This window comes from Phaethon aethereus (assembly GCF_964289735.1).
Source record: "Phaethon aethereus genome assembly, chromosome: 6".
Classification (NCBI taxonomy): Eukaryota; Metazoa; Chordata; class Aves; order Phaethontiformes; family Phaethontidae; genus Phaethon; species Phaethon aethereus.
In genome coordinates this window covers 36,055,476-36,127,564 of record NC_138580.1, presented here as the reverse complement: position 1 = coordinate 36,127,564, position 72,089 = coordinate 36,055,476, and the positions used below count along the sequence as shown (strand labels likewise).

At 37.9% G+C, this 72,089-nt stretch overlaps 1 protein-coding gene across 1 annotated transcript; it reads right to left on the bottom strand.

The window, feature by feature from the left end:
- Positions 1-31,234: 31,234 nt before the first annotated feature.
- On the bottom strand, positions 31,235-59,716 carry TFPI (tissue factor pathway inhibitor; the record flags this gene model as incomplete). The annotated part of the gene is made up of 8 exons (XM_082001737.1): positions 31,235-31,448; positions 31,805-31,987; positions 38,598-38,690; positions 39,162-39,257; positions 40,816-40,992; positions 44,034-44,072; positions 52,891-53,091; positions 59,602-59,716. The coding sequence occupies 8 exons, from the start codon at positions 59,714-59,716 to the stop codon at positions 31,336-31,338; spliced, it is 1,017 nt and encodes a 338-aa protein (XP_081857863.1). The 3' UTR covers positions 31,235-31,335.
- Between the last annotated feature and the right edge of the window lie 12,373 nt (positions 59,717-72,089).

The window sequence follows — 72,089 nt, the reverse complement described above, 5'->3', positions numbered from 1 at the left end:
GCTGAGAAATTTTGTTCACAGCTGCTTGCTTGGCAGGGATTTGGTTGCAGGGGGAGAGGAGGAGGGAAGAGACAATTTTCCAAGCGATGGGGAAAAACAGTACACGATTTTCATCATCAATGGCCTTGACATTGCTGGAGCCAACGGAAACAACATCACCCAACTGATTCCATGCAAGGGAACCATTCAGAAACAAACAAACAAAAAATCTCCTGCATTTATTTCTATTGAGGTAGCTTATGACAAGCTTCCTTTGGTGAAATCCAGATTTCTCCTTCATTGGCTTCCTCCTGCTGTTGATAGAGCAGGATATTTGCTGAAACACAGCAGGTAATGAATGTGATATTCTGAATTAATCGGCATATATGGTAGAGAGAGAACTCTGTTCTCTACCAAGGCTATAAGAACAGCTATCTTCCCGCCCCCCCCCCCCCCCAAAGGAACTATCTAGTGCTTTATTGGTGAGATATATAACTGGGCCAAGTACAGACATAAAATTTCAGTACTAACTCTTAACTGGGTGAAAGTCTTGCTGGCAAACGAATTCTGTAACAGGTATGTGTCTTACTGACCCTGTAAGTAATTTTATAAAAATAAAAATGCTTGGCTATTGCTACAGGTCTACACCACAGAGAGAATATGTGACATTCCTGAGCTAACTTCTCATTGCCCTAACAGCTCCAGGTTTCTCAAAAGAAATAAAAATTTGAAGGAATAAAACCTGGTTGGTTCCTCTCCCCACTCAGTAAATATATTTCCCTTTCTCAGGGGATTATTAGAAAACAACTACTGCACTAGCATATTTTAAAACTGCTTGATGATGAGGATAGCGCAAAAAAAAAATTAAAACCAGAATACCATCTTCATTCTTCACTTACTTTTGCAACATCCCAATTCTTTACCGATTGTGCACTTCTGAACAGTTGTTGCACATCATTCCAAAACTAGTGGCATTTTAATGATGGTATTAATTATTCTGGATATCATATAAACATTTTATAGACTAGGAAGCAAAGTACATTTTACTTTGTCTAAGCAAAGCATAAAGTGGATTAGATACAGACCCTGGCCAAGAGTCACCCTGAGAACTTCAGCTATATTTCGTTTGTCCTGTTCTGAAAGGTTTCACTTCCCAGATACAAATTCAGTAAGATGTTGAGGTATCAGTAAGCATCAGTTGCCACCACCAGACTACATAAATTCATTCCCAAGTTGTTGCTATCGGACAGCTTCTGACTTTGAAGTCATTAGTGATCCTCAGGCTGTCTCATTACACCACTTTACAAGGCTATGGAGAAGAGAAAATAAACCTTTGATGAGTGCTTTTAAGGAACAGAGAACTTTAAATCTGAAGTGGCCATCACCCAGAGATCTGAACTCTGAACCCCATTTGGCTGGTCATCTCTGAGGGTCAGACATTACAAAGAGGATGACCCTAAACATCTGCTGAAAATCAGACTACCAAACTGATGGGAAAGTCATACTAATCCAAATGTAGGAGCCAAATCAGCTACTGAAAGTATATAGTACTACCTAATGTAGAATGATTACACTATGAAGAAAATGAGTTCAGTTCTAAAAACAAAAACAAATTAAAAAAACCCTTCAATGTAGTTTTTTCTTTGAGGTCACAGAGAAGCACCACGAACGAACATAAAGGGAAGATGAGAGTAAGATAATTAAAAATACTGATCCTGAATCGAAGAGTTGAGAGTCAGTTGCTACCTTCAGTATGGATTTTGTGAAGGAATTCTTAAGCAATATCTGTCTCTTAAGGACATACATAATGTGAGAAGTATCTTAATCAGCTTAGTGTCTGACAGACAGGCCTGAGAACCTAAGTATCTTTTAACTGCTAATACAGATGTAATGTTCATCCTTTGTAGGACAGAATACCAGTCAAAAAGTGTTGCATTTAGAATCAGTCTACTTTCATTTAGAGTTTTCGAGAGGCCTACAAAAACCTGCAGATAAATTTTGAAGGATATAAGGAATAAAACTCCTGATGTGTCTGAGCAAAAAAAAAATCTAAATAGAATTTAAGTGACTCACCCATCACCACACTGCATGTTGTGTCATGTCTGAGGTTTAAATATCTACTCAGCAATTAGCAGTGCATTTACCATCCATTTCTGTAGGCACTGTCAAAGGGACTGCAAAAAGAGAGTAAAAGTCCTTGGTCTAAGTAAGACAAAACGCAGGCAAATGAAAAGTCTGGAAAATATAACCCAATATTACCGCTAATAAATTATCAGTCATTTATTTTCTACACCAGTCTTTCATCTGTAATTGTACTTACCTGTCTGTAAGATGGTCTCAAACCAAAAATTGTTCTCGAGCTATGGTTTGGACATTACTGTCAGTGATATCGCTAGGGACGCTTCAGGTGCTAAATTTAAAGGAACATCTGCCACAAGAAGTTCCTAGGGTTAAGAGTTACTTGAGTAACTCTTACCTTAATGTTCTCTTTGCACCTAAGAAACACAAAGTAGGCTCCTCCCGTACAGTGAAGCGAAGGTAAAATCACTACCTAAAGTGACCTCTTGTGCCCAGCTCCATCCCGTTCTAATCTCTTGCTACCCATTCCAAGTGCTCACCCTAGAGACTGAATTGCATAGAATAGCATTGTGGATGACAGTCTTTTCAGCTGTCTTAATCATGACTTACACAATGTGCCCCAATAACCAAACAAATATTCCTTCACATTGTGTACTATTTGCAATATTACACTCAAGATACTCTAGACAACCTACTTTGTAGTAAAGTGTAATGAAACACCAGTGCCACATTCCATGAAATAAGAAACCTGCAGTATACAGGTATTAATAAAGGTGACAAATACCTGATTTGAATAGTTTGACAACCAGTCACATTGATTTCCATCATTCCCTCATTTCTCCCATAAAGCCCTAAGAGGAATTAGAAACCTATTCCTAGACAGATGATCACAAAGAAATCACAGCTGTCAGTCAAGCCATCATGACCGATGAGAATCCTGAATGCACCTCTACAGCACCCCAGATAAAATAAACCCACCTAAAATATGTTAGGCTTTCAATATTTCTTGATTTCTAAAGTGATCATCTCGTGACAGCAGCCAAACTCATTGGCTTGTCATTATTATAAATTATACAATTGTAGTGCCAGAATGAACTACGGTGAATAAGTAGGCTGACCTGTTAAACATGTGCCAGAGGACAGGAATGTTAGGAAAGGACAGGAACCTTAAGAAAATTGTTATTATTACTTGAAAAGGAACATATTTCTAGATTAAAAATGTGAAAGATATTACAATGTAAAACAGAATACAAGTGACATTAAAATGGTATGAATAATATATGTGAGAGCTAGATATCCATGTTACACTACGGGAGATTAAAAAAATAGTAATTGTTATAATTATCATTGCTGAACATCAATTTTAAAAAGCTGCAGACATAAGATTCAAGTCTTTATTTGGATTCTGAAGCGCTCCATCAGAGTAACAGTGATTTTGAACAACTCTACAGTGCTTTTAGTTGGGGTAATTTATTCATAGTGGTCACAATACACCAAGGATTCCTCGAATCTCTGCACTCAAAACAATAGAACTGAAAGGGAGTTAACTTCAGAAGCTAATTATAGCTTTTCAAGTACCAGCACCATTAACAATTTTACTGTACAAAAAATACCCTGGGGACATTCACAACATGGGCTAGTGTACTTGAAATGGACCTGCCTAGCTCATCATGACAATCCTTCCATTTTTACTTGATCTCTTAGAATAGCAAAAGGTGAACACATATGGGTATTGCACAATGTTCTCAAGCATTAGCAATAAAACCACTGTCTCTCATTTTGATTCTTATACAAACTGCTAGTAGCATAATCGGTACCTAGTATTAACTCCATTCATTTCACGGTTGCAGTCTGCAAACACACAGATGTAACTACATACATCGTGCTTCTTGCCACCACTACTCCTCACACGTATAGGTAATGAGAGAGATCAAGACCAAAGGTTAAATTCTCTTGCCCACACATAGGCTCCTAGTGCCCTTTGAGATGCCTTGAGGATAGGAGACACTTACCAAACCTGGCCACAGTGCTGCTGGGGCACCTTGCATGGAGGTTGCCACAGGCCCGGTGGGCTTCCCAGGCACTAGCAGATGCCTGTGTACTGGGTAAGCACATGTAACACTCAAAATCCCTCCCTTATTAACGGCTTCCCTAGAAACAGCGTAGCTGAAGGAGCCGGGAGAGAAAAAGAAAACATACCAAAAATAAAATGAAAATATGATGAAGAATAAAAAAAATACACAGCATGGTTATATTTTGCGTTTCCTAGCAATTTCACTAAAGTCACTAAGCCATGACACGCCCAGAGCAGAATCAAACAACTCAAACCCAAATGTCATGTGAAAAGAGAGTCACACTTAAAGCCTGGACCACCTCCAAAGACTGCAAAGAAAGGGCAAACTGGTAAGTAAAAATTTCAGATAAAACCCAACAAGGGCCAGAAGAGTACTATGAAAACTTTGGGTGAGATCCCAACAAAGAGCTGAAACATGGTCACAGCATGGTTGTCAGAATCCAGAAGACAGTTGGAGGAACATTGCAAACACAACTTGTGCAGTTTTCCAACAACTGTAATCTATTACAGTCACTAGGGCAGATAAGTACTGTAGGCTGTATTTAATTTGTCCTGTTTACACAGGCTTTGTTTTAAACAATATATACCAGAAACATGGACAAATGCAGAAATACGAAGTCATTTTTGCAGGAAACAGCTCCTCCCAGAGTTTAAGTGACCAAAAGATTCAGATGATCTTGAAGTACAGAGAGGAGGTGGAAGAAAGGGTGGTATCCTTCCACAACAGAGATTATTTTAAGTATCATTATCTCTTGAACTTAGACACTTGCTTCTGTGATTGTAATTGCCACTGCTGCGCTTTGCCAAACAGTCCTAAAAATGGCAGTTCTGAAGGTATAATCTTACAAAAGCAGTACACCAGCACCTTCTCTACTTCCCAGAAGAGCTCAAAAGAAATATATCTTTGTAGACACAATATCTGATATATATATATTCAAGAAGTGCCATACTTTGCTGAAGTAAGACCAGACTGTAAATGTAGGTAGTCCCGCTGAAAGGACCAAGCAGATTTACAATTTAAAAGGGGGGGGGGGAAAGCATCCGCATTGCTTGTACTAGGTCTAAGTTTTGCTCAAGGTCTCTTCCATGGACCTTTAGTGACTGTTTAGCTGGAAATTAAGGGCCCAAGAGATTTTTTGAAAGCAGTAAGGGATATCCTGGGTCCCGGCCAGCAGCCTAACAATACAGCTTCCAACAGCCAAACTGTGTAAATTATGTTATGAACAACATTCATTACTGCATTGTGTGCTTATGAAGCCTTCATATAACTGTATTTTAACTATTAAAAGTGTTTCATTTATTAAAGATGCTAAACTCATAATAGGTTGCTACTCTATAAAAATCAGATTATGATTTTGAATTACTTTTTTTTTTCTCAACATATTCAGGTGGTCAGCTTCAAAAGCTACACTGTGTAATTCTAATGTATTTCTTGGGAACAAAAAATTAGGCTGTGAAAAGTCTATGCCATACGTCACTTTCATATCATTTGCATTTCACATCTGAGCAGTATAATACAGAATTTTCTTTACAATAACCTGCTCTAGGCTTCAAGGCAAAAAATAAATAAATCCAAAGCCAAACCAAAAGTAAAAAGCCCACCTGGTTTATATTAAATTCTCATTGAAAACCTATGTATCTCCACTCTTTTCTACCATAAATAGTTCAAGTGTGTGTCTCTAAGCAACATCCTTTCTCTCCTACAGGACCGTGACATAGGTGGAGCTGATCACTGTGGGATTGGATTAGTTTCTTGGCAAAAGTTGTTATGACATACTTCCTGCTACATCCTAAGGTTTGTTAGCATTCTTTGTCCTAGCTGTATCTACCACATCCCATAGGGATAAGTAAGGAGTTATTGTAGAAAGCTCTTATCCAAGTTATGGATTTCAGAAATTTTTTGCTTCAGAGACATGCTTTTGCAGCATTAGCTGCATTTATGTCCAAGGGATGCAATGCTTCAATAACTTTCATTTTATTTGCACATTATTTCTTGCTTGTACTAAAAGCCATGGAAGTGAAAAAGCAGAACTGCTTAAATTATAAAAATCTACAATTTCTAAAGGCAAGTCTTAACGGTCTTACACAATTTATCTCCCATGCAACTGTTAAAGATCTAAAAGCTGTTTAGAACTGTGAAAATCTCTTTGTAAGTCCTACCATTTTTTGGTAAATACATCAGTTAATTTTGATTAGGACCTTTTGATTTAAATGCAGAGACAGACTTGTTGAGATAACTACAAATGCAAGTCTTCACACATTTGTCATTCTCCCTGTGCTACTTCTCTCCTCGCAGTTTGATTAGACGTTGGGAATCCACTGCTCAAAGTCATTTCTTCAGTGTTAGCCCCCATAAGTGCTTGTGTGGCTTATCAGCTCTCTCGGCCCAGGAGAAGCCTGAGTGTGGTCATGACTCTTCCCTGAAAAGCATCTTCATTACAGGAACTCTCATTATATTTCTTTTACTCTTCTCCATGCTCCACTGGTCCTTACACTATCATGAGAGAACACAATCATCGTAATATCACTACCATGTTGAGGGGGTCAGAAATTGTTAAAACCCAGAATGCTTCATGCTCACATTATTAAACCTCTTCTCATGTTGATGTAGGAAGGAGCAAGATTAGAGTAGCTGGTGAGAACTGATCCTGCCCTCAATAACGCTAGATGCTCAAATGTTCTTTGTATACAGGTTTTGTAACTATTCAGGAAGAACTGAAGTTGTAGTCTTAACAAGCGTACTACCTACCTGACAAACGTAAATTCTGTCACTATGACAAATACCATTTATCGGTAAGTAAACTTTAGAAAAGTACAAAAGAAAGTTAGGGAGCTGTTGTTGATCAAGGCTTTAAACAAAACACAAGCATGCCTTCCTTTCTGTGCTAATTCTAGAAGGAGAAGGAAGTCAACACAATTAATGGCTGATAATTATAAAAATACCCTGTTACTTTATATAGCCCAGCATATAGCTTGCATAAACACTAAAGATCTTCCGTCAACTGCTTTCAGTCAATGGTTTTTTTATGAGTTTGGATATATTATACTATCTTTGTTAGCTAAATTTATAGTTAGATGGAGATACACAAGTTTCAGAGTAATAAGTAAGTTCCCAGGACCATTAAGGAGAAATTATTTTTTCTTTACGCAAAGCACTGCAAAACTAAATTCAGTTTCTTAAGGTGACATACTTTTTTTTTTTTAATTTCAGGAAGCACCATGCACAGGGTACAGACAGAATTCAAAAGAAGGATACTAAACCTCACTGGCCTAGATCTGATTCAAGATGGGAAATGCTCCATTTTGCATGTAAAGGTTCAATTATACCTGTGAAACAACATTAAGTATTCTAAAATAAGTGAAAAGCATGAGTTGCATTACAAAAATGTAATATCCCTGTGATATTCCGATCCCTGAAAACAACATGTCACGGCTAACAAATCAAAACCATCTGTTTCCACAACAACATTAATTGGTCTTATGAGCAATTTGTTGTGGAGCCAAACTTTTAAAAACTTAAGGAAAAAAAACCAAACCATCATGATTGGAGGGAAGGTGGCAGTGGGAAAAAGAGAGCTCAATCCCAGTATATGTAAACAAACGTGCACATTTTCTTTAGTTTACTGGAGACTTGGCATGTTTGTCAGTTTTACATTTCTCAAGCTACAGCTACAGCTGCATGGTACAACTATGTATAGAATATGGTATTAATGTATCGTATGATTGTACATAGACCATCAGTACCTTGAAACTGCTTAAGCCAGAAAATTTCTGGTCCTTGTGTTATGAAAGTTACCCAATAACCACTTAAAATTTGTAAAAACTAAGCTACTTAAGAGCCAAAGAAAACAAAATCAAGTTTATTAGCAAATATAAGCACACACCTAAACCACCTCAGACTTGAGAACAGACTATTAGTAGCAAGTCCTCTCTGACCTGACGTATTTTGGAGGCATGTGGTTTCCATTATGCTGTTTTTACTGCAGCAGATCTGCACATTAAGTGTACAGAAAAATTCTGTACAAATTTATACTAGGCAGGGTGGAAGGGTGCTGAGGCTGAAGCCCAAGGATTGGGAACTGATGAACAAATCTGGTTCATCAAATAAGTAGCAGCACAGTTGGATAAGCCACGTAGCCTTCTGTATACTTAATGTTCTTCCAAGCACAAGCAAGTTCCTCCATATTAACAGAGGGCACAAAAGCACAGTAATTTATCTAATAATTACAATTTTAAAACTAAACTCATTAATGTTTGTTGAATTCAGGGTGATACAAAGATGCTAGCACAGGTCTGCTCAGTGCAAAAAACACTAACAGTCTACCAAGAGCTGGGTCTTCCCTCCTTATTCACAGTGAAAATAAGTCTCTCACCTAATAGAGGAATCTTATGAACATTATTCCTATACGCAGGTATTTCTGCAGAGCAGCTGCAACAGTACGTAGGTGATAAGAGAAGTACATTTTCCCCAGGAAAATACATGTAACTAAATAATGATAAATTCTAAAAGAGCATCCTAATACATTCTGTAGTCACAAATTGTGCTGACAGATGTTTTTTCCTTCACATTCATCACATAGATAAAGTTTTTTCCTCCTAAACAGCAAATTAAGTTAAGCTTATGTGATCATCAAACTATATTTTAGGAGAATATGGGTGCTAATGTCATAAATAAAATTTAAGCCACACATATCTTACTAGTTTACCTATTATAGAATCAACGAAGCATCAATAGGGGTTACCACTGCATTTTATATATATATATTTAGCCACATAGGTACTATATGTCAAATGTGTTTTTCTTTGAATGATTAAGTTTACTGATTTCTATCAGTGAAAGATGAGAAATGGTTCCAGTGAGCTCAATCCTACTTCCCTGAGAAAAAAAAAAAAAAAACAAGAAACAGCACCAGCTGCTTGGCAGGGCTCTGATAGAATGATAACATGGTCTCTGAGCGCTCTTGTTCAAGCAATGGAATTAATTACTGATGAATACTAACACAGCAATAGCACTGACATCTGCATTACCTATACTGTCCAGCAAACAAGCCGCTTGCTCATGGTACCCATGCATTAATACATGGCTTTTCCAGAGTTATTTTTGCACGTAACGTACTTCTAGAGTAATATCTGAACAAAGTAGTTGACTGTGTGCAAAACTGTGAAACATTTACATCTAGCAAAGGTTTTTTATGTAAGAAGAATTTGATTTAGCAATAGCATGCAAACTCATTCATTAAATCTACCTAAAACCAAGCATTTAAAAAACAAGTTTTAAGAAAAAACATTTTCTTAAATAATAACTACCCACTAACTTGGGTTACTCTTCAGTAGCGTCACAGCCATAATGAGAAAACAGGTTCTATCATTCATTCTCTAGGTGAACTGCAAAATTCTCATCACTCTCCACTTGAGCAGACTGTTGCTCATAAAAAACGATGCTTATTTCTAAGAGAATGGAGAATGATCAATCTGAATTAAAAAAACCAAACAAACAAACATCAAAAAGGGAAGGGGACAAAGGAAGTTCTTACACAGCTGAGAAGATAAGAGTGAAAGAATAGAAAGGAGCTAAAATTATGCAAAAACCTTATACAAAAAGTGACAAAGGAAGAACTGCAACCAAAAAACACAACCAACCCCCAAACCAAAGAAACAAAAACCCACCAAAAACTGAGCCACAGGCTCTGCTGTAATTATAGGATTGTATAAGTATCTACACTTTTTTGGATAATGTTCCAGATTTGTTGGTCTGGAAATTTCGACAGGAATCTCATGAGAACAGGCTTTCTGATGATATTTTAGATACTCCCAGGTTATAAACCTGCCAGAAATCATGCAAGAGCAGCCTTTTCCATAGTATTGTGGTACTTCAATTCCGACTCCAGCAAAAGACTAGGAACTGCAGAGGCGTGTGAACTTTAAAGAGAGAGTGATCAATAATAAAACTCTCTTTCCCCAGTCCTTACCAATGCACAATATGGTACAGCCTGAATTTTGGGGAAGACCCAAGAGGATTCTGATTTCATTTGAATCACTTAACCCTTTTCTAGTTTTGAAAAAAAGTATTAGTTGGTGCTATTTAAAACAAACACCTGACAGGAGTTGCAGTTTTATTCTCTTTGTTACCAAACTGTTTTCTAATGAAGATCAAGGATTTCTCTTTCCTGAGCACAATGTTGTGGCTTCACACACAGGATTTCTGCAGCTTACAGCTATGGCTGGTAAATGCAAGAGGATGTTACAAAGGTTACCTTCCTTACACAAAACAAGGGAAATAGTTAATTCATTGAAAGACTGTGAAAATGGATCTTCTATCGGTGGCAATGATAACATGCTTGCTACATTTTGGAAGTAAAAACCAAAACAACACAACTCTGATTTTGTTAGTTATTCCCTTAATATAGTTATATTCTTAGTTATCCCTTAGCACTGGCTACAAAAATAGAGATAGTTATATTCCTGCTAATGATCACATAACTAAAATTTCCACATGTGTATCTTGAACTTCTTTGAAAGAGATGCAACTTAGAAACAGGTCTTCTGATAACCATGTTCTCATGCAATCAAGATAAAGTAAGTCAAAAAGTCTACTGGGGGAAGAAAGTTTCTGGCTCAACCACCCTCTCTATTATCCATATAGGTTTGCTAAGCAAGGATTATTCTATGCTTCATTACAACATACACTCTCAGGTTACATGGGGAAAACACAGTAAGTTCTTCCAGAGGGTTGCAGAGAAGTGAGAATCCTTCTCCTAAAGATTTGTGGATACAGACAGCTTTGGAAAGGCAGCAGCCCGACTCTCGGAGCACAGAAAAAGAAATGGAGCAAAGATACATTTGGTTGCTCCACAGAGATTAAGCTAGATGAAAAGAAAGTCAATAGCATCAGGTGGAATAACTAAGCAAATGAGAATGAAAAGAATTACAATTTTATCTTTCTTGCTTGCTGTTTTTAGCTAGAAAATAAGGTCTAGATACTGGTAAATTCACAGGACAAACACTGTTTTCTCTTTGAAAGCTGAGGTTCTCCAACAGTGGGGAAGTTGAATCTCTTCAAACAGACAGTAGTTGCTTGATAACTTGGTGACCTTCCTGTTAAGCCCAAAGACCCACAAGCACACAGAATCCCTAAGACCCGTGACATCTTCAAACACTGGAAGTTGCTAACCGAGTGCCCAATGTCAGGAAACAACTGTCCATCTGTGACAAGCTGAGTTGATCCCCCTCTATAGAACTGGAACTAATTTATTTCCTACCAGAGTTTGACAGAACTCTCTTCTCTTGCAAGAGTCAAGAGAAAGATTTTCAGCAATCAGTTGCAGGTTACCTCATTGGCAACCCAACAGGAATAATTTTTAAACCACATTTGTTGTTCCTTTCCTGGCATGACATACACCCAAAAAACCTAGTGCTCTTTCAAACGGTCACCCTCTATGAAAACCCAGCTGATTTTAAAAATTATCACATGTAATCTTTTTGACACTTTCAATGCTCTAAGCATTTAAGCGTTCACTTTAAAAAGTTACAAATAGATTCTGGAAGTCCACATGTATTTTTTGGAGCTTTTTCAGTTAAAAAAACTGCTTACATTCATGCACGTAAGATCATGTGGTATTTTAGGAGGAACACTAACTACTGTGCTGTAGTTAATCTGACAGAAATATTGTTGATTGACATTAATTAGTTGCTCTATTTTTACATTAAACAGTGCACACTCCCCTTCCTATACCAAGCAATATATTAATATACTTTGTTAAACGCATACAAATAACATTATGCGTGGTAAATAATTACTGAGCACCCTGTGTCTCACCTTTCAAAATGAGTAGTAGTGTGGACCCAGTGGACAAATTTTCTCCAACATATATGTTCTCTTCAATATTTTCATGTCGGTCACTAGCTTTTTTTCCCCCCTTTAAATATTTACTGGGTTTGCAAACCCTTGGCCTTGTTTTGTGCTCTGCATATCATCCATATAGGTTTACTAAATATATGGAACTGCATAAGTATACTACTTATGACTTCAAGGATTTTGCAGAATTGAAGACTCAAAAGCCAAATGGAGTCAGAGAGCTGAAGAAAAACAGTTGGTCTCTAACACTTCCAAAGAGCAATTTGTCAAACTGGACAAAAGCTGTACAGTTTGGAAAAGCTTTTGATGAGTAGCATTAATTCAAATCTCATCCACTGGCACTTCATGTCAGTTAATATGTTTCTTATTCAGCACAAACCAGACTCACACAGATATTCTATATTCCTATAGTGGCCGATTCTGCCCCCCCTTGTCCTTTCCTTTCATACAAAAGATGACAGCACTGAGACACGCTGTAGGATATTCAGCTGCCAGACTTCCCTCTCACAGTTCTGCTAACCTCAATACTGACCTACAGTACCCTTAATTTTCCATTCCTTAGGCTCTATTACAAAAATATAGCCCAGTATTCCAAATTCCAAAGGCTATGTTTATGCCAAGAACACAAACAAGACCATTTTCACATCTAAGAAAATGATGTGTCTTGATTAAAGATTGAGACATTGTCATCCAATGCTGAAAACATACGCAGTTTTCATCAGCATCACAAATCCCTGTGGATTGGTTTCTAGTCTATTCTACTAATCCCTGGATCCCAATCCCAAATTCATGTCTTCCCAAATTTGAATCCTCTTGCTTGAACTCCTTATTTCACATTAGCTGGAAACCTTCTTAAATGTTTGCAACTGTGCTCATTAGTGGGTGTGCTTCAGCTAGAGAATTGTTAATTTAATCACATGTCACAGAAACAGTCCACAGTTGCTTCAAAGGTTCACTAGGTGCTATTTCATAACTCCACCTTTTACATCAATCTGACCCTATGGATTCCAAGTGTTGGAAAATGTGGAAAAAATATCCTCTGTGTCAAAAAGCAGCACTGTGAATAAGCTGTTTTCTTTTCAAACTTCAAAAGCAATTTCTTTTTTTAAATTATCTATCTAGGCTTTCAAATTCAACAGCCCATCATAAGCTTCTGTGATTTCATTTTGCTAAGTACACTAGAGCTAATTTGCAGTTTGATAGTGAAAAATTTCCTGGCTCTTTTTCTCATTACCAATGATGATAAATAAATACTGAATACTTAAAAAATATATAAATTCATTAGAAATATTGAAAAGCAGCTTTCCACAGAGCTATTAGATAAAATATGTATTTCATCAAATTGAACTTTGTTAGAAAATGGGCAGTTCATAGCCTTATAACACTAATAATAAGGTGCTGACAAATGAAGCAAGCTGGTAAACATGAAGCTTTTTCATAATAAGATTGCACAAGAAAATATACTGTAATGACCCTGTCTTGAACATCCTGTAATAGCCCATTGTTCCTCTCTATTACTCTCATTCAGCAATTTTTTTAATAGCGGATGCGTGGCAGCAAAGGAACCAATGTAATGTACGACTGCACGTGCACAAATCATGGCACAAAACAGAGGTCAGAAAAAGATGCTGCCACACTGAGAGAAGTTTTGAGTGGGCTGTTAACTGAGTGTGGATCCTTAAAAAACAATCCCACACCTTTGCGTAACTTGAATAAGACAAAAATATTTACCTATAAATGCCTGAAGGATTTGTAAACACTGAGAAGATAGGAGAATCATTTTACCTATGAAGGGCAACAGATGACAAGAAGAATGGGAATTAAAAAGGAAAATCATAGGTTTAAATTCTGAGAAATATTGGAGTCTTATAGCCAGTATATCAGAAATAAGAAGAGTCCTTCCCCGGCACAGATGAAGAGATGTGGTAATAAGCATCTCCCATGTGTGGATGTGTCACCATCACTCTGTATGAGAAATGATAAGATAACTTATCACCGCAGTTACTGGCATCTTAACTAGATCATGTACTGAAACCCAGCATCTGCTTTTGTTGCCATATTAAAAACGGAATAGACCATTAATTTAGCAACCCTATTGTGAATTCATGTCATACACATAACTCCAAATACAGATTTCTCACCATCTAAAGGCATCTTTCAGTTTATCCAAGTGGCTATGTATGTAAAAAGAAATGGTTTTTGACTGACCACAGGATACCTGACTCAGCTTTGTCTCTGCAATTAGAACATCATGCTAAAGGCAACATCATTCCATTTATTGATTTGTTCACAGTTTACTTTCCTATAGGAACTACATTTTGAGGTTAAGATTTTTTTTCTTTGTGCATTTGTCACTCCTTCCATCATTTTTATCTTCTTTGCTACCAAACTTCATTATTTCACTGTAACTTAGCGCTCAAGGAAGGAGTTGGACAACTGTCCTGATTAAATGCTGCAAGTGTTTAAAAATATAAAAGCTTAGAAGTCTAGGAAACAGAACGGCTAAAGAAATTGTAAAAACAAAACAAAACAAACCTCTGGCTTGAGAAGTCCCACATTCCTGCATGGTATAATGCTATTTTTGAACACTTTGGTTTGGCAAACATGCATTCCCTGAGGAAGCTGACTTGTCACAGATAACTGTCTATCATGCCAGTCTGTCTAAATGAAGACAAAATGTATTTTCAACAAATGTATTGTCTAATCTGACTTAGAAAGCTTATTGCAATTGGGCTGTAAAATCTGCTTTGAATCCGGGCTCTTTTGGTGCTGCCTTCAGCCTGACTCTCTACACTTAATCTTAGGGATGGCAGTATAGGTTGACATGCTCTGGTGCCCCAGTGCCCCTGCAGAGACAGTGCAAGTATTTTGCCATCCTTCCAACAAACCCTGCCGTGTCCTTCACTGGGTTGTAATGTGACTCCAGGAAAAGCTTAGCATGTCAGCAGACTATTTTATCTCTGTAGCTCTAAATAAAAAGTGTCCAGTTAAACTACATTGGCTGAATTCTACCCTTGGATTGCATGCATAGTTTTTAGGAGAGGGATCTCCTCTAGAAAAGAAACTCTATTTGTACAATCTCTTCTGAAATACTTGGGGGAGAGAAGAAAAAAAAAAAAAAGAAAGAAAAAGAAAAAATACCTAGGCCCAGCAGCTACCTCAGTGGTTCATACTAAAAGATTAAAAACATCCGAATGATGTTTTTCTACCTAGTTTACCTGAAAATGCTGGAACAGAGCATCCAGCATGCAGGGTGGGGGAACGAAAGGCTCTTGCAAGACCTTGCTGTGGCTTCCATAATCAATCTAAGAATGGCACTGTCAAGATTTGAAGACTGCTCAAATCACCTCCTTAAGCCAGAAATTAAGCATTGCCAATATAAGAAACTAAGCATAAATTTAAACAATTATGAACCGGTACCTAATCATTGTACTCCAGACAGAATTTTTTGATCTTCCAATTACAGCCATTAGATAAAGCCTGTATTGTGATAGCCGATAGAAATGAACAAATTTTCTGTTTCTACTTTGCTCACCAGGGTATAATTTGTGTCCATGTCAACGGTCAATAACACACAGAAAATGACAGAAGGGATGTAACTTTTCAGATCTCCCTTAGTGAAAACGGATGTAGTATGAGATTCCCCAGCTCTGTGGGGAAAGGAGAACGCTGCAATAGCAGAGTTTAACTTGATGGGAGTTCTTACTCTCATTTGCATATTGGTTTCTGAAAAGAGAAGAATAACTTCTTCTCTATTTTCCCTACTTGTTTTCAGCAGAAAAATTTTTATTTCCTGATGCACATACACAATTAATAGATGACAAACATTTTTTTACAAATCCCTCTTTACCCAGTCCATCCAAAACAGGAAAAAAAAAAAGGAAAAAGAAAACAAAAATCCCCAAACCCACCACACTACACTGGCATGCACATAACCACAGGAAAGGGTACAATTCAGTTCAGTGTTTAAGTGCCCACTTAGTGTTAAGCACGTGATTTTTCCGATTGATGTTAGCTACATAGAAAAAAAGCACAATCCTGGTGGCCTTCAATGTATTATGATGCAATAAACACCACATTTAATAAAAAATGAAGAATGCAGAATGGTGGCCATGCAGACAGTACTTGAATAGCACTCAGGAAGGAGCCTTAATTTTAGCTTTCCTGAACTTGTTTAAACTAACTTTTTCCCAACTAAACACTAAATCAATTTAGGAAAGGTTACCGATCGTGATACTCTGTTACAGTACACACATCTGTTGTTCCTCTTCAAGGAAGATGACTATGAATTTCAATATATTGTCATTTATGGAAAGGGTTCTCACCCCCACCTCCCCCTTCCAAGAAACTAGACATGTGAAGACAGACATTTCTCTTTGAGAGGAAGGATAAGGCAGAGGTTAATTTCATCTGCATGAGCCAGTTTAGGATAAGCTTTTGGAAATACTGTCAAGCCACATTTTTAATGCCTGGCAAAGTGACTCATTGAGAGTCATCACAGGAAAGGAAGTTGAATAGAATAAAAAACGGAACAGGATGGGGGCTTAAACAGGAGAAAGAAGTGAGAGAAAGGAAACCGGATTGTTCACAGTGGCCTGAGGTTACAAGTTCTAGAATGAGATTTTTTTTTTTTAATATATATGCAAAATATATCTATACACAGGTAAGAAAAAATATACACATTTATGCATATATAAAAATACATGTATGTATGCATGTATTTATAAAAAACAACTTCTTTCTATTTGAAAAAGAGACTTGTATTTGTGGATTGTCTTCCAAAGCTGCCTGCTGAGGTATTTGTTTCAGTAGAAGGTGGCATTAACAGCGTACGGGAAATAAACAAGAATCCCCTCTAGAAATCCACAAGTTTTTTAACAATTATGCTGCTATTCCACACAATATGGAATCCGCAGGACATGGAGTTACACAATCGTATAAAAATCCACCAGAATGCAACAAACACATTGTTATACCATTCCCTAAAGAAACACAGCACAAGACTTTTTTCTTTCTTTCCCCAAAAAGTACAGCATTGACTTTCTTGTACTAGCAACTCAGTGCAACATGAAAAAGTTTCTCCTTCTCCTAATGTTTTTACTATGAAACTTTGGATAATTAGCCACCTATCATGTCAATTTTAGCTAATCCAAATAGAAAACAAGATGCAGATTGTTTATGTATATAAATTCTCTTGCAGCAGCCTACTGCAGAACACCTCCTTGGATTCATCGTAACTGAAAACACTTTACTTGTGCAACTAGAATTTCCATTGACAAAACGAATAATTTTTGTTCCCAGCGAAGGTGACAAAAGCATTTTTAGTATCATAAAGGCAATATTCAACTGCTGCCCAGCTCTTCATGTTTCAAAATTGATGCCTGTGAGTAAAACTTCTCAATATATAATCCAATGCTAACTACTGTGTAATTTTTCATGTTCAAAGGGAAACACAGAAAGATGAGTACACCTGTTAAATCACATAATTAAAAAACCCCCAAAAATTCTTGCATGGACAAAAAATTTTCCTGGAAAAATGTATTAGAATAAATCTTTCTAAATTCTACATCTTCTCTCCCAAACAAACTTATTTCTCTTTGCAAAATATTCCTTATTTAATCCCCAGAGTGACACCTGCTGGATTTCACTAACAGAAACAAAAGGGCAGATATCCCCATTATGCAGAACATTTCAGGATAATCATTGCCAAAAAAAGTGCCCTTTTAGTAATAAAAGGTTGTAAAGTATCATATTTTTTGTTGCATTAAGGGCAGTAAATAAATACATAGATGCAACCGTAGAAGAAAGAAGTACAACGTCTAAAGCTCTTATTAATTTCTGAAATATATATTTTTATATTTCTACCTAGGAAAAAATAGGGCACAACATAGGGAGAAGAACTATATTAATTTCTGATAATATTAATATGAAAAATATTTTCAAAGCCTAAACCAAATGAGTTTTGGTATAACAAATATGTTCTCAGTACATCCTTGGCTTTATTTTAATGAAACTCTACCAGCACTGCCAGTATTAAAATAATACAAAAACTATTACAATTAATTCCAAGATTTTACCACTGTAGTGAGGGAGAAAAAACACAAGGGGAAAATCTAAATGGTAATACAAAGAGTGACACTTTATGTCCATACAAGCATCAAGGTTGGTACAGTTTTCAAGCTCAGGATTATCAAAGAATATGTGGAAAAGATGGTATTGTTTTTAGTAACTAAAAAGATATTCAGCCTAAACATAGCTGATGGTGTATCACAATATATGAAGTAGCTGCTTTGAACATAATAATAATTAAACAACACCAACAAATCACCTATCACTTTGTTTCACTCCTTGTCCTCAGTATTATATGGGAAATCAGATCGGTATAGGCTTCATTAAACAAAACTCTGTCACTAATTTTGTTTGGTATATTTTTAAAATAAGGCCTGCATGATCCAAGAATAAATACAACATTATTTTTTTTCTAAAATTCAATTACTATCTTAATGGTCAGCTGCAGCTTAATAGTGGCCAAAACTGCAAGAAGTCTTGGGTGACATCTATGCTATATTAAAAATTAACAGCTACAGAGACCATGTAAATGTACATGTATATTTACACCAGTTGAGAATCTGTTTTCTTTTCTTGAAGTGAGTTTTTTGCTTCTTTTGTGGAAAGTCTTTTTTTAATGCATTACATTCAGTTAAGTGCATTTCAAATGCAGCTTTCCAAGGAAAAGCAACTCTAAATAAATCATTTCTGTTCTTTTGGACAGCATATACTGCAGCAATGATTGAAAGTGTTTGCACAGAACTAGGGCAGAAAAAGAATGACTTTGCTGGGAAAATGTAAACAGTATAAACAATCTTGGGAGATGAAGGCAGATATGCATGAGAGAGAACTGTGAAAATAAAAGCTCTGAAAACGCAAAAGTTTAGCCTTCCAGTTTTGCCCAGATTCTGCAGTAGGACAAAAAGAAAAATTATGGCTAAAACCAAATGCTCTAAGGGTAAGAAATTTAAGAAGAAGATCTTATATTGTACTGCACTGGCTGTAGACTTCTTCATTAAGATAACAGCTAAGTGATAGGCTAAATTTCTCCTGCTCTTTGTGCAAACATGTTACACCGAAAACATCATAATTGCCAACCTGAGTACAAAAAAAAGAAAAAAAAAAAAAAAAAAAAGAGTTGTGAACACCCATGGAAAGCTTTCACGTTTTTCTTTTAAATATTAAAAGGAAACAACATTCAAATGTATTCAATTTAAAATATTAACACTCATGGCTTCCAGTTTTCTAAACAAAGGATGATGCTTAGGACTAATTTACTTTGAAAGTCTCTTTAAAAACGTGTAGTTGATACATTAGGACTAATAAAACTCAGCAGGATATTGGCTGGCATATATTGTACATACTTACATAACTATAATGCTTTATCTATATTATTATATGTCTAATACACACAAGCACATAGACAAACACACTTCCAGATTTATTCTACTGCTTAAAAGTTATTTGTTTGTCAACTCACATCTGTTTTGGCAATATAAGTACTCATTTCTTCCTTGACACAGTGGTATCAAGGATATAGTTAATTCCAGAGTCCTGACAATCTGCTACACCAAAGACTTAAAATGTTTCCCAGTAACAGAGCTGTTACATGAGCAACTAAGAGACTGTTTTCAGTAAGTGTAAAGCTTAACTGGGGAAACTACTACATGAGAAACCCAATGAGGTAGCTATGCATGCTTTTAGAACAGAGTTGACCATAACACTGAGGTAATGCCAATATTGTGCACACACTGTACAAGAATGACAGCTAATTAGAATCACAGAAGGAATTTTGCTAGCAGATCAAGAACACCGTAAACACATTGGGAACAGATGGGAAAAACTTCTTAAAGAGAAATTCTATTTTGTTTTCTTAACTGTAGACTTAGACTTCTCATTGGAGCAATTCCTTCAATTGCTTTCATAAATAGCTTATGTTGTGTTCAGTATTTACTATAGAAGTGACTAGATATATACTTTTTAAATATCACTGTGTACATGTTATTATTAAAAACATACTGATAGTAATAGTTTCTTCCAAATGACCATGAACTGGTTTGAATCTTTTATCTGTATGATTTTATGGACTCTTGTGCGCCCAATCCTAACCAGCTCTTGCACATGCTAGGAATGCTGTTGGAAGCAGCTCATTAACTTGAATGCACAGAATATAGAACTAAGCTAGTTAATTATATTGGTGGCAAAGTGTGCTTTCTTCCCTCAGTTTTGTTCTTAATTGTATCCTAGTCTAAATCTGGATTGCAATACCCTGACAGCCCACAGAATGGTACGTCATTCCCGGAGCAGGCCCTTTTATTTAGCCAGGTAAGACATCAGTCACCAACAATGAGACACGCAGATTTGTGTTTTTCAACTTGAGCATTCAAAAATTATAGAAGTTATCAAAAAACAGATGCCAACAGATTGCAGAACACAAGTGGCTGGATGGGTGATGTATGTCTAATTCCTACAACGTAAAAATACCCACATTTAGGAGTATCCTGCCCTTTGACAGTCAGTGGAAAAATTCCCATCAGCTCTCAGAGGGCCAGGATTTCAACAGTTGTGTTTTATCAGGAAAAGACTATTCAAAGGGACAAACACTACATTTCTTAATGCAGAGCAAGACTCCAGCTGAGAGTATGGTAACATTTGAAGTTGACGGGTTACATAATGCAATTCTTGAACTTGCAATACGTGTTATATATTCAGGTACTTAGTTTTGTCCACTAAAAAGTGCAGTCACACTGTTTTATATCACTGTCCTGCCATTGCCTTTGCTTAATCTGAAAATAATGTAGATTCTGGCATCAAACCCGCAAACACATATATGCCTGACACTTCCTACGTGGGCAATTCAGCTACAACCTAAACCAGTTACTTGAGAAGAGGATAAAATAAGAATCTAAATAATTTAGCTGAAATGCTTCTGAAGATGGTTGCTCCTACTGCACTGATCATTAAAACCACACAAATGCTTTTTATGTGAAGTGTCACCTTGTTTGATTTAGTATCACCAAGTGTCTTTTGTGCTGAATATTTTCGAAGTCAGATAAAGACTGGGATTGCTCCTATATGCAGTGAAGTCAACGAGAGTTTAAGCAGACTACCAAAGTAAATACTGTGAAAATACAGATCATTATTTTTAATTGAGAGTTTCAGACAGTATTGCAGCCTATGCAGTTTGAAACAAAACACATGGATTCAGATCTGGTCTTGTTCATATTTACCCAGATCTAGCGTGTCTCCTTTCAATGCATCGAAAGAACCTCAGATTCAGAGCACAACAATCAGACTTTTAGCACATCACCAATCTGAAAGGGTTTAAACTGTTATATGCGTATGTATTTGCATATATGTATGCAAATATGTATACAGTATGTTATATTGCAAATGAATGACAAGATCCCCAGTATGTACAACATGACAGGAAAGACTGCATTGGCACAATTGTAAGAGCAGCAAAAGCTGGCCCCAAGGTGTCTGGCATAAGTTTATTCAGGTAGAAAGATAAAAAAAACCCTCAGCTACTTCTATTACTATTTCTATCTCAGGCCCTAGAAAATGTGTGGAGAACTGAATCATTGTAGATCAAACTCAAGCCTATACTATTTCTTAACTGTCCTTCAGAAACAAGATTTCTTTTCCTCATTCTACAGATCCATTGCTTACACACACAAGCAAATGACTAGGTGTAGCAATCTCAGTAATGCAACCGTATTTGTAAAAACAGAGGACATCGCGTCTGTTTTGGAAAGCTAAAGAAGTGGCAAGACTCTTAACTGTCTCTCAGCTGACACTGGAAGGCACAGAACCACACACTTCTCACTGTTCAATAGCTTCGCATCACAAGGAAATAAAATAGTGGACAATTACCCTCCAACAAATCAGTTTGGTGTTTGTGCGAAAAATCTCAAACAGGAACACCCCGGCATGTGGACAAGCTTCAAATTGGAGCTGACTTTTTTCCAAGCTCTCAGAAAGTCAAAACAGAAGCTTTATCTTTTTAGTTGTGTAATTACAACAAAACCTAATTATGAAATAACTCAAGTATGAGCTCTTTCCGGTACAATACTGTCAATAAGATTAAAGGAAGAAAATCTACACCACTTTATCACCTAATTCAGCCTCCCTTGAAAGAGCTCCAGTTGTACTGAATTAGTCCTAAGGACCCTTTTGAAACCAATGAGCCTCTAATTCTCTCCAGATGCAAAGACAGAAATGTGGTTAGCTAATATTAGAGCTTTTAGACAGAATCTTTTAAGTGCTGATTAGTATATTTCTATCTCCCTTTCTACCTATTTATCATTGATTACTTCCTCAAGGGTATGTTATAACACCACCAGTTATAAAATCAGCTCAACATTTCGCTCACTAAAAATAAACGAAGCTTTTCCTCGTACCCCTTTCTCCCTGCAGATTACATATCACATGCTGAGGTTAATGTAAAAACACTCACACACGCGTAACTATAAATGCATTCAGATAGCATGCAAATATTGTTCCTCAGTAAAACAATGAACCTGTTTTGACTAGTACTCACCACACTGAGTTTTTACGAGAACGGTTTGAGATCAATCAGTTTGATTTCCCTTTCCAGCGAGGGAGAAAGGAGGTGTTTCCCTTCCTCTCTACCCGGTCAAATAAGAGACCGAGAAAAGCCTGAGCCTCTCTCCCTCCGGGTATAATCCAGGTCCCGAGCCTGCCGTCAGCAGGGGGTAGAGGTGCTCCGCGGAGAAGCGCTGCTGCGGGCAGCGCCGGCAGCGTGTCAGATTGTAAGTGAGGAGCGGCGGCAGCAGCGAAACATCAGAGCTTCCTGTTACATCACCCCGACCCCGCCTGCAGCCAGCTTTAAGTTACTTTTCTTTCTCAAACGGCACGTCCCAGGGAAGCCGGGCTCCTCCGGTCCTTCCAGCCAGGAGCGGGGGCTGCCATCTGTCAGCCCCACTCCCGCCGGGAGCTGCCGCTCCTCCACCCCGAATAAAAGCTGGCGCTCCGAACGGAGTCGGAAAATGCTCACTCTTTCTGTTGGAGAGGAGGAGACCACGGGACCTGTCTTGTCACGTATCGAGCCAGTGAGATTCGTCGCCCTCCTCCAGCTAGACCCAGAGAAATAAATCAGTTTGGCCCTTTATGCAGAGACAAACAATATACAATGGCTGCGCTCCTGCTTAGCATGACTGACCTGACCCACCTCTGCCAGGCACTGCAGGGGCTGCGCCTGTCCCGTACTCCGGGTGCTGAAAAGCTCTACAGAGAAACCCTTTTTATTCCTCAGGCGTAAAACTGCATTAAAGGTCATAATCAAATTTTCAAATTGAAGCAAGTGTATAATTTAAAGTGCCGCTTTGTTTTATACCAAAGAAAAATATGGTATTTAAGTAAATAAGTCTTAGAAATATCAAGGGGAGAAAAAAAGGCAGCAGGAATATTACTATTGCTGCACAGAACTCTAGGCTGCATTTTTTTAAATGCCAGTGGTTTGAAAGCATAGGTATGAGCTGCCCAGTTTGAAAACTGCCATAATTGAAGACAAAACAAAATTACCGTCAGTCCTTTTACTAGCTTCAAATAATTTTGTATCAGGACCTAAAAGCGTTTCTTTGAAAACATTTATCACTTGTTCTTTGTACAGTCGATACCTGTGCTACAGACAGAACCTGTGCTCTCCAATCTATATACATTTGCTGCATACACATGAAAGGACTATACTGAACAACTGCGGAGTTCTTGGAGCATTAAAGCTCAAATACTATTAACACCTGTAACACCAGTATTCCTTATGGAAGGTCATAAGAACCTCCCAAAGGTCATGGTTTCATAAGTGCTCACCAAAATTATAGCCACTTAATTTGCTCATGAAACAAGATAAAGTATTCTGCTTGCTTCTCACTACCTGTTGCTCATTTGTTCTTTCTACCAGCAGAAACATTTATGGAACATGCTGTGAACTGGATGGTGGAATTCTTCAGGCCGTTGAAAATCTTTCCCTCAAAAATGAAAACAGCGAGAAACCCAAAACTAAGCAAAAAAACTCCAACCAACCCAACCCCAAACCAGGGTCAGAAAAAGTTGTAAGAAGGAAAGAGGGGCAGCAATAGTTTAAATCCATATGGCCACTGGATGATACGAACTGTGAAATCACACTCTAGGGTCACTAAAAGAACAGGCATATGACTTTAATACTCATTTGGCACATGCAAATGTTAGTGCTTCTAGGATCTTATATCAACAGGAGAATATTTGAGTTTTATAATGAGCAAAGAACTAAGAACTGGCACTCTAAACTTCTAGGCAATGTAAACAGATATAAATAATGGACTAGCTCTGATTCTGAACAATGATTGAAATTAACTCCTCTGAAATAAACGATGTCACCTCAGGTAGTAGAATTTCATCACAAGTGAGCCTGGCTGCATTATTTTAGACCGGTTTGGTCTACTCTATAGACTACAACATGGTATATTACACACTGTAACCTAGAAAATAATCCATGTATTCCAGCCAAGCACACATGTTCAAGACAGGCATCTGAATTAGCTGGAGAGATTTATTACATAGGCCATGTTTGATTTGGCATGTCCAATTCAGTGGTGTTATGTGGGGTTTGTTTTGTTGTTGTTGTTGTTGTTTTTTGCTTTGTTTTTTTAAATTTTACTACACAAATCTTCTATTCTACTTATTTAACCATCATTGGAACTTTCTTACTCCTACTCTACAGGTATTTGAGACATCTCAGCTGGTGTAATTTGCACTTCAAAGACGCAGAAGCCCCCCACACTACTTCAGCTACCTCTTCTTTTGACTGAAAGGCATGTAAATTACACCAACACAGGCTGCCTTGGTTATCAAGAGCGTGGGCGTGAGCACTTCAAAAGTGACCTAAATGAGCACAACTGACTGAACTTTAACCAAAGAAAGCTTAAATCCAGGCAAAGAAAAAAAAAAAATCTAATTCTACCTCTTACCACAAACTTTGATCTGATCTGAAAAGTTCAAGGATAAATCCGGTTTTGCAAATAACGAGACTGCTCAGGATCGGCTATGAGAATCCCTCTCTCTAGCGCTGCAGTTGCGACAAATGCCTCCCCCCTGACGATAAAAGGACTGTTGGGGCAGGCTGTTTATTCCCAGATTTTCCTTGGGGACGGGCAGCGCAGCAGTGCCCGCACTCGGCCGTGCCCAGGGCAGCGGAGGCGCTAGCCATGTGCCACAGGGGCTTTCTTCACTGTAACGCTCCTTCCAGCGGGGCCCGCAGCCGCAGGGCTGCTGCCCCTGCTCCGCGGGGACGGACGGCCGCGGCGCCGCTGCCGCCCCGCACCCGCGCCGCTCGTCGCGGCGGCGCCCCCGCGCGGCGGCCCGTCGGGCGGCGCGACGGTGCGTGAGGCGGCGCTGCCACCTGGCGCGCAACGGCCGCGCTGCGCCCGCCCCACGCCCCGCAGCAGCCCAAGCCCGGCCAGTCGAGGGGTCGGGCCCGCCCAGGAGATCCCACCCGTTCGTCCCGCTCCCCTCGCGGCGGGGTGGTTCTCACGCACGTCAGCGACAACCCACCACGTGAAAAAAACCCTTGACAAGCGGCTTGCAATGCGGCATTGCTACAGGTGCAACAGAGATTGCGGGATAAACAAAGCCCAGGAAACTCCTCACCTTTGGCAAGGAATTGCCTACAAGTAAAGTATGTTTAAACACGCAACAACCATGAACTTAAAATATTCCACTTTCCTTGAACCTGGTTCAACAGAAGGTGCCACCAAAAGCTACCAGTGGTGAAAAATAGTCCTTATGTCCACTTTAATATGTTTGAAAAGTAGAATCTAGAAAGATTAATACTTTCTCAAAATGTAAACATAATTATCTGTTTTAAAATAGAAGATGGATTGGAGATGCAGGGAGAAGTGCTGGCACAAATGAACTGGAAAGAAAAGAGAAGCAGGGGAGAGAAAGTAAAAGGGTGAAAAAGGAGGGCACACCAGTAAAAATGTAAGGGAAAGAGAACACATAAAAGGACTTCAAATTATTTCTCAAAGACATTTTGCTGCATCATTTGTAGGGACTAAGGGCACACATACCAAGTTATTGCAGGTCAGATGATACGTGGAAACACATCATACCTCTGTGAAATTGCTTCAAAATGATAGAAAAATGATAGAACAATTCAGGTTTGAAGGGATCAACCTCCTGCTCAAAGCAGGGTCAACAGTAAATTCAGGTGACTCGGAAACACATATCTTAATGTTAACACAAACCAGAGAGATGAGGAAAAATTAAGTGCACGAATCTATAAAGTGTGTTTTACAAGCCTAAATGATGTCATAACATGTGCTTCATTTAAGTTTTTTTTAGTAGAAAACCATCACGAATCACTTCACGTTAAAGATAAGTAACTTCTATATAACATAAGAAGTCTGCTAAGCTAATTATAGATTAAAATCATACATCTCATTCAAAATCTATACCTGATGACATAAGTTGTTTCAAGCAATTCTGATCATTTTCAGCTGCATTTTCAAATCATGTATTTCCTTCTCTACTAGAATTTACAAGCCAAAGCAATTTCCTCATCACGTTTCCCAAGATGTAAAGGATATTAGGGAAGTCTGCATACACAGAAACAGAACAGCAGCTCTGATACATATCGGGGTCTTTTCCGCCTCACCTCCAAGAGCTTTTCTGCTTTGCTGCCCTGGCTGCTTCACGTTGTGCAGCGTATAAAGCCTCCTCTTCTGTTCTTAATGTCGGCTTGCTGGCTCCCATCATACAAAGTGTGAGAAATTTCACAGCACCCTGCATTATTTCATCCAAAGCAACTGTGGCAGATTCTGGAATGAAATGACTGGATGAACAGACTCTAGTTAATTTGAAATGTACAATCACTGTAACACCCTAGCATAGCTTCATTTTCTGACCTCTTCAACAGATTCTGCCTTCTAATTCCCTACCTTTTCCCTGTGTTGTGGCTCAATTATCCCTCCTTCTACCTTCACTCTTTAATTATCTTCGAGAAATAGTTCATTCAAAAAAATTCCCTCCTGTTCAAGAGAGTCAGGGAACTTTTGGAGAGAGTCCAATGGAGGGCTATGAGGATGATTAGGGGACTGGAACACCTCTTGTATGAGGAAAGGCTGGGAGACCTGGGGCTGTTTAGTTGTTTAGTCTGGGGAAGAGAAGATTGAGAGGGGACCTTATCAATGTCTATAAATATCAGCAGGGTGGCTGTCAGGAGGATGGAGCCAGTCTCTTTTCAGTAGTGTCCAGTGATAGGACGAGGGGCAATGGGCACAAACTGCAGCACAGGAAGTTCCACCTCAACATGAGGAAAAACTTCTTTACTGTGAGGGTGACGGAGCACTGAATAGGCTGCCCAGAGAGGTTGTGGAGTCACCTTCTCTGGAGACCTTCAAAACCCGACTGGACACATTCCTGTGCAACCTGCCCTGGGTGACCCTGCCTTGGCAGGGGGGTTGGACCAGATGATCTTCAGAGGTCCCTTCCAACCCCTACCGTTCTGTGATTCTGTGAAACAGAGATATTTTTTCTTATTCTTGCATTTGGTTGCTCTGCAAATATTGAGGATACAGGAATGAAAAGAAGCGAATGAAGTGCACAACAGAAACCTCTTGGGGAGTTGATGAAGATCAGGTCAAATCACACTGCAGTTCAGATATTTTATGGGAAAAAACAACTGAATGCACTGTAGAGCTATACAAAAACAAGACAGGAAGACAGCTGGATAACTGGTATGGTGGCCAAACCTAGCACAGACACCAACGCTTAGATCAAATCTTTGATTATAATCAGATCAGTTTTTATACAGTCTACAACATTCCAGTCTTCATTCTCATTGCACTAAGTCAAGAGCCTAAACGATGAATCACTTTGTAATGTTTTCTCTGTCAACTGAAGTAGAGGTACTGTTGAGATGCTGTAACTATAAGGTCTTTTTCTGTCTCAACAATGTCATAAGAAATCCCTCAATGAATCACTTGTTTAATCACTGTTAATTACAAAATGAATGCATGAGAAGCTTCTTCAGTATAATGCAATTAGGGGGTGGGAGAGTATGGGGGAGTACCTGTTAGTACTGTCCTAGCTACAGCAATTCTGGAAGAAGAAAAGACTGCACAGTCCTGTGGAGCATGTGAGCACACTCAGTGAGGAGACCCTGTTGGTCTGCAGGAGAGCTCAGCAGGCAGGAGACTTAGAAGAACGGGGAGCAGCAACACAGCCAGGTTTCTGCAGGGACAGGAAGGACGATTTTGCCTAGGCTTCCAGGGTGGATTTTGTAGGTGTTGAATTCAAGCAGCCAGGGACAAGTCGCTGGACCAAGAGAGAGCCTGAAGGAGAGATACTACCATGAAACGACACAGGGACCACAAGGCAATCTGCACACAAACAAATGCATCTATTCTTTCGTATCTATCTTTTATATCTATTGGCTCATTCAGAATATTCTGTATTAGGAAAGATCATAATTCTAGTTTATGATCTAATAAAACTTCACAAATCCTTGTTAATGTTTCTTGGTAGGACTGCTTTAAGAAACACCATGGGCAAACTCCTTACCCTTCCTCCCAACCCCTGCAAGGCTCCAATCGGAGTCCCATCACAACTGAAAACACCACTGGGCTTAGAGCTGCAGTCACGGCAGAGGACACTACCTCAGGAACAGCTTTGTCCCCATCACCTTTATTTGGGCTTGATGCTGAGGAAAAACTCTCCTTAATTAAACACTGCCACCAGTAAGGCAGATTCATATCAACACTGGAGTTATCTGGATGTTGCACTCCGGCTAGAGAACGAGTTTCATTCTCTTTTACACGAAAGCTCTAGAAGATGTTTTAGTTTCATGTGCATCACCGTCAAATAACCCAGAATCATGTTAGGGAATACCACGTTTCTTTGTAAAAGGTTTGCAACATGGTGTATAGGATAGTACTGCCTACCTGTTAGACGTCGGTGACAGAAGGTGGCTGTTGTAAATGTGTTACTTACCAGCACTTGACACTTCCTTTTTTGCTTTAATCTGAAACCACAGACTCAGAATGTCCTTACTGAGTCACTGTGCGGCTGGAGAAGCCAAGTTGCACTACCTCAGCCCTGTCTCCACTCCAAGGTACATCACACGAACTAGTAATTACGTAAGATTTCATACTGGCAGCCCATGGGAAATTATTATGACTAAGAAAGGAAGGTTAGATATTTTTACTGCCTTTATCATAAAATTTATACAAGAAAAGGCACAGATGTTTGTGCGCTCACCTGCATTCATAGCCAGGCAGGCACAAGCCAGCGTCAGTGTTGAAGTAGGCTAACTATGGCATTCGTGGGGTTTTCAGCCCACTGGGAAGTCCTGCCTCTCCCACACCTAGTGTGCCTAAAGCAACACGTGCTTTAGGAGGCCATGCACACTACTGTGCTAAGGCAGTTGCTAATGCTATAACTGGAAAGGCCTGGGAGCCATTTAAACCATGGGCTCTACACTTGACTGCAATGACAAATTCCAGCTGGCCCAAGCATTTAACCTACGGCTCTGCTCCTGTGCAGTGCAACTCACATCTACAGACTCAACTCCTACTGCATGGAGTATAAAGGGTACTTGGAGAGTAAAAGTGATGAACTAGAATGGGAAGATGTCAAACTGGAACTGAAACTGGCAGGTAACTATACATCAAATTAATTCTGTGTAAAAAACTGACATTACTAGTTTTCAGCAGTCTATGGAGTTTATAGGTTTCCTGTCAGAAATGCACTTGTCTGATTTATATCGTTATTGCATTGTAAGTCTGTGCTAATCACACATTTTATATGACAAGACTCTACATAAATATTTTCTGGTGTACATTTCAGTTTCATGAGCATTTTTGAGATCTAGATCCTAGATTAAAAGAGCAATGAAAGAACTTAAGCACCACAAAAGAGATTTGGATAGAATTTCTGTATAAAAATCTCTGACACTTTCCCCCTCACTCAGATATTTAGAATGTATAAATGCTTTCATTTTCAGCAGTAAAGCTTGGCCTCTCTGCAGAGTCAGTCCAAAGTTCATGAGGTATATAAAACATAGGTTTTCTGAAACCATACATGTGATGCACAGGCAAAGACAGCTTAGTCCGGCAGATAATTTATCATACTGTCATTGCTGTCCTTGCTCCTTGCTGTAGTGTCTGAGCCCCTCACATCTATTTCAGCTACTTATTTCCACATCACCTCTCACAAACAGCAGTGTAGCTATCCTCACTAATTTTAAGCATAAAGAGAAAACATGTGATACATAAAAAGAAAGATCTACAACATCAAAGAAGATAGACAAGAGTTTCAAAAACATCCTGTAATCTTTTGTTTTACAGGCAGCAAGGTGCTTCTAAAAACTTAACAGGAAACCAACTAATTCTTTTTTTCTTTCCTTTAAAAAAATCTCATGGTAAAAGGTTTACCTAAGATCAGGGAGGTGCCTTGGACAAGGGCAGGAACTGTACCAGTGTTTCATGTTGGTCTTAAAAAACCCACAAAGTCAGCTGGAGAGTAAGCATAGTGTTATCTCTAAAGAAACTCTATTTATTTCCATCAAAGGAATTTTTTCTGTTTTTTTGTAAAAATTTAATATGTATTTCTGGAAATCATTAGCTTGCTAGCTATGAGTCTAGTTCAGTAACAAGGACAAAAAACAATGATCCCAGCAAATATGTTTTTAAATCTTATCAAAAATCTGTCACACTGCTTCACACATTTACAACTTTAACACTTTCTTTATGGTTTTTGGTGGGTTAATTCTGGTCTCACATTCATTTTACAATAGTATAATTATAAACACTTTGATGGAGTTAAATCTAGCTTTCGTAACCTAAAATAAATCTGATTAAAACAAACCCAGTGTCTATTTCCTCTTTACCTCAACAGGCCTATCTTTTAATCTATGATTGAAACAATCATCCTTGACAAGTGATTACTCTTTGACAAGTATTATGCTTTCTTTAGCACAAAAATAGATTTCAAAAAAGAATAATGGGTTAATAAAGTAAATCTGAATCACACCTACTTTTTAATCATTATGAGTTATACACCCACACAGTCTGTTCTGTCCTGTTTCAGCTCTAAAAATTATATATAAACTACAATTTAAGAGCCTTTATCAAAGTAAAAGATAGTGTTTATTACTGTGAATGAGGAATACATAATAAAAATATAAGCAGCTTAATAAGATATAATCAAAATTATCAGTACAGTAAATATATTTAAAGGGTATACACTAAAGGCTTTCATTCATAGGTGAATAGTACTTTACTTCACATTTCTATAAAAATCAAAGTTGTATTCTTTCAGGGATGATTTCCTCGCCCAGAGCCTTTGCTGACTGTTTCTTTCTTTTCTTCTTGATTTTTATTAATCTTCTTCCGCCTTTTTTTTTATTGAATCCTAAAGGTAAAACGAAGAAAGTAAGGTTAAATGCTGTATGACTAACACTTCCAAGATTATCAGAAATATGAGACAGATCTTGTTTTCAAGAAATGTTCTAAAAAAAGAAAAAAGTACATAGTCTTACCTAAGGTCTTCATATGCCTGACCAATGCCAAGTTGTCTTATTTCTGTTCTTGTACACTGTCCATCTTTCTCTAACTCTGTCTCTCTTCCAATTTCCAGTTTCACTTGTCTAAGACTTTCAACTATCACATTTTATGAGGCCAATACTGACTACAAAAAGTTACAAGAATGTTTCAGCCCACATAATATTTACCTCTTATGATGGTCTGTGGCAGTATCCCTTCCCATACCTTTCTTGCAGATCCTCAAACATGACTTTCTGGAGGTGAAATTATTTTCATTTCCACCACAACCACTGTAGCTAAATGGGTGACATCTTCCAGTCGAGTAGTTGTAGAAAAATCTTAACTCTTTGGCTCTACAAAGTCCTCTGTCCATAGGGGTCATGCACAGAGAAGGGATGGGAGGTGGTTCTAGAAATACCAAGAAAAACAAGGTTAGAGACAACACTGCAGTTTACCAGTTTTCTGTTATATTGATACTATATATGAGACTTGAAGCTCACAGAACTCTGAAACTTATATGAAATTTACTGACAAATTTAATTCTGCCCTTCTCAAAATCCAGGATACTTTACACAAACATCTCTCTTTTTATGATTACAAAAAATACCACAGCAAATGTTTCTCGCTTTGAATTCCAAAGGCCGGCAAAAGCTTACCTGAAAACCAGGTTTGTTTCCTATATATTTAGTGATAAAATTGCCATTTCTATGGTAGGAGATAGTATTGAAATTCAATTAGAGAAGTTTCAAGTGAAGCATTTGTAGAAAGTGAAGTGAAAGAAGTTAAAATTGGACAGTTTTAAAAACATGGTAAATATTTATGATAATTCATGAAGTGAATTTTCCTAATTACTGCTAGACATTCTGAAATCAAATAGAATGTAGAAGTACCCCGCATTTCCAATGTAAAATTCAATACCATAATATTTGGTTTGTCATATGAATACAGAAAGCTTGACCTAAGCAATAGAAGTTGGTCTATTGGAAGACTGATCAATTATCAAGAAATAGCTTGTAACTCACAGAATAACAAAGGTTTGAACGTGAAGAGTAAGTGCACAAAGTGACTGAGATGCTGGTGCTTTAGTGCTGCTATTAGGTTTTTACCATTCCAAGGAGTAGGCTGATGGTTTGTTTCTTCAGTGTCGCTGCAAGTGAGAGTACGAGAACTGAAACACTGGAAGATGAACCTGGGCACTGGAACAAGTTCAAGAAGCAAATCCATGCCAGAATTCCCAAACCTGGAGAAACTCCATCATCTATCACCTTGGTGTGACTCATACAGAAAATCAGAACTGTCACAATTGCTGTACAGGGTGCAAGAACCTGAATGGGACCCATTATATTATCAGTTATGAGGGACCCAAAGGAGCGCCCTTTTCCTTCAAGAGGCAGCAGAATTGAGATAGCTGACATCTGAATGCATAAATGGAAATGTGAAGCTAGTCAGATGGCCTTCTTGAAGTTACAAAGCCAGGTAGAAGTGGTTCAGAGGAAAAGCCAAGTAAAAATTTTAGGGAATAATTTGGGTTACAACAGAGTTGAAGACATCCTGTTGTCACAAAAGTGGGAAGCAGATGAGTTGCTGACAGCAAGAAGTTATGAATTAACTTGGGCAAATCAAGAGGCTGACAAGAAAATAGCCAAAAAGAACATGGTACGTCTTACTTGCCTTATACATATTACACCTGCTGAAAAAGGTTCATCTGCCAAGTATAATAGCTGAACTGCATGGTGAAAGAGTTTGAAAAATTGCTGGAAAGAAATAGAATGGTGATGTATGGAAAACTAAGACAGCAAAATGCAATTAATAATATATTTGAAGCTGTGTTACCGACATACTATTCAAAAGGAACCCTGAAATGCAAAAAATTAGTCACGAATTGTTCTTTTTAAGATAGATTAAGTTAGTTTTGGGTTATAAAATAAGGACTACTTACTTTTTAATAATTGTGACATTATTGTGAGAATAAATTTCACTCTAGATCCAGAGTAAGAGCCCACCATGTGATATAATTTATATTAAATCTACTGTTTTATTTATAATTAAGATGTTAGTTACATTAACTAATGCAATGCTTTTGCTACCGTTCTAACTGAAAATTCTTGTGCCTAGAACTAATTTCATCTGTCTCAAGCTGGAGAGGATGTTAGCTTTCAAAGCATATATTCAGCAACAATAAAAAAAAAAAAAAGCTTACCTATTTTAACCTGATAATTTCTGTACCTAAGAAAAACAAAGCAGAAAGGCTTGCCAGTGATGAAAGGGCCAAGCAGCATGGGTTTGTTAATTAGATAAGAGAATTTAAATATGTACTTTGTAATGTAAATTACTTATCTGGTATGTAGAATTTTCCAGAGAGACTCCAGAGCACCCTCAGGGAGGAGTTCGTGTAACGACTGTAAGCTTTAGGGGACCAATGGAGCCAGTGATGTGTCTACTGGTGAATAAGGACTACCTACATATGTATAATGCAACTGGCAGAGTAGCATCCAAATAAATGCTCTTCTAGAATCCCTCTTGTACTCTTTCTAAAAATTATGTTGTTCTTTGCCAAGATCATTGCTAGATAAATGCCCTAGATACCTAATGCTACTCTTGTCCATCTTCAAAGTATCTGCATATTCCTTACACTGACAGAAACAACAACCAGCCCGTGAAGAAAACCTCATAATTTTGCCATATATCAGCATTTTTTCCCAACAAAACTGTATATTAAAATAAAAATGAAATTACATCACAATTTCCTGTCTGCTGAGGATCATAAAAATTATGAATTGATGTATACTGATCACTAAAAGACCTATTAATTTTAAGTTACCGTATACATAAAATACGTACTGTGTCATGCCCAGCCCAACATCTCTATTGGCAGGACAATCTATAAGCCTGTAAGCCAGTATGTTAACACAGTCACTGCGAGCGTTAGATCCAGGTAAGTTTTCTCTGTTCAGCCCCAACTTCTAATGCTGTACTTATGTCTATGATGTTACAGTAAATTTAGATACTATGCCTGTTGTTGAGTTTCTCTCTCAAATGTTTTGGTTTTACAACCTCATTTTTCCGAGTTGTTGAAATGTTTTATCTCCTGCTTTCTCTATGAAGGAAAAAGGAAAAAGAAAGAAGCAAATCCTACAACCCACAGAACTACACAGAGAGGAAGGGGTACTTACTGAAAACAGTAAAAAAAAAAAAAAAAACAACAAAACAAAACAAAAAAAACCCAATGTATGTGCCACTATCAGAATTATTTTACCCTAATCTAGCCATTAAAGTCTATGAATAACAGATGTCAACTTTATTAAGAGACTACTTGAGATAGAAATGCGGGTTTTAACTCTACTTTTTTTCCTCAGTTTAGATTACATTTTAGCAACTTTTTTTTTCCACAGTGCATGTAGCGTTACTCATTACATTACATAACTCATTACATGTTAACGTCAAGTGGATCATATGAACCTAAAAATTAATAAATGTCCTTAAATGCTTTCTAACTTTTTTATAAATGCAACTACAGGTCCCATCCTATGGCCTTTGATGCAACTTTTAGAGAAATCAACCGGTTATCTACACTGACAGCAAGAAGCCTTAAGACTCTGGCTTCACTCTTGTGTTCATGCTATTCTGTTTATCCAAAATATCTGATTTAAACAGGTTTTAAATATCCAATAGCAAGCTCATAAACTTGGATTTGCTGTGTATATTATTTGCCAAAAATATGCGACATAAGTCAGGTCATGAACAGGCATGCGGACAAAGAATTTACAATTCATACAGGCAAAGGACAAACGAAAGCTTCCAAGATGAGTTAGTCAAACATTTCTAGGGGTAAATATTTCTTCTGGAAAATGCTGATACACTGAAATACAAAGTGTTCCTCAGAACATGCCAATTCCAGCAAAAAACGTTTGAAGGAAATTAGACCTTGCAACCCAACTCAAATGGAGCCTGGGAATGGGAACTCCTGCCACTAGCTCTGCAGGAGCTTCTCAAACGGGTTTCAGGCTTTACAACAGCAAAATAGAGTGTAGAACTTTCTGTTATCTTATCTTTCTGTTACTTCTTTTTCTTGATCATGCAGATGTTTGGACTGATTCTGTTTTGCTGAGAGACTAAGACCCAAAGGTGCAATATTTGATATTTTGTTTCTGAAAAAATAAACTAATTATATGAAATAAGCAGTAGATAAAAAAGGCTATTGCTCTATCTGTAAAAAGACCATTGTATCTTAGCCTTCACTACTACCTAAACAATCTTTAAATGTGTATAGTTTAAGATGTAATTCTTATAACACAGCTTTTTCTTGCATCCCAGACACCCCTCTCTGTGCTGTGAACAGATGACATGATCATACTTCGGAATCTTTGAAACACACATATTCAGATATAGACTCATATTTAGCAAAAATAATCCCAATCCTGCCTTGCAACAATAATCGTTATCCCTCAGGCTTAGCTGGCGCTGTGTGACAACGAACTATTAATTGATCACAGTACAAAAGAAGTTTGACGTGATTTTGGCAAGCTGGATGAGAAACAATGCTTACTGCATTCTCTTTTGCTAGACACAGGTATGTGACATTCATGAAACTTCAAATTTATTGCCAGATTTTTGATATATGCAGACTTCACTATCTCATTTCTGGTTGCAGCAAAGAGAAAATAAAAGAATCTTCAAGTAGACAAGCTATTACAAAAGTAACAAGTCATCTGCACTTGACAGTACTCTATAGGTATCTAGTTGCAGATGCGTTACAGTGAATGGAACTGTGTCAATTTATATCAGCAAAAGACATGGCCCTGACTTTGAAAAGTTAGAACAGGAACTGCCTCTGTGTGCCATTCCATATTGGCAGAGTTGAAAATTGACTTTTGATCCTGCATCCCACTTAGATCTCACAAATCAAATGTAGAGTATAGTACTCGTAATTTCCTGCCATAGATTGCTTCTATAACCTAAAAATGAAAAGTTTGATTCTTGGCTTCACTTTCTCTTAGCTTCCGCAGAATAAAAGTTATTTTAGATCTTGCAGCAGAGTAAGACCAGAACAATCTTCACGCTCTGCAGAAAGTTCGTTGCCAAGACATAGTGCTAGAAGTTTCATGTTTATATACAGAGAAAAAAGAAGTTTGTTTTGTTTGGCCATAGACAAATTCAGTTTCATGAAGATCAAGAAATTTGTTCTAAGTCTATTAATCTGATATCATTACAGAGTTATACATACCACCAGTAACATTTATCTTTTCTTGAAATTAAGATGAAATAGCATTTCAGTTGTGAGGTAAGGTATTCTATAAGAGACAACTCCTTGCAAAATACTTTTTTAATGGTGGTCATGTATTTAAAAAAAAGAAGAGACATAGCCAGGCCAATATACAAGCAAAACAAATGTTACAGTGGCACACCAGCTACTTCGTCTGTGCTTGAGAAGATGGGCATCAGCCACTCCATCCCAAGCAGTCCATCCGGACCTCATATATGCGCAGCCAGATTCTTGTCCCTCAGTGAGGCCATGGGAGTCACAACGCATGTTTATGTGAGATGGCTCTACCTTGCAACATCAGTTTACACCTCTACCTCTGGTAACAGCAGGAGTGAAAGCTATGTTCTCCACATCAAGCTGTCAGTTTTGGCCCTACTCTCTCCTCCCCCTGTAGTGGGATTGCACAAAAGCACAGGATTTTAGCCCACCCCAGCGGCCTGAAAGGTACAGGCTGATAAACAGAGTGGCAGCAGGTAGCTGCATGGGACAGGCAAGTGCAAGACAGAGAAAGGCTATATAGTAGGGAAGAACCTGGGGGGTCTTCGGACTTTCCACTGAAACACACTGCTCCTTCCAATGTCACATTTCTTACCTGATCCATCCAGCTACACTGACTCCACCCAGCCTTGTTCTCTGACCTGTTCTTCCACCAACTTTCAAGTCTTCTCTTTCTCTTACCCTCACCTCTCCCTCCCAAAATCTGAGCTATCAGAAAATTCACTATTGCTGACATAACCAAGAATCCTTCAGTTTTCTCTGAGGAAAAGTGGTGGATCATGCCTCTTTGCTTATATAGATTAGTTGTTTTGGGAATTCCTTTCATGGAACATGTATGCCCTTATGTCCGTAGACTTATTACCAGGGCTTAAATAATTCAAATATTTTTCGGTGAAGTAAGTTGCCAAAAGCTTTACTTTTTTATGTTCAGTCATTTTAATAACAGAGTGCATTGATGCTTTGCATGTGGTAAACAAACAATCCAACTATAACAGAAACCTACCTCAACCAGACAGTGCATGTGGATCACAGTGCAGGCAAAAAAACCCAACCAACCAAACAAAAAACAACACACATTCAAGGCTTTGTTAGACATACTATTCTAAGCAAAGAGCACAGGAATGTTATTGTACATGCCCATTATGTTACAGATCATATTAAACACAAAAACGTCAATGAATTTATAAACCATCACTCAACCCCCAAAAGTACAAGTAAGTGTAAATGCAAAAAAACCAACAGAAATACTTGGTAAGAACGATCAGGCTTTTTCCAACTGTTTCTTGTTTCCTCTTGCATAACTGTGGATCATAAAAATGACATGCCTCAAATTCAATCACCTTTTACAGTGATATTGTGCCATATTCCAAATCCAAATATGGTCCTTTTTTAACTAGTAAAAGAAGCTTTAAATGAGCTGCCAACTAGATCCCCACAAAAATACTAATTTTGTCTAAAAGAAGTCTGCATCACTGCTTTTGGTCTTCAAATTTTTGTATTTTTCAGACCTTCTGGAAGTGCACACTTTCAGAAGAGGACAAGATGTGATCAGTCTTCCATTTTCTGATATTTATGGAAGAACTGTAAGTAACAATATGTATTTCTTTGCTTTGACTTTCTCTGCTTATCAAAACATCTGACATAGATAGAAGCCCATTCTTTAGTCTCAGATATGTTGGGAAATGGGTGGAAATGGAAAAACAATCCAGAACACATATAGAAGACCAAGGGCTAAGAACTGCAAAAGTAAATTCTTACCAAAAAAAATGGGAAACTGGTTCCGCTCCTCCTTTGGGGAACTACTGTTCAGAGTGTTGGACTTCTCATTTGGAGCAGTTGGCAACAAATTGACTAAAAGGAAGTGAAACAGGAAGTGGAGGGTTATCTAGACACAGCAAAGCTCTGAAAATAAGCTATGATTAGTACCCATTTGCCTTGCTCCATGCCAGTATTAATACCACTAAAAGGCAGAATTTCTTTAAGTCCCAAAGGTATAGGGAACTGATGTGCTGAGGCAACTTGGGGATGGATGCCTTTTTGTCCTTTAATTTTACTGATATAAGAATGAAATCAAACATGGCTTCATAAGGTTATTTTTATATTACTAGCAAACATTCTAACCTTTGCAATTGTAAGCCTTTTTCAAAATGTGTTACTGACAACTAAATGGCTATGAAGCTAGTTTTCATGTTACTGAATTCACTGTGCTTATTTATTTCAACTAATATACATACCTTCAAATGAACAGGAAAATAAGTGGACAAGCCAAGGAGCATCTGCAATAAAAAAGTATAACTGTAAACAGCAAAAACAAATTCTTACCCAAAATCCCAGGAAATTGGCTGGGTTCTTCCTCTGGGGAACTACTGTTCTCAGTATTAGGATGCTCTTCAGCTGGAGCAATTGGCAATAAATTTGCTAAAAGAAAAATGAAAGGAAAACAATGAGCAAAAAAACACAAAAAACAATTGGTATCAATGATTCAACATCACTAAGTTAAAAATTTTCATCTATTTAAAGCATAGCAATGGCCCCCCTAGTCCTCTTTCTTGAGTATTCATACAAATTTACATGGAGGTGTTATTTCAGATTAAAGTCAGGGGAAAAAAAAAAAAAGCATTCTGCAACTTTTACTCAAGAAGGTAAAAGTGGAGTCAGAGTCCAGGAAGAAATGCTTCAGCAAAGGTAGGGGAAAAGCACATGGCTTGTATATCTTTTAGAAAAGAACCATAGTGGTTCTTGTCTTTTCTAAACGTGGATAAGCTCAAGTTCCCCTTGCCAAAATAACAGATTACGAAGCAGTCCTGGAAAAAGGTCCACTAGGGACTAACAAGACAAAAGGGTCTGGAGGCTCTGGGTGGTATTCATCCTATGAATAAAATTAAGTACTTTGTGAAGGGGAAAGGAGTTGTGAAGGGTACTGTATTCTGATACAGAACAATTCATAGAACTAGTAGGATAATGAAGTGGATGAATAAATAAGCTGTGGTCAGTCTGAATGGCTGTTTTGCAGCCTAAGCGGCACAGCCAATTCATTCAGAAGTGAGGAATGGGTTTCCCATGATTCTTTGGTGGGAAGCTAGCAGTACACAATAAGGAAACAGTAAAACCAGAAATTCCTATATTGGTACCTCTTTTAATTACAAGAGTCGGTTTTAAAAGATTGTATTCACATGTATGTGTTAAAAATGTAGATTAACATTTTATGATATTATACAGCCAAGCAGCCAGCAGATTTTACATTACAGGGAAAGACTTATGTGGCTGTAATCAGAATAGGTCCATTTCTTCATTCCCTGTCATTGTAATCTCCATTACTGTAAACACTCTGACTTCTTCACTGTAAGTACTAATATTTTTACAATATATTTCAAAAGAAATTTCCCCAAATTTCTGTCCTAGAAAGTGTGTTTATAAAATTTTTCTCCTAATGGAAAAATTAATGGAGAAATGTGATGTTCTAATGGCAAGGAAACAGTACTCATTGTGGACCAAATCCCCTCTTCAGTTGACATTGATGTTACTTTAATTGCTTAATCTGTCTGTATCTTTTCTAACATTCTGTTTCAAATTATAGACCATATACTATTTGTTTCAACTTACATATATTAAATAGCATACAGATTTCTGAAAATTAATATAGTGTTCTTCCTTAGACAGACAGGTTTAATATGTATTTTGCTGGGAGTTGTCAAATTAACACATATGCAGGCAACTGTCATGAGAAAAGTAAAAAGCTAGGAGTCTTGTAATAGTCATCAAAATTAATAGTACCTACCAGTTTTTTTAGTTTGTATTTTTTTGTGGTTTTTTTGTATTTTTATTTTTAAAAATATATAATTTATGTTAATTTCAGATATAAATTAGTGCCACCTCAGGGTACCCAAAGTTGCCTTTTTTCCCATGCAAGATGCTTTCAAAACACAATATTGTTTATACAAGAATGAAACTAAGAATAATCAAGACAACAACTTACAGATGCCTTGGCAGGTAGTCTGGCATTCTTCCAAATTCTTGAAGTTGTTCTGGTTTCCTAGGCACCCACCATATTTGAATACTTCACATTTCTTCTTCGCTTTGTTATAGAAATACCTGGAAAAATAACCTCGGCAGATTCCAGGGTCTTTCTCATGAAAGCAGAAGCTGGGCATTTCTATGAACAATGGGAAATAATGAACAGAGTAGGGAAAGAAAAAAAAAATCAACACATGCTCTAAGACAACAATAGAATTCGAGGAAGTTTATAAAATACACCTTTAACTTGGGACTAAATAACAACTGTACAGTAACTGCTGCTTTATTGTACTACTTTTGTTCTATACATAGCACTGCAATATTATGTTGGAGCATTATAGGGACATTTTTATTGCTTTTTTTCTCTCTTTTCAAGAGGCCATTAAATTATATCTTGGAAAATGAGGACTAACTATTCCTTTAACTGTCCTCCTACATTGAAGCTCTGAGAAGAAAATTATCTTTTGCTCTGAATTAAAACAAGAGTTGAATCTCAGCTGGATCATTTGAATCCAAGTACACATTCTTGTCATTTATGCAGTCATTTTTAGCCAATGTTAGTGTGAAATATACAGAAAGCAATGTTAAAATAGAAGGAAAAAGGAAGCAGTTTTTAAAAAAGAACAGAAAAAAAAATGTAACAATGCCTTTTGTCTGGGACAGTCTACTGCTATAAAAGGATACAGGAAACTGGGAGACAGAGCAGCTATTCTATCATTTTTCCGTCCCAGTTCCTATTTTGCAATCATTAACTACAACATTAGCCAAGAAAAAGTTAACAAATGAATACTGTGTAATTTGACAAAATATCAAGGCATGATATCACGGCTTCTGGCAGAGAAGAAAAACACATAGCCATACAATAATCCCCAAACATCAATTTCTCACCATATTCAATTTTTTCTCAGAATTCTATTCTTAAAAGATGATCATGGAAACAATAGAGAAATGTATGTGGAGGTATTATCTAATTATTGCTAGTAGATACTTTAAAATATGATTCTTGACTGAGCTGACTTGCAGAGAGAAGTATATTTAGCCATCATATAAGACAATCGTATCAGATGTGACATATAAAGGCCTTCCTTACCTGTGAAACTTAATAGAGTATTGAGACTAAAACAGTGTGCAGAGGGGTGTCACTTTAATAAAAATTACTACAGAACAATTACTTTGAAGTCCCAACATTTCTGGAGTAGACTATGGACTTATAAAGAAGTTAATCCTATTACATCTATTTTAGCCAAGTATCTCTTAAAAAACACTGCTAGAACATGAATATTATTAAATAAAATTGATGCACATCATATATTTATATAAAAACCTGTAACTCATCATTAGTATTTTCCCAAGATATAATTGTCAATATCTTGTATTTCAATTCTTATAAAGCTTCACAGCAAAATGTCATTTTCAGGGATCACATGTAAAATTAAACCGTTAAAAAGTTCTTGCATAAAGTAACAAAATCAACTCTTTTAAGCACTCCTGGACAGCTTAATTTTGATTTTTTACTACAAATTGCATTCTCTACCAATAAGTATATATATTGTACAGTACAGATATTTCATGTTTCTTACTATTCAAATGCAGCACCTATCAATGTTCACAGGTTTACAAAACTAAGTTCACATAGACTAACAAATATGAACGGTATAGGCAAGGCATATGATATGCTTTTCAGCTGAGAATGGAAATGAGACAGTTACGTAGACAGGTAGCAGGCAAGAATCTAACAGAGTGGTAGCTATTCCATATACCATCTATTAGGAGCTCACAGACAACAGGAGCTACAGAAACAATTCTTTCATTAAACATTGCCCATTGGGAAATTACAGAAAAGTATTATCAGATAGATATTAACTGAGAAAGGCAGGCAGATAGTAAAAAGGGTATGCAAAGCAGACTACAGGATTATGACCAATTCTTAAAAACAGCTGCCCTTCATTTAGAAAATCCTTACATTAAAACAGTTCTTGCAGAAAAAGGAAATCAAGTCCAAATAAGTTGAGCTCACAGATAACTTTTTTAGCCACTTTTGAAGAGAGAGGTCATGAAGGCAATATAATCCTAACTATACAAACTAGTATTATACTTCTAAATGCCATGTCTTTCTCCAGAGACTCGGTATTCAAGACTACATTACTGGAAACAATAGTAAACATGTAATGATGTTGATGATAGTCATGAGCTGAATTTAACAGGATATGTTCTATTTTGTCATTAAAAGGAGGGAACTAGGGTCAGACCTTAAAGGAAGTAGTGCCAAACGTCTGCAGCATGTGTGGAAAGTCAAGTAACTTCCATAGCACAGAATCAAGTTTTGTTTTGTTTTGGGGTTTTTTTAATGCAACAGAAAAGACAGTAGACAACAGCAAAAGAAAACCATCATCTCGGTATGAAAATATTCCAGAATATCATTCTGCAAAGATAAATTATTTAATTAGTCTATTTCAAAATACATGTGCAAATATTGGTATTTCTGTAAGGACTTAAATGCACACCAATTCAAGAGGAAGCAAGTGGAAGGAAGGATAAGGGAAGGAGGCTAAGCAGAGAAAGTGGAGCTCACTTGTGGAGAAATTTATTCAAGTCTGTAGTTGGGGAACTCTGGTTACCGGCACCAGGCCCAATCCAGATAAGTCTCTAATGTGGAAAGAGAGGGTGGGGTGGAATAAGTCTTCAGGAGAGGGAAACTTGCCCCCTTGCTTAATGAGTAATTAGGGGATCTGCCCTTATCTCTGTTAGCTCCCACACAGGCAATGCTTGAAAATTTCTGTTTCAGAGTGATTTTTTCCTATTTTTGCTAACAGTGAAGGAAGCATTTAGATTATTCTCAAAACACACAATAAGAGTTCCACATCATGGCTAATAGTACAACACTCGAATCTCTGCAGAGTCCTTCCCTTCTTTTTATTGAAGAAAGAGAAAAAAAAGTGTCATGATGTCTTTATTTTGTGGAGAAGAGATTGCAGCTACTGTCTTCAGTGACCATTACTGTCCTGGAGGACATAACAAGTCTCTGAGGAATACAGAAGAAGATTGGGAGTAAGAACGCACGTTAGCCTAACATTCTTGTTTTTATTAGGAGATAGCTTGGAACAATACATAGTTTATCAAAAGAAGCTAAATGCCTTACCATTGTATAAGAGTCTCAGATTACTGTGTAAACATAATTACCTTTCTTAATTTTTGCTAACATCAACTTCTGAGGCAATTCTGCAATATAAAGGAAAAGAAAAGCATTTAGCAAAAGACAACATGTTAAGTCTCACCTGTGATACCAGGGTGCTTAGCCGTGACTACGAGCACTGAAGGAGAAGAATACAGCATCTCTTTCCCTTCTTTCTTCTCTTTATTAGAAAAGTAGCACAAAAGCTTTTTCTGGAGGACTGAAGTAACATTTCCTTTGTATGAGAAGACCTGCTACATTGGAAACTTGAGGATATGGAAAGTACTGGCGTCAAATTATGCCAATATTGAATTCAACAGAGAAATTCCTCTTCATGTTACTGTGACCAGAATCCTGTATTATGTAATCTTGCTCTTCAAAAGAGAAGTCATTAGCAGACTTACTTAACCCAACTGCTCTAGCTACTGATACTGCTAATAGCTTCGGAGCTGATCTAGTTAGACCTCTCTCATTCTACCTAATTCCCTTTGCTATGCTATGTAGTGCTGAGTAAAGTGTTCATTGTGCTCTTTACCATATTAAAGCCCATTTGGCTTGATCTCCAGCTATCTTTAGGGTAGTATGGATGACAAACTTGTTTGCACTGTTCTTTTAGTGCCTGATCAGCAGTGATGAAGTTGCTATTGTTATTTTTAATGGAGAAGCCTGGGTTTTATTGTACTTGCTCAAGAAGCTGGATATCCTAATTCAACCTCACCTTCCTTTTCAGCGACCGAAAACAAACCTCCTTCCCCTTCTAGGAGACTGCCTAATCATAAAACTACAAAGGAGTCCAAGGGGAGACCGGCTCAACCAATGTGTCATAAAGGCTGAAAATTTTTCCATGGCTGAGAGGAAAGTGGCCAAGGGTAGCTTATATGTTTTCTATTACAGAGGTATTTTGCAGGCACATGAAATAGTAGCTTCTGGACTACACCTAAGTCATCGTAATTGCATTGCTTCATAATGCTTGTTTTGTACTTGTGCTTTTCTTCATGGAATGATAAAATGCTAGTTTCTCTAACACTCTCCTTTGCCTGTTGACCACTTGTATCTGAGAGAAGGGATAAAGCAGTACAGCTACTGCTTTGTTTGAAGTTGTCTGCTGGAAAGCAAGTGCAATCTTATTTTGTATTTTGCTCTGTCAGGCAATCAAACATACTATAATGAAGCAGTACATTTACCTGACCCTGGCCATCTCACTTCACTACCACAGCCCCCCTTAAGAAGATACCAATTCCATATAGCACATGCCCAGAGTAAACAGTTCGGTAGCAGAAGCATATTACAACTACTTTCTACTGCTTCAGTGGATACATGTCTTCCAGATATCTGCTCATAAAGCCTCAGTGTAACCCATGGTCAAATCTTCTTTGAAACATGAAATGAAAGGCAATTTAAAGGGAAGTACAGATTTTAATCTCAATTTAAATCACATGCATTGGTCTGTCATGCCATGTCTCCCAGAAGGTTTCTAAGTCATACACCTAAAGGACACCACTACAGCATCTCTGTAACTTTGTGTGCAAGATTTGGTTGCTCTGCCCAACTGGCGAGGGTGGGGGATGCAGGAGTGCCAAGCCCTGTCTCAGCTTGGAGGTACTGACTAGCAAGACCTCAGACTGAAAACAATTCCTGCTGGAAAGTAGAGTTGCTGCTGTGACCTTTCTTTTTATGGAGGCAGTAACAGAAGATACTTGAGCTACCTGTATCCTCATCTTTTCTGTAATATGTAATTTTAATAAGGTCCCCACCACCACCGCTATTTACAACAATATCTTCACAGTCCAAAATTGAAAAGAATATTAGCAGTTTATTCTCCACTCATATTCCAGAGCAAGTGTTTCTAACCATCCTTTATATAGTGATATACCTTCCATGGCTGCTATTTTAATAGGTTCTGCTGATGACTCATAAGCTTTTAGCATTAGCTGTACTGTCATTGTGTGCCATAATTCTACCACAGTTTTTTCTCTTTCTTCCGTGAACATTGCCTGTGTTACATTTTCAATTAAGTCTATTGGGTAGAAATTCTATCATGACATATTTTCCCTTCCGTCTCTGGGACAGTGCAGCTGGCATCCTTCAAAAATATTGTTTAAAGACATGACATGCACTTTAGAGTGACATATCATTTGTTTGAACATCTTTCTCAGTGCTTCCTGTTAGTAGGAGGCTGTGCCTTCAGCATTTAAACCCCTGACCTAAACCATGGACACTCACATCAGGCCATTTCACTAATTTCCCTCAGCTGTCCCCTTCAGGCAAAAATCAGCAATCATACTTTGGCATATCGTCTCTACTCTTCTGGCATAGAACAGGAAGTATTTATTCTGAGTTTATATAGGCCTAGAATATTTTAATCTTACTACCATGTCAACAGTGCCTTTTTGCTTCTGGTTTCCATCAAAAAGCCAAATCCACAGCTGAGTTCATTTCTTCTTTGTAAACAAACTGTATTTCTAAGTACATCTGCTGTGTAAATAATAGACATTAGAATTGCTGTCATGTCCAGAAACTTTTATCAGTAGGTATTTTCCCATGTTAGAAGCTTAAGTAGCCCAAGATATCTACTCACGGCCTTGAAAATCAGGACCTTAGTGCTAGTGATGACATGTGTGATTCTACTCATATCCAGTAAACAATAGAGCATCAAGGCAAATTCGTCTTCAAAGTAATTTTTTTCTTCCCTAAAGTGGTGAGTATTGGACACAAGAAACAAAAAATACAGCTGATTTCTAAGAGACTTGAGTCAGAAAGAGGCATCTTGAATCTGAACATTGTCTTAGAGAGTCTTGGAGTGGCCAACCTGTAACTGAGCTCTCTGGACTCTCTTGTACTGACCTTAGTCAGTTCTGGGAATTACTCATTTCTGTCTTAGATGGTTTATTCATTAAAAAAATTTAAAACATTTTTCTGATTTAAGGAGCCAATTCACTCATGTTGGCTCATCTATTCTTGTATTTGTGCTTAATATTGGAAAATCAGACACTTGGACTATTCACAACCTTTCTTTTCAATTTGTATATATATCGCATAACTTCCCTTTAGCTTATTTTTAGCAGCCTTGACCTTCACATTCTTCACAGTGATAATTGTCTGAATATCTCTTACTTTTTTTTTTTTATTTTAAGCATTTTCCTATCACTCATACTGTCTTTTCAGTACAATTTCTAGAGTTACTAAAAAATGATCTTCCTATAGTAATAAGTACTGGAAACATTAAGTAAGAAGAATATAACCATATACTGCAAGACTGCACAAAGACAAATGTAACAAATAGAGCGACTGAAATGTATTTTTTTTTTTTTTTTTTTTTACTGAATTATGTTGGCAAAAGGAAGTTAACTTATTAGTTTACATTGTTTTATGGCTGGTGGTCTACAGCACACTGTATGCCACCAAACCATTTTATCTGCTGTTATTCATTCAGAGAATACAGAAATAATGAGCCTTTATTACTCCAGTTCCTCATAGCAGATTCAATGCTTGCAGATTCTTGGATCACTATTATGCATACACCAAATACTGTACTTGGGCTGAGTACCAAGATGTAGACACTAAGCCAATTCTCATTTTAAATAGCTTTCAGTTTTATTCTATGGAGTTATGCCAATTATATGCCGGAACAGGATTTGGTCCAGAAAATCTGTTCCAGATATTGATCCAACATATATGTCAGAATCAAAATAACAATATTAGTCAAAACAGTAACATTAGACTGAAGAAATAATTATATAAAACTTCACTCATGGCACCTGATCATGACTTTTGGACACTTTCCATTCCAAAATTCTGTATCTATCAACCCTGTCTTTTTAAGTTTAGCCCTCTGTCTTAGCCTTTAAACTGGAATTTAGGACAAACACTCCAAATTACCAGGAGGTCGCATGTTTTGGATGACAGACTGGCAGCTGCAGTCCTTCAAACAACCCTGCTCCAAGCATGGCAATAATGCTGTTGGTCCAGCTGAACCCAAAACCAGACAGCAGATATAAAGTACCAAAAGCCAGTCTGGTGACAGAAAAAGAAAAGCTATCTTCACATCCTAGACCCCAGGTCTTTCTGATGCTGAATGCTAATTGAGAAAAATAACTTTCCATTTTTTATCTTGAAAGACTGTATTAATTAAACTTTGTGGAGCCATAACTAGAAACAGATTAATCACAATTTTCTAAACAAAACATTGTAGAAGCAAAGAAAATACCTTTTAAAGGAAGGTTGTTCTATTATAATGTCATGAACAACAATTTTTTTAACTTACATGTTTCATTAATTTCTGTGCTGAAAATGTAATAACCATGGAAAGAAACTTTTAAACTGGTTGTCCATAGGAAAAAAAAAAAAAATCAGTTAAATCCATGATACAAACTTATGAAAGCCACATGACAAAAGAAGAATTTTAAGTCTAGAAAGGCCATTTGTCAGATAAACAATTACTGTGCAAAATATTAATGCCAGGATTTGAATAATTAAGTCGTTAAAATTATATTAATTTGTCTAGAATGCTCATGAAACTATCATCATTCAATGCTTATAGAGGTATACCTTCTGGATAACCATACAGAATAAGCAATATTAATTAATACCCAAAAATCTACCCAGGCTGGGCTAAGCAGAGGAAAGACATCAGCTTATTTAGCCATAAACCTTTATGGGGGTGATGATTAGCAAATGCTAAACCTAAGTCTTACACCCAGTTTGGTGGGTGGCAACCTTCAGCCCAAGTTAGAAGCAAGACCAACGCCTACCTGTTAAGCCTCAAGCACTATGTCCCTACTTTCTTTACTAACAAATACTAAAACTGGCATATTCTGCTTGGAGAAAATGACCCAGATATAGGGATATCAGAATTATCACTTAGGCCTTGATACAGGAAATCTGAAATGTGTTACTGATTATAAGTTGTGCTATAACCAGCACAAGGCTATTTGCTCTCCTTAAATGTTGTAGGGTTCAGCTTCCAAGCAGGACGAACAGCTGGAACTTTTGATAGGACAATTTGTAGAAATGTGAGAACAAAATATCAGAGGTAGAAAAGGAGCAAAATTCATTTTCATGTTAGTTTTGTATACTGGTTAAGCATAGCCCTGATCTTCCACTCCTCTGCAATGAATTTCTGCCATGTTTGATTTTCTGCCAAGAGCTGTCATCTGCTCCTAGCCAGTAGTTTCTCATGAATATTTCAAAACATATTACTTGAATTCTATCTTACTTTTGTATCTGTTTTTTTCACTCTGGTATGAAGAACCCAAGGCATGACTAATATAATCTGGAGAAAGAACAATGTTGTAAACAGCTTTTATCTTAACTGATTTCTAAAGAAACAAATACAGGTACATGAGCACCAAAAAAGTAATCTGCACTTCAAGTAGTATCTGAGACTTCAACATGAAAAGGAACTGAATCACGGACGTAAAGGTTCTTTCCCTTCCCATGCAGTTCAGTAGAAGTTGGCTTAAGATCCAACTCAGATCCAAGTAGGAGAGAGTTTCTTTTATTGACACACATTGACTTTATGTGTGCTTGCATTTAGGGCACGATGTTTATATTCAGGAAAATGCTTTTCTCTATGTCACCTCTTTTTTGACTCGAAATACTAGATTATGTTATTTAGTAACGAGGGAATTATGATTTCCATATAATTTTTCCTCAATGGGACGTAATTTCAAGAGATATCTTATTTTGGTATCATTAACACTACGTTTACCTATACATGACTCCTGAAAATAGAGTGAGACTGTGACAGATTGTTGCCACTTCTTCCATGGAGTACATCCAGTCCCTGAGGCTTTGTTAGTGGATCTTGCCAGGAGCCATCCAAAGACTAAAATGCACTGAAAAACTTCCATTCACTTAAAGTATGGAGTGATCTGATCTTTTTCACTTTAAGAAGTTGTTGGTGAAGTTTCACAGTGTTTTTTCCATTCCAATAGATTTATAACCATGCAATTGTTTGAAAGCAAAACGTAACTGATCAGAAAAATAACTGAAATCTCCTTTCATTGTAAAATTTAAGGTTCCTATTTGTGGTGGAGTTTTTTTGTTTCTTTTTGCCTTTTTTTTTTTTCTTTTATTTTCTTTGAAGTGGATTGTCTATAGTGCCAGGCAGAATAACAGAAATGCATGGTGGTGCCAGCAGATCAGAAAATAGGTGTGAGTGGTAAATAATGCCTTGACTTAGTATTTAGTGAGTAAATAAAATGCATGCAGTCTCCTCGTGGGGGAGATCAAAGGGATCAAGACCAGGGACACCTGCTAGGAAGGATGAGATTTCCTGTTAGTTGTTCTTCAGTATTTTCTCACCAGTGAAACTTTGTGCTCATGTACAACACATCAGGTTAAATTTTGCTACTATTTATACATACAGTCCTGTTGAGGCCTTGTTCCACTCTGCCACATATTCTGGCTCAGTGTAGGTAAGAGAGCAACCTTGCTTTACTCTATAAATAGTAAACGCCATTGGAAATTGTCATACTAGAAATGTATAATGGACATATATACTCATTTATTCTTTCCCTTGCTGTGGCTGGACTGGATACAGAGGGAGAAAAGTCAGAGTCAAAGAACAAAAATACAGACTTGAGAAATTTGCAAAGCCTATGCTGGACAATGACATGTGCTGCTGGTGCTTTGGTTTGTATTCAAACAAATTGGTCTATTACATAATCGGATCTTTGAGAAAACATCAGCTGCCTATACAGGTAGCTGAAAAGTAGTTTAAGGAAGCACAGAACCTGCAAAATAATTTTAGTAATTTTTCTTTCATTTTAAACACCTGTAACTATTTGCAAAAACTTGATCAACCTTGTTGAAGTGCAAATAGGTATTAAGACTATATAACGTAGTATCAAGACCATGTAGTTCATACAGACGGAAAAGATTACTACCTACTAGTCAAGTAAATGCCAGACACCCTGAGCTGTACTCCCTGTTCTGATTGTAACGCACTCTATGGACTTCATTTATTTTTCTGTTACATTACCACCTTTCTTTTTCTGTCAGTAAAAGGGAAGATAATAAATTGCTTTGTATACAATACAATATCTGACTTATTGGTATCATCAGTTAATGTTTGCAGATTCTGAGGATCAGAAGCATTATTACAATATTACTTAGAGTAATGCGCACATCATTCCCAGCCATTACTCTGACACCAGGATGGGAGACAGATACTTTGATGTCTAGAATAAATTTAGTGACACAATTCATAGTAATTTTTCATCAGGAAACACAGATGTGTTGTGAAACAGAGATTTAAGGCCTCATCTAACTACTACATAGAGATGGCTAACAGACATTTACATTTATTACAGACAACGCACAATGCTATAAATCAGCTTGTCTTATACATATAGTCTGTTTGGGTCAGAAAACCCAGAAGGAGCTTCTGAAATCCATTTTATCATCTGAAATTTCTGGAAGCATTTTTGGTGACATATATGAACTTGCTGTGGTGAACTACGCTAATTCTAGAAGTGCTTGTAGCACATCAGCAGATTTCCAGTTTTATGGAAAGGCCCAGGACTAGAATAAATTATGAAAATAGGGCAAAGTGACACCTACAGAGATCTGCATAGCAGTAGAGTACTGCCGGGGCACATCTCTAATAGGCAGGAGAGATTAACAATTTTCATCTGATTGTGTTGCACATACTCAGAATAACCTGTAAACTGTTCTCTACTGCAGGATTGCCCAACATCACCGTCTTGAGCTCAGTAACAGTAACATATTTTGCTGCTGGGCAAGGCATATGTGACTGAGAAGTACCTTCTATTGAGAATGAATCCTTCTATCTTACCTCAAAGTCTAAATAACCGAACATCAAATATATGAATTCACTTGGGGAAAAAAACACATAGTTGGTATACTACCTGAGGGTTATCACATACCTTTGATGAGGTTTTCATTCTGGAATTTCTTTTCTATTTCTATTCCCCACCCACCCACTACCTCCATCATTATCACTTCCTGTTTACACAGCCAGACACATTCCATCTAACTCCCATGAAAGCAAGATTGGTTAGGTATCCAGAGGAAACTGTCAATAAGGCTTAAATTCCTTCAGTCTCTAAAAATATGAACTTGTCAAATTTCTAGCTCCACTGGCATTTGCTTCCAATTTTAAGAATCTTCTGATTTTCATACCCTCCTGTGAGGAACAGGAGTTGGTTACTTGCACAAAGCTGAAAGTCTTAGTTAATTATAAGGATAATTTTTAATAGCAAAAACAGCATTCACAAGGCACTTTCTGCATAGTCTGCTGTGTATCATATTTTGGATCTCATTTCCCTCTTTCTAATGATTAATCAATGAGGTTTCAACAAAACAGATCTTTTACGACAAACAGCTATAACTGAAATTTTTAATGAGAATTATTTACTACTGTAGTTCTAATTATCTTGAATCATAGCAGATGTCCAAGTTTGGACAGCTTGTATCAGTTTCTTAGTGAAGGAGAAACGCTGAATCAAGAATTGGGTTAGATACTCTGAAAGCAATAAAGAACACTTGTGTGGCCCACAAGCTAAGCCCAGCTTCAAGAACAACTTAATTTCAAGAAATCATTCAAAACACGGTTCTAGCTAGAAAATAAGCTTTCTTACATTAGTCTCTCTATTCTACAGGTCCACTAAAAAAAGTCACACTTATCTCTCCAAATCCTGAATGTTTGCTTGCACAATGTAAAATAATTCAAATGACTACAACATAGTATAATACTTGGGAGCATCATTAGAGGCATCATATTACTGTATTAATAGGAACTGAAGAGGGTCTCTGCTTCCAAAATTCATATGGTTTATGGATAAGAAATAACAGATGCAAATTAAGCACTAGTAGGAGGTTAAGAGAATGGGTACTGGCCTGTAACCACACACTTCTTCTGACATTCTTCCAGTGTTAGAAAGTTGTTCTCATTGCCATGGCATCCACCATATTCAAATATTTCACACTCACGGCTTTGAATATTGAAGTAATAGCGCATGTGGATTGCTTTGCATGGACCTTCATCTGCTTTCATGGCACAGACTGAATGCCCCAGTTTCAATGGTGGCAAAGCAGCCCCTGTAATAGAGAAGTAGAATAGCTGTTATGAACTTAATTTGCTTCACTGCACAGCATAACTTCAAAATGAGTTTGCTTGTCTTCTGTTAGAGAGGCAATGCGTAACATCTGGCTATAAAGCTATGAACACACTAAACGTAGACGTAAAAAGAAAATCGTCATCTTCATAGGAACACAAATCCCATTCAATCAAACCAAATGTGTGGTTTCAAGTTTCAACCAAAACAGCTCCTATTATAAACTTTAACTCCTGATCACAAATCTCTAAATAGCTATGGATAGTAGCTTATTCACAGGAGCTAGTGAACAATTCTAAACAACAAACACATTGAGAAAATCCTAGGAGCTCCCAGAGACACAATGACTACCCTACATAAAAAAGGCAGAAAGAGGGCTCCTTTTGCTCTCTTCCACATGCTCATCGCAGTATGGGGTGAACTAAGCAAGACAGCCCTGCAGAGGGCAACATTCCCCTGTGAGATTACACGTTATTGGTACATAAACCCATCGGGTACAATTGAAAGGTCATCATACTGCCTTGTTTCCCTTGATCTCACTGTTCTTGCATTAGAGCTTTCAAGAGCTAAGAATTACACAAGTAGAAAGTTAGAGTGAAAAGAAACCGTGTCTTTTTCAAATCGCATCATTTCAATGTCTTTCAATACTCATCGTTGGGTCAGGGAATGTTTTGCAAAACTGCCATACATATTGTGAAGAATACTATCAAAGTTTTACACTGCGAATGTCTACAAGGAAATTCTGACTGACAATCCAGTTTATGATACTGTTCCCTTATCAATATATAGTTTAATATATTTTCCAATTTTGCTTTTTCAAGGAACTATTTTACCCTAGAGGATTTTGAAGGCTTTACAGAGCTTGTGTGCTTGCAATAACAGCCAGAAGAAAAGACTTGGAAATTTTCTTTCATTCTGCCAGAGCTAATCAGAACGTTGGTGTCTCTTAACATGTATATGCAAAAGTATCTACCAGTGCTCTTCACAGTGGCCCAGGAAACAGGAGAAAAAAAAGTACGAAGACAAGAGTTTACATGATCATTGCACAGCTTCCTACTACTAACTAGATTAAGTTTCCAGTTTTAATTAAAAGAATCCACAAAAATCAGGCTTTATGACATGGTAAAAAGGAAATTGGTGTAGCTACTACCTACTTGCTCTGTGGATATCTAATTTTAACATATAAAGTTGGCCTTATTATGTAATATTTAAATGACATGTACAGCTGAGATAAATGGAAGTTTATTAATTTTATTCCATTTGAGCCATTTATAACTATTAAACATCCAGGAAAGAAACAAATTTCAGCACTAAAATTTTTTAACTCGTAACATTTAATCCCTTGAAAAATTAATAATGTTTATTACACAATTACTGTCAACAGAAAAATTGTAGCACAGAATGAGGTCTTCCCAAAATGCATAGTTTAGTGTTAAAATACAGATTAAGATGACTAATTTAAAAATTCTCATTAAATATTCAGTCTCAAATAGTTTGTGACTGTCTCCTCATTAGTGAAATTATACTTACATATTTTGAAGTTAGGAAAATAGATTTTAAAATACTATTGAAGACTGTCTACTAGGAAATGTAGATGAATTAAAAGACACATTTTAAAGAGGCATTAGATTCAGTAAGCTTCCTATGAAGCTCAGCTTGCCAAACAGATGTCTGGATTTTGTTTTCTGACAGTTTTCTTATCTGGATCTTCCTGAGCGCATGACGAAGTAGGATTCAGAAGTCACAAGAGATTCCAAGTTGGATCTCAAAGGTCTAAGGTTCTCCAACACGTTTGGGAATCCTTTGGAAGGGACTTAAAAAGGCTCAACTTGAAAAGTTGAGATGATACTGCATTGAAAAATGAAGATTTGGAATTCCCCGTCACTAATAAGGGAAAAATGCCTTCAAAACATCAAAGTTTTCAATAACTTTTGGAATAGTTCCTGAAATGGTAAAATCAAACATTCAGAGCTCCACAGAAACAGATCCAACACAAATGCGATTGGGGCAAAGGCTGGCAGCTGGTTTATAAACATGTTATTTTCTTGGCATACAAGAAATGAGATCTCCTACGTGACCTGTGTCAGTGACCCAGTTCAGTCTAGAAGAGATTGTGAAAACTTACTAGGTTTCCTAACTACTGGAATTTCACACATGGGGTTATGTCAGCTCATTTTGCTTGCTACATTATGTGACACCAATGTTGTGGTCTATCAAAACAGGAATAGTGTGCAAGCATAATTGCAAAACTACACAAAGATGATGAACAAATGGCTTAGTAGAGTTTATCTTGGGAACTTTTTGGTCGCAACTCCTAGCCCATTTCCCATCAAACCCACAGAACTAAATCATTGTTTGGCTTACCTCCTAAGGTCTTTGCAGTCACAGTGACGTTGTTACCACTGCCAGATGTACTGACATCTGCTGCAAACATATAAGGACTATCTGTGTCACACTTTTTGGCAATCAGATATGTATTTTCCTAGGAGTACTAGCAAGTTACCAGACTTTGACTAAAATCTCTACCCTGTGACACCCCCCGGGGCCAAACCCTCCAAATTTGAACAATAACCAAGTGACTCTGAAGAAAGAAGTCTCAGGGGGGTTCATAGGAACTGAATCATTCTTGTGTCTTGGAACAGTGAAAGAATTTTTCCCCATTATTTTACACCTGGGAACACTTAACTCACACAGATGATATAAAATTAGCTTTCCTTCTCACATTAGAGCAGCAGATGAGAAGGAAAGCTTGAGTGTTTGGCCAGTAGATCTGCATGGATACAAAGCTGCCTCTACTCACTTCACATGTGGAATATACCTTGAGATATCTAATTCTTAGTATAAGGCCTCATCCTCTGCTCTTGAACTCTGGAACAAATTGTTCCTACTACATTTTAGGTCCTCTGCAAAGAGCACAGGATATGACATTTAGGATATGACATGTTAGGAAGTCAGTGAATATTCTTCAATGGAAACACTGGAAGTTAAAACTGGAAGGAATTTTAATGGTGTTTCTCATTCAAGTTTTCACATATTTCTATGGAATAAATACCTTGAGACCTTTTCCGACAGATGTCCAAATTGTTCTTAAAAAGCTCCAGTGAAGTACAACTCCCAGCAACCTGAAGCAGCCGGTCCCAGGATTTTACCACCCTTCTTGCAAGAAAGGCCTTTTTTGTAATACACAGCCTAAATATTCTTTATTACATCTTGTACTTCTATTACTACATATTACATTTTGTATTTCCTTCAGTGCATAGACAGAGTAATTTAAAACCATCCAGTCTTTCTTTCTTTCAGAAAGCTTTTGTCTCTTCTTTCTCTCTTATGCCTACACTAAATTAACTCCCTTCTTCCAGTCTTTTTATTGCCCTTGCTTTTAAGAAGGTTAGAAACTCCCCCTTGGTTGTTTTCCTATTGGTCTGGATTACTGTTGAAGTGTGCTGCCCAGAGCTCAACATAATCCTCTACCTGAGGCATTACTGGTGCCAAAGAGAGCAGAATAATTATCCTTTGTTTTTTTTCTTAATACATCACAGAATTACTTGCTTTTTTTTACAAAAACGTTACATTATTTTTGTAACTTCCACTTACTTTCCAGCAAATATATTGCAAATATATTCCAGCAAATATATTCCAGCAAATATAGCACCATTGCTATACAGGTGCTTCAACAGTTATTTTCCACTTTATATTTATGAATTTATTGATTCTCCTTCTTTCATATAGCATGTTGCATTTGTCATTTTAAAAAGAATATTAATTTAATCCTCCACATTGGATCTGGCCCTGTTGGATATTTATTACTCATCCAATTTAGGCATCTGGTCCAAGTAAACTTAGAAAATCTATAGAAGTATAGAACTGTACTACCCTTGACCAAGAAAATCAAGGCTCTTCTGCTAGAAATATATTAAGTAATGGTTACAGTTGATGCTCACTGTCACACAAAAGTGATTACTTGACATACTAAAAACAAAATAAGCAAAGCAAAATCTCCTCTTGTCCTCCCCCGTTCCTCAAATTTTTGATTTAATGACTTCATTACATCAGCTACATAGGTTTTCGTAACAGAAGGCACCAAGTGTCTGCTGCTCTGTCTTAACAATCTTTCCACTCCATCGTTTCTAGTAAGTGCGAAGTAATGCTGATGAAATGGCTCACAATGAGCACGGCTTTAGTGCAGACATTTTATGTCACTACCTTCTTCCTCCATTCCTTCAGTCTTCCTACTTTTGGCAACAGTCAGAAACAGGATACCAGCCAAGACTGTTCCTACACAGCACAGCCATTCTCACATTTATTGTCATGCACATGGCAACTCTTGCAACTCAAGACATGGCTGTTTATCACGTGAACAGCCACTATTAAATGTCATGCAGTAATTTACTTGAGAGAGTTCTAATAATCTGCAGTTATTCATGCTGTAGCCCTGAGCACATGGACCTTATATGATTAATGCAAAGCACCGTTATCACTTCATTAGTAAGCAATATAATATTACAAAGCCAGAACTGGTGAATAGTGTCTCTAATCCTCTTACATGAATACAAGTAAAAAAAAAAAAATTTACTTTTTCCCCTGTCAGTAGGCATAATAAAAGACTCTGACTTGACTTTTGGACTCCTAAGGAAAACCTGCAGGGCTGGTTGTTAAAAATACATCCTTTTAATTAGAAAGTGAACTGATTTCTGTGTTATACCTATGGCACAGTAAGTATGAAAGACAACAGTATTATCCCACAGTTGCTTTTCAGAAGAGAACTATATAAATTAAATTGGGAAAATAAAACTCAGTCAGGAATATTTCTGACTTTACCTAAAATACTTTCTGGTTTGTTTTGCTTAAGCTATGCGTTCTCAACCTTATATGAGTTTCTGTGGCTGTCCTTAATTGTAAAGACGTGCTGTCATCGTTCCAGGCTTTCTCGTAAATGTCTGTCTTTGATAAGTGATATCAATACTAAGCACCTTGTCACTAGTGAATAGCTGTTTCTTCTCTCTCCATCTTTGTCACTTTGACAGCCTCCCACCCGCACATTGTTCAGTGCTCTTCCTACCCATGTGTTTCCTACCCTTTCTCTAAGCAGTCGCATTTATTCTTGATAAACTTTCACATAGAAATAAAAAGGACATTCAACTTGTGAGTCATTTTCTTCAGGCTTTTTCATTATCTAAAGTGTTCCCCACCACATAAGGTATTACTGAACAATGTATATAAACTAGTTATTTTTATATCTTATTTTTGTTATCACCCTTATTTATTGGTGGAAAAATGACAGGTTTTGCCAGAAGAGAACAAATTGAGAATGCTTTTTATCCTTTTGGACTTGACTTGCAACTTTAATTATTCCTGTAATTTAAATACTAATAGACAAAGAAACTCCTCATATTCACAAAGCACTTGTACCCAATGCAATCTAAAAGTATGACACTGCAAATAATGGATGCACACAACTTATTTTATGCTTTAATACCTGAAATTTTTTGAATTCTAGGGTAAAATACGTCAATGTTTTATGACTATCCAACTCAGAAAATAAATAGAAACAAAGTTGCTACAGTTAATTTCACCGAGACCGGAAATTCACTCTTAAGAAACCACAAATATAATTTTAATTAGCAACAAAAAATAATCATTTTATAAAAACAGAGTACTGCAAAAAGAAATTTTTGTAAGCACTGCAACAGAGTCTTCAGTAGTCATAAAACCAGGGTCCTAGTTTAATTTCTAAGTATCACACGTAATTGTTTTTTTACTTTGGAATACAAACCCAAAAGTTCAGAACTGTTCTTCAGACTAAATCAGTTACTGGCTATATAATCTTAAAGGAGTGGTTTTAAAACAACCAGTGATAAAATAATGTCCAATAAAAACACTATTTCCTTTCCTTGAGATGATTTTCTTATTGTCTTTTATAAACAAAGCAAGTAACTAGAGGAAAAAAAAAACCTAATCCAGCAGATTTCTTGTTCTGGTGATGAACAAGGCCCAGAAAAACAACTAGGGCAGTAATTGCATTGACTGTAGGCCAAACTCTGCAAATTAACTGTGACTCAAGAGAGCTGTGCACAGGACAGAGTAACATTAGTCTACACTGTTATCTGTCATGTTTCTGCTCCACTTGCATGGGGAGGTAAAACCTGAGTTTACCAGCTGTATGTTCTTTTCCCTAACACTGAACTTTTCCCTGGGTCTTAAAGCAGAGCTTTAAGGGAATAATCTTGATATCTAGCACAATGTTTGATTAGGATTAGAAGTTACAAAAAGTATGGGAAACAAAAATCTTTGTAAAAGGCAATTTCACTAGACCTTAATGCAAAATTCTGAGCATCTCCCTGTTCGTTAGAAACCAGTCCATTTCTAGCTTAGTTCCACTTTCAGAAGTTTCCCAGAAAGATTCTCAAGTACAGAATTACATCTACAGTGCATTTTAACACACTGGGTTTTGTTATTTGAGGTTGTTTTATGTGTCATTTTTGTAAACTCTTACCCAGAACATCGTCCTCTTCGATGTCGTCGAAGTCAGTAGTCACGTGCCCAGTGATACAAACAAATAGCAAGATAAAAGCTAAAGGTAAGGAACATCCCTTCTTTCTTCCTTTCATCTCTCCTGTATAACAAATAAATGACAATATACATATCAATCAAATTCCTTGAGTGCTCTGCAAAAGTCATTAACTGAGTAGTGCATAGCCGTATGGTTAGACAGACAAACTGGGGGCTTTGGAAATAATGTGAGTTATGTTTGTATAATTATATTGTAAGCACAATGAAAAACAACATTTATAGTTGTACTCAGCTGACTGCAAGTATCCTATCCCACCTTCAGTACAGACTAGAGGCATTGCTATTATTTTTATTTTAAGCCACAATTGAAATCACCTCCCAGAATACATAATGCTGTCAAACGTAACAATTTGTACTTTTAATGTCCTGATCAGTTTAACACTGTGTATAGTTGGTTGGCATGTGCAATCCTTCCAAACGAGTTTTATTCTGCCTACAGGCCCTAGATTCATTGCCACAAGCATAGGATTCTATTTTTAACAAATATTTCATCAATTTATAGTTACTAAGTTCATGGACTTTTTTGTAAGATGCATTTCACATGAGTCAGCAAACTTTTTGCAACATGGGCTTCAATGCTTTAAGAAGTGTTTTGTACCTTGTAAATCCTTTTAATATTGAATACCTCACTTAAGTGCAGAGCTATTATTTTTCACACAGGATCAGTTCAACCATAGTAATTCACACAAAGAAAATACTTTTATTCCATGGCAGCTGGCATGTTCAAGTTGCCAAAGATGAGGTTATGCATACACATATGAGAGTACCTTTGGAAAACTTTTGTTTTAACTTTTTTAGAAATACATATTTTCCAACTACTAAAAGTTCCTTAAGGCTCTCTGAATCCTAATTAGAGAATTGGCTCAATATCTCCTCTAACTAGACAGATTCCCTATAGACGTCCTCTTTTTTTGGAAGTATGGTACTAAACTTTGGCTAATTAATATTAACTTAATACCAATGAAAGATCTAAGGACTAGGAAGTTCCTAGCCTTCAGACATCACTTTGTCTTTAGTGTTTTTGTTTGCACACCTGTGAAGATGGCACGTCTGCATCACCTAAAACAGAGAGGGCAGGAGGGCCGATGGGAGGAGATGACTTGTCACTGTGCTTGGGATACAGATTTATAGCAGGAAGGCTGAAGTGATGATGCTGAAGTGGCAGGTGACATTAATAGAAGTCATCATTAACAGATTAAATCTTTCTTTGAGTCATATATCTTGGTCCATGAAGTTAGAGGTAAATCATAGCTATGGTATCTAGGAAAACACTAGCAAGCAATGATGTCTCAGAAACATGAAATCTGCACAAAGAGAGATTAACCAATTTGCCACAGCCACTCTGAACTGTGTCAGAGCCTGAAAGTGCAGTTGTATCTTCAACACGAAATCAGAAACAGAATTTTCATTTCTCTCTTGACAACTTACCGATTTTTCCTTCCTGCATATTCCATGTTTTCCTAACTTGCAGCACATGTGGTAAAAAAGAAACATGTTCTTAAATATAAGTCTTTGTGAATCACAGAATCACTAGGTTGGAAAGGACCTTCAAGATCATCAAGTCCAACCATTAATCCAGCGCCACCATGTCCCCTAAACCATGTCTTGAAGCGCCACATCCACACGTTTTTTGAACACTCCCAGAGATGGCAACTCCAGCACCTCCCTGGGCAGCCTGTTCCAATGCCTGACCACCCTCTCAGTGAAGAAATTTTTCCTAATATCCAATCTAAACCTCCCCTGGCGCAACTTGAGGCCATTTCCTCTTGTCCTATCACTGGTTACTTGGCAGAAGAGACCAGCGCCCTACGTCACCACAACCCCCTTTCAGGTAGTTGTAGAGAGCGATAAGGCCTCCTCTCAGCCTCCTCTTCTCCAGGCTGAACACCCCCAGTTCCCTCAGCCCCTCCTCATCAGACTTGTGCTCCAGACCCCTCACCAGCTTCGTTGCCCTTCTCTGGACTTGGTCCAGCACCTCAACGTCCTTCCTGTAGTGAGGGGCCCAAAACTGAACAGAGTATTCCAGGTGCAGCCTCACCAGTGCCCAGCATGGGAGTACGATCACTTCCCTACTCCTGCTGGCCACACTATTGCTTATACAGGCCAGGACGCTGTTGGCCTTCTTGGCCACCTGGGCACACTGCCAGCTCATGTTCAGCCGGCTGTCAACCAGCACCCCCAGGTCCCTTTCCGCCAGGCTGCTCTCTAGCCACTCCTCCCCAAGCCTGTAGCATTGCATGGGGTTGTTGTGGCCTAAGTGCAGGACCCGGCACTTGGCCTTATTAAACCTCATACAGTTGACCTCTACCCATCGATCCAGCCTGTCCAGATTCCTCTGCAGAGCCCTCCTACCCTCCAGCTTGGTGTCATCTGCAAACTTACTGAGGGAGCACTCGATTCCCTCATCTAGATCATCTATAAAGATATTGAACAAGACCGGCCCCAGAACCGAGCCCTGGGGAACACCGCTTGTGACCGGCCGCCAGCCGGATTTAACGCCGTTCACCACAACTCTCTGGGCTCAGCCATCCAGCCAGTTCCTCACCCAGCGAAGAGTGAACGTGTCTAAGCCACAAGCCACCAGTTTCTCCATTAGAATGCTGTGGGAGATGCTGTCAAAGGCTTTACTAAAGTCCAGGTAGACAACGTCCACAGCCTTTCCCTCATCCACTAGGCGGGTCACCTGGTCATAGAAGACGATCAGGTTGGTCAAGCAGGACCTGCCTTTCATGAACCCATGCTGGCGGGCCTGATCCCTTGGTTCTCCTGCAGATGCCCTGTGAGCACTCTCAAGACCAACCGCTCCATAATCTTCCCCGGTACCAAGGTCAAGCTGACAGGCCTGTAGTTCCCAGGATCCTCCTTCCAGCCTTTCTTGTAGACGGGCGTCATATTGGCAAGCCTCCAGTCTTCTGGGACCTCCCCTGTTAACCAGGACTGCTGATAAATGATGGAGAGTGGCTTGGCAAGCTCCTTCACCAGCTCTCTCAATAATCTTGGGTGGATCCCATCAGGCCCCATAGACTTGTGGATGTTCAGGTGGTTTAACATGTCCTTAACTGCTTCCTCCTGGATTATGGGCAGGTTATTGTGCTCTCCATCCCCAGACCAGACCATGCATAGCACTAATTACCTGGATAATTTTTCAAATTGACAATTCCCTTTAGAACATTTCAGTATATATTGTAGTGAAAATGAGAGAACACTGAGAGGTGTCTTTCCCGCCCCGCCCCCGGTAAAGGAACTGAATTTTAGGATCAAGGGAACTTTTATTTTAACCAGAAAATATGAGTGTGTGTCATGGTTTAGCCCCAGCCAGCAACTAAGCACCATGCAACCGCTCGCTCACTCCCCCACAGTGGGACAGGGGAGACAGTCAGAAGAGTAAAAGTGAGGAAACTCATGGTTTGAGATGAAGAGAGTTTAACGGGGAAAGAAAAAGCCATGCACACAAGCAAAGCAAACCAAGGAATTCATTCACTACTCCCCACGGGCAGGCAGGAGTTCAGCCATCTCCAGCAAAGCAGGGCTCGATCACACACAATGGTTTCTTGGGAAGACAGACACCATAACTCCAAACGTCCCTCCACCACTCTTCCTTCTTCTTTGTCCCAGCTTTATATACTGAGCATAATGTCATATACTATGGAATATCTCTTTGGCCAGCCTGGGTCAGCTGTCCTGGCTGTGTCCCCTCCCAGGTTCCCGTGCACCCCCAGCCTTCTCGTTGGCAGGCCAGCATGAGAAGCTGGACTGTCCTTGACTACTTAGCAATAACTCAAAACATCAGCACGTTACCAACATTTTCTCATCCCAAATCCAAAACATACCCTCACACTTGCTTCTGTGAAGAAAATTAACTCTATCCTGGCTGAAACCAGGACAGTGTGTTAATTTTTTCATCATAATGCTTTCCTGCTAAAATAAACAAAAGAAGGCATTTGTCTTTCTTTCTTTCTAAGCTAAATGTTTAAGCTTAATTTCTACATTGATATATAAAATCCTTTATCCAGGTAAAGTTTGGCAAAACATTTGGCAAAATAATTCAGCTCCCATTTTGCACTATTAATCATGATTTTTAAACAAAATTTTCCTCAAAGATTATTTTTTACTCCTATGAACAAATTCAGAAATTGTTGCTTTCTACTTGAGATGTAAAAACTACTCTCGGAATAGAAACCAACTTGTTACAAATTCTGAAACATTATGTAAACTGAGACAACATGCAAGAACTACAATCGCTCATTTTCAGGTATTTTTCAAAGAAATAGAAGTAATGTCTTTATTCATGTTTAGAACTAGAACTCCAGTTTTACATTCCTCTACTGTTTTACCTGTTGCTACTTAATCTAGTAATGTATTATTTTTCCCCTTTTCCCAGCAACAAATTTCTAGTGGTATGTTTGTTCCATTCAGAGTGAACAATCCATAACCAATTTTTCCCCCAATCTCTTTACCAAAGGAATTACTTATGGGCCGCTTGGCTGACCATAGGATATCCCTACAATATTGTTAAAACACAGGGGAAAAAAAACATGGCAGTGTGTTACAGGTTTATCAGTTATCAGCTCACTCTAAAATGCCAAACATTTAGACTTAATTAAGTTCATTAATACTACCATCTACATTTACTTGTGTGCCCCATCTGCTCTCATTTGCCTTACTTTTTTGTCAGTCTGTTTGGAAGTCTCTTGTTTATATGTTTTAATTACGTGCGAGTTAATTATTTCCATTTTCTAATGCCATCCTCCTCCCAGCTGTTGTCCCAAAGCTATCTCATCGCTGACTTTTTAAAATACTACACCGTTAAAGGAAAGAAAGAATCTTTACTGAAATGCTCATTGCTATTCACTAAATACTTTTGAGTTACAGCTCCCAACATTAGCATTAGCGTGTGCGCGCTCTCTCTGGGATATTCTCAGCATTTCTTGTCATTATTCAGGTAATTTTCAGTTTTCCAATCAATCAAAGAACAGATATTCCCTCTCCATTTTTCTCTGAGTACAGCACATACTATAACTTAAATTGAAAGCAACATAACTGTTCCAGACCAAGGGCAATGGCCAACCTTGACATTACTGTCACAACTTCAGGAAGTTTACCCTGAATTTATCAGCTTCTGTGAAAGTGGATGAAGTTGAATGACAAAAGATCCACAGAATAGATCTCTTTATACACTACCTGGCAAAAATAGCATCTTAGATGCTAGAAATAAATCACATATGTAATAAGCAAAGCTTTTAATATATCAAAATAATACCATGTAAGAGTATAACACAAGTCCAAAATAAACAAAGAAAACAACTTAAAAAGGACTTGTATTGACTACATTTCTGCACAAAATTAATAGAGGTAACAATATTTCTTTTCAGCTTTCCTAGTGCATTCTGTGATCTCCAGAAACAGCCTACCTCTTACGATGCGTTTGGCCTAATACCAGATTGTCTTCCATACAAAGCTTTGTGGTACATGGCCTTGGAAGAATTTTACTTTTTTATCCAAAGGTTAGAGAAATAGCTACAGAAAACTTTTTATTCACCCCTGATAAAAAGTCCAGTTGTGCTTTAAAAGAGGAATAAGGCAACCCTGTACAAAGTAACTTGAAGTTGTCTCAGACTGTCTTTATGATTTGAAAGACATTTGAGTTATAATGTTAGTTTAACATTAACTAAAATTCCAGTAAATCCACAACTATGAAATATTTTATGGGGAGAAATTTTAAGTAAAAAAATTTCAAACAACTGCAGAAGAGTAAGTACGCAGCATTATAATTTATATAAAGGTGATGACAGTTTGACATCATCTAGGCTGAATAAAAGCAGAAATATCATCAGCTATTCAGAGTTGATACTTGGATAGATAGTAATAAGTTTCAGAGTTTGCCTGGCTCCTGCGGGTTCATAGGAATGAAAAATTACAAAATACACTTTAAATTTTAGCTTTTGAAATGACATGGGAAAGGGGAATTGTCTAAGCACATTGTTTTCCTTAGAAGTTTTAATTTGTAATCATTGGCACAGTTGTGACCATTCATAAAGGAACTCGCAAGTTATCCACAACCTCAGTTGCCCACGGATTAATTCCAAGTTTGCCCCTGGGCTCCTATTTTCTATATTTCAGTTTTTCCAAACACGATGGCAAAACTTTCACTAGTTCAGGAAAATTCTATTTGAATTTGGGTTTGTATCATTCAAGTTGAGGCCTTGGTTCCTTCTTCCAGGAATTTGCACTGTATAAATTTAGATTGCAAAATTTAGTAATACATTTTTACTCAGTCATCCAACATTCCCAAAAACCCGTTCCCAATTAGAAGAAAAATATAGGAAACAATAAGCCAGAAATGGAAATCCCCCGTAAGTTTCTCTTTTTCATTTGAAAATAGAACTTTGTATATCATGAGCTACCATTTATAATTGTCACCATGTGATTATGAGAATAAATTAGTGCATTTGTAAGGGGGGGGGGGGGGGGGGAAATATCTTACCAGGGTACAGTATTTCTATTTTTCCACTCAACTCCTACATTTCCCTGAAAAGAGTATCTTCTTAGAAGTAGGACTTCTTGATGCTTGGGCAATATCCCAAGCGGGAAAATTTAGGCTGTATAACTACATATCTGCCTGACTGCCAAGTCTACTGACCAAACAGAATCTCCTTTATCTTCTTGCTAATCTTCCCCCAGGGCCATGCATTCCCAGAACATTGGGCCAGGTATGGGTGGAGGTGGGATGAAGGGGGTGAAGGTTTTAGTGCTGAATTGCTTAAATCCTTCTATAGCTTAATTATTTCTTATAATTCCTAAAGGAAGAGTGAAATCCAAGATCAAAACGAACTTGACACTGTTTTTTCAATTAAAAAAGCCAAACTCTCTAGAAAAGTCTGAGTCTTCTGATTTAACATTCAGCTGCCTAGTAACAGAACTTTGAAGCTGTAAACGTCTTATGATACTGATTTTACTTCCCTTTTTAATGTATTCTATTTATTTTTATTGTATTTATGTGGAAAACATAATTCAAAACAGTTCATCTATGACATTTGGCTCAGTAAAATATCAAAAGCACGTGTTTGTGAAGGACTGTCTGTCATGGGGAAGATAGGAAATATTTTGAGTTTAAATAATTCATGTGAAATGGTCTGATTATTTAGGCCAAATTTTAAAATCTCTGGGAGTAAATATATCCCCTTACTGCAGAAGGGTTCAAATTTAGGACTGACAGGAATCAGTGCAGCATTAATACCAGCTTTTCTCTACATCAAAGTGTCATTAATGCAAATTTCATAAATTCCTAAGACATTTCCTTAGGAACCAGCACCACACTGCTCCCAAACTACTTTTTGAACGAGACATTCTAATATCTCTAACAGACAAAATCTAAGCTACCTGACAAAGGAGATCAAAGGTCTATGGGTAATAATTGGCACTGATTTATTGACTGGTTTAATTTAATGCTTTCAATTGTGAATAGTACCATTATCTTCCCTCAAGCTGGGATATAGGTAGACAAAGCACACCACAAGCAATCAAGGAAGGTCCCAGTAACAGATCTTTATCACCTGGTCTTATAATTAGGCCTTTTTTGTCCTACTACCTAAACGCAGGAATACAAGAAAGCTCTCGAGATTTTTTTTTTTTTTTTTTTTGGCTAAAGACAGAGAAGTACAAAATTCAGGGGGTTCTCTGTGCAGTTTGCAGCCTCTGGAGTCAGATATTTTGTGTGTGTGTGCATATATATATATAAAAAAATTATTATTCTTTTACTTAGAAGTTTCTTTAACACCAATTTCTGTAGTTACCAGAATATTTAAAAGCAAACTTTTTTTTCAGCATTCTATTTGTCTCTAGCTAGCTAACTGGAACAAGCAAAATAAAAGCCAGCATTTCTGGTAGTAGCCAAAACCAGACAGTTTTAGAAAATGGCATAAAGTGACATTGTAATGACTGTAAAGTGACTCATTCACACTGACAGCCCAGGAAATGGAAGCACACACAAACAAACAAACAAGGCAAAGGATATAAATAGAGGCATGAATAGCAGGAGACAGGACGTGCATAGTCAGCCTAAAATTAAATATAAAAAGGTCTATTAGACAGGATTACAGCACCTCTGATATAAAAGGAGACCTTTTTCAACTCACTATACGTCAGAGGCATTATATTTGCCCTGTGATATCTTGTACTACCTAACAAGGGCTTGGATGACAGAGATTTAATTAGACATACCTGTGGCATTGTCTCCCAGCTGGCAGTGTCAGTGAGTTCCCTTAAAAAGTATTTTATTACATGTGCTATTTTTTTCTCATTTACTCTGGAGTAAGTATGAAGAAGAAAGTAAGTATGAATTCTATGACCCCTGCTCTGATGTAAACTGAACAAAGAATGACAATACATGCCCTAGCTTTCTAAGTCCCAGAGTCAGTGCCGGTCTGTCAAACCGACTTCGGCCAGAGCAAAGCCTTGCAGTGTCACAGTAACTTAATAAAAAGGGAGGCAGTCTGCTGTGGATCATCAGCATGAAAACATTACTGATTGAAAGCATGAGCTATCGAAATCCACCCCACACACACTTATCTTACTCCTGTGCTGTACAGTAGCAGCCCTAATAGCCAGAGGCTCCATCAGATTCCTCCAAGAACTTCAAAACTCCTTCTTGTGATGAAAGAGACTTTTGCTTGGTTACCTACCATTCGTCATTTAACATAAATGTTGCTGCTGCCCTATTTCAGCCTCTTAAATTCACATGTGAAAACTGGGAATTGAAGTGAAAATTGGGACAAGAAAATTTAGAAAAACAAAGGCCCTCATTAGCTTTTATGCTGAAAAGTGTTACGACCTGATGTCACTGTTTCACATTTAAATTCCAACTTTGATTCTGTTTTTATTAAGGTTGTAAATGCTGCTTTGCAAACACGACTGATAAATGAATTGAAAAGAAAACCTTGTTATGTTTTGAAATTGAAACACGAAAACCCCCAAATTGTTAAGCCTACCACAAGAACACCCTTTCTTTTTCACATAACTAGAGACCTCTCCTGCCTTTTCACTTTCCTTTGTCAACTCCTTTCACTCGTGTTTTAGAATGGTTTTCCATTTTCCCAACTTAGCTCCAGGACATATTTATTCCCTTCTCCTAGCCCGCTCACACCTGGCACCAGGTACTTTTGCCATCCTTTCTCTTGTGACACAGCCCCAAGACCCTAATTTCCTCCTCCATTGAGTTCTCCTTCTTACCTGGCTCAGTCAGGGCCTCATATTCATGATATCCATCACCCAACAGCTGGGAACTGGGTATATTCTGGGGTTCAGAATTCATTTTCCTAAGTCCCTGATCATGCAATGCAGAGCACCTGATATAACTGTCCAAGTGAATTATAAGCTTGGAAATTAAAAGAGATCTTTTAAGATAGCTGCACTTTTCACAGGAACACTGGATTTGTCTACATCAAATCATACTAGTGATACCTTTATGGAGAATGACCAATGATTCTGTAGCTATTTACTAGCTATAGGGAAAAAAACCCCAAAATAAAACACATGGCACAGGATCCAATATTGTGAGTTTGTCATGAAGGACATACCGCGAACATTATTTGGATTTCAGTTTCCATCTTACAAAAGACTGATTCAAACAAAAATAAAGAAATAAGCCAGTTATTTATTTAGATGTGGCAACTTCAGATCTATCTGACAGGCCACATCCCAACCTGAGGTAAATCTCTATTCCACATACACAGCCGGTTTTCATTACGACATAGCTTTCAACAGGGAAGGGAAATACTCTTTTGTTCCTACCAAAATATTTTAAAATGCGGACTAAACCAAATTACTAGTTTACATAATTTCACAAATCTTAAAAAACAAAACACTAAACCACACTCAAACCTGTAGTACTTGGACAGAAACTACCTGTTTGTAGCAAAAATATAGGTCATATAATGCTATCTTCAAACAGGGAATGGCTTTAGCATCCTAGTAATAGCTACTGTGAGAGCAAAATGCCACTAGCAAAGCAGACAGGCAGCAATATTAGTTACAGTTTTAGGAATACAGCATGGCAGGCCCAACATTAGCATTATAAAGCCTCTAGCCTGCGTTGGTTTTTTTTTTTTTTTCCTAGCAGTTTGGACTGGAAAAGTATAGTGAATATTTTCAAATCTCAGACGTACATATTCATAAATAGTCATGTGTTTAGAGATCAGTTAACTTACCAGAACCTTCTTTTCAAATGAAGAGAGTCATTTCAGTGCTGTAGATTTGTTAGCAACCCAGCTGTGTGTAATATCACATTGTACACACGACAAATGCAACTACTCAATTTCACTAAAGTGAAGCTGTCTGTTATACTTTCAGTAACTGGCAGGCACAGGAGGAAACTACCTGCCACACTGATGCCTGTCTTGACTGATTTTGATCATATCTGGCTATTAACCTTTTGTAACCTCATCATCACATAGATGACATTTTGCACACATACCAAAGATCAAAGTACAATTCTCCTTCCTTCCCAGCAGGACACAACAGGTACATTTTTACTGCAATGGATGTATGAGCTTTGGATCATCACATAGGCTAGAAATGCTGTAATTGTCATCAGCAGGAATACACCCAGATTCAGACTGCCTCAGATTACCACCCTGCAAATCCTTAAAACCAATATAAAATAACACTGCCATAGAAAAGAAAGAGTCATATTTGCTTCACCTCCCACCATAGTATAGATAGTGCTGCTTATTCCAGTGGCAGTGCCAGCTTCTGTGGACCTAGAGTATTCATCAGATGAGTCTCAGACCACAGAAAACTTCAGCCTCATCTTTTGACACTATGTCCTGGTTTCAGCCAGGATAGAGCTGGTTTTCCTCACAGAAGCTAGTGTGAGACTGTGTTTTGGATTTGGGATGAGGAACTGTTGATAATGTGCTGATGTTTTGGGTTGTTGCTGAGCCATCAAGGACAGTCCAGCTTCTTGTGCTGGCCTGCCAGCGAGCAGGCTGGGGGTGCACGGGGAGCTGGGAGGGGACACAGCCGGGACAGCTGACCCAGACTGGCCAAAGAGATATTCCCTACCATACGACGTCATGCCCAGTACATAAACTGGAGTTGGCCGGGGGGGCGGAAATCGCTGCTTGGGGACGGGCTGTCGATCACGGGGTGGTGAGCAATTTCTGTATTGGGCCTCACTTGTTCTTATACATTCCTTTGTTGGTATTATCATTATTGTTCCCTTCTTTCTTTCTGTCCTATTAAACCGTGTTTATCTCAACCCACGAGGTTTTTCCTAATTCTCTCCCCCGTCCCGCTGTGGGAGGGAGAGTGAGCGAGCGGCTGCGTGGTGCTTAGTTGCCGGCTGGGGCTAAACCACGACAGTCCTTTTTTGGCGCCCAACGTGGGGCCCGAGGCTTGAGATAATAACGGTTGCAGGTCACAATATCAGTTTGATTTGCATCATGCTCTCGTCTTTGCTGTACATGCTAAGGATCGGTGTTGGTTTCTGCGGGCTGCTGTACTCTGCAATGATTAGTAATGTCTCGCCTGTGAATTTTGTTTTTAGAGCACTGACCTTGAGCTTAATGTGGTATCATCTGAGCTCTGTACTAAAGCCGTTACTGTATTTTGGCTACAGTCTTGTGGAGACGATTAGCAATTATACTTCTGCCTCTGAAAGGTTTTTTATGGAGGAAATGCAGAATGGTACCTTTGATACCCTCTATCATAACATTTCCTCCTTCATCACAATAATTTTTCAGTATTTTGAACACCCTTGGCTGGTTAAAATACCTCTATTGCTACTTCTGGGGAACATGGTTTCAGTTTTGTCTAAGGTTGGCAAGCAATTTAAGAATATCACCCGGAGATCTGCCCCAAGGCTGGATAGTTATGAATGGCAGGGTGTGTGGAACAGCATGGGCAAATGCCTGGGGCGGTGGGCACCTCCGGTGTTTTGGAGCTTCACTCCCGAACAAGTGCAGAATCCTGATAAACTAGCAGAATATCTGGAAGAAGTATGCTGTCAGCCTGGCAGCTCCAAGGAGACACAAATCATTGCCATGTGCTGGGGCCTGGCCCATGCCTACCGAACCCTATTTAACACTATGCAAAGGGGAGAGGGGCTCTCTGGGTCTGATGGCAATGTGGCAGGCACTGTGACTACTCCAACGTCTGTAGCAGGCACTGTCACTACTCCAACCCCCACGGCGGGCACTGCCACTACTCCAACCCCCACGGCGGGCACTGTAGCTACTCAGACTGTTGCAGCTGAACCAGAGGACCAGCCCATCCCGGTATCAGTTGCCCCTGTACAAAAGAAGAAATCTTGGAAGCGGAAGTCAGCTCGTTTAGTAAGGGAGGAGGAAGATCCTGCTAAGAAGGAGCCAGAGGAAGAGAGTGAGGAGGCAGAGTGCTCTGAAGCAGGGCCAT